This window comes from Macaca fascicularis, chromosome 8, assembly GCF_037993035.2.
Source record: "Macaca fascicularis isolate 582-1 chromosome 8, T2T-MFA8v1.1".
NCBI lineage: Eukaryota > Metazoa > Chordata > Mammalia > Primates > Cercopithecidae > Macaca > Macaca fascicularis.
The window spans coordinates 133406774-133478862 of NC_088382.1; the positions used below are offsets into that span (position 1 = coordinate 133406774).

The 72089-nt window shown below is 39.0% G+C and overlaps 1 protein-coding gene across 7 annotated transcripts; it reads left to right on the forward strand.

Moving 5' to 3' along the window:
- The first annotated feature begins 449 nt into the window (after positions 1-449).
- On the forward strand, positions 450-49729 carry FAM91A1 (family with sequence similarity 91 member A1). Of its 7 annotated transcripts, XM_065519589.2 has the most exons (27): positions 450-786; positions 1994-2111; positions 3924-3980; positions 4868-4997; positions 6072-6156; positions 7143-7294; positions 9262-9319; positions 10006-10073; positions 10645-10758; positions 11946-12036; positions 12444-12506; positions 18035-18141; positions 18651-18689; positions 19191-19303; positions 20365-20480; positions 21129-21241; positions 21531-21617; positions 23485-23617; positions 32105-32253; positions 33536-33670; positions 33788-33901; positions 39283-39355; positions 40090-40239; positions 42274-42378; positions 42902-43025; positions 44593-44662; positions 46807-49729. In XM_065519589.2, exons 6-27 carry the CDS (start codon positions 7211-7213, stop codon positions 46990-46992), a joined length of 2292 nt encoding a protein of 763 aa, XP_065375661.1. In that variant the 5' UTR covers positions 450-786; positions 1994-2111; positions 3924-3980; positions 4868-4997; positions 6072-6156; positions 7143-7210; the 3' UTR covers positions 46993-49729. The 7 variants fall into 7 exon arrangements, 6 of the variants coding, with proteins under 6 accessions (XP_065375661.1, XP_065375662.1, XP_065375663.1 ...); XM_065519590.2 differs by lacking the exon at positions 3924-3980; XR_012416632.1 differs by lacking the exons at positions 1994-2111; positions 3924-3980; positions 4868-4997 and adding an exon at positions 31446-31567.
- Positions 49730-72089: the final 22360 nt, after the last annotated feature.

Sequence of the window (72089 nt, forward strand, 5' to 3'; positions counted from 1 at the left end):
TGACTTACAGATTCTTTCTTTCCCCCAGGGCCCTGGACGGGTCCCCCGCACCCCCACGCCCCGTCTCACTGGCTCGGGTTCGGGGCTGGCCTGTGGAGAACCCCCGCGAGCTCACGGCACTCCAATGTAAAGCCAGCCATTGCCGGCCCGCTTCCCAGGTCGCTTTTCTCTGAAAACCGACCCCAGTGCCTCCGGCTTCACAATTTGAGGAAACTGGGTCATTAGCAACGGCAACGCAAACCCAAGCGACTATCTCAGTTCATTCAGAGACTGACACCGCGAGACGAAGCGCGCGGGCGTAACGCGAGGCGCTCACCCGCGCACCTCCGGGTACCTCATCGTCGCCCCGCCCCGCAGCCTGTAGAGGGCGTGATGGAGGGCGTGGCTAGAGGCCAGTCCGCGACCCGCCCCTCCGGCCGCGCGCCAGCGGGCGGAAGTGACGTGTGCCCAGAGCCATTTCCGGCGGGCCGAAACTAGGAAGAAACTTGTAGCTGTTCAAGCGACCCAGCCTCCCCATCGCTGCTGCTGTTGTGTTCTGTTGGCCCGGGCCGCACAGAACGGTCGGGAGCCTAGGCCATGGGGCAGCCTGGGCCTTCTGCAGTGTGAGGCACTGGGCCTTCCGCGGCGCTCCGCTGACAGGCTGCGGGCGGGCAGGCGGGAGGCGTAGTGTGGGTCGCGGTCGCGGCCCCCGCCGCCGGCCCTGGCCGCGGCATCATGAACATAGACGTGGAGTTCCACATCCGGCACAACTACCCCTGGAACAAGTTGCCGGCCAACGTGAGACAGGTACGGCCGGAACCTGGGACTGGGCCCCTGACGGGTTCGGCCCGCCCAGCGGTCACCTGCTTGCCTTGCTCGTGGGGCCCGAGCGGGCTGCTCCCGGCTGACTCCCTTCCTTTACCCCTCCGTGGTCTTGGGGAGACAGACCCTCAGCCCAGGGCGAGGAGGGGACGGCTGTGGGACCACAGGGCCAGGACTGGGCCGTTGCTAAATGGGATAGCATGGTGTCCACAGGACTCGACTGGCGCCTTTGCCAGCAGCCTCCATTCAGCCGGGCACCTACGATAGAGATTTTAAACACGGTCCTTGACCTCCAGAATTTCAGGATGGTGGAAAAGGGATGGGAAACAAACGAATATGATACAGGGTGATAGCAGCTCATACACACCTCCATTGTAGTATATGTGAGAGCAAAAGGAGGGAGAAATTATCCTGGGAGAGTTGGAAGGATTTGTAAGGCAGGCTCTTAAATTGGGCCTTGGAGGACAAAAAAGAGTTAAATAAGAGGGAATAAAGATTTTTCCAGTGGGGAGGGAAAGTCATTTTACAAAATTTGGATGAGTGAAAGAACATGTCTCATGAGTAGCAAGTGACTGTATCACCAGAGTTTGGATTGATATGTTTGGAGTTGAAGTTTTTTGAGTGCGCGGGGTTGGTAGCAGATGAGCCTGGGAAAGTGGTCAGGGCCAGATTTTGAAGGGGCTCGTGTGCGTTGTTTTGTTGGACTTTATCCTCCAGACAAGATGGGTTTATCAGAGATGTTTCAACAACAGTAACATGAGGTTTTTGAAAGTTAATGCTCGATTTTTTTCGTCTGTTTTACTCAGTTGTTTAATAGATATTTATTGAGCACCTACTAGGTGCTGTGTGTTGGTCTAGGTGCAGGCAATTTGCAACAGTCAACAAGACAAAGACTGCCTTCATGGAGCTTACATTTTACTAAAGAAAGATAGACGTAAACAAATAAATGAATAAATACGTAACATAGCAGATGGTTTTAAGTCTTACAAAAGTAGTGATATGGGCTACAGATAAGGCACTGCTGCTCTAGTCATAGATTGACCTTCACATTATACGTGGTCGAGAGTGAAATTCAGTTTTCTGTTGGCGCTCGGCAGTGGCATTTTTGGGAAGTTTGGAATGGTGGTGGTGATGGTATATAAAGATTATTTATTTATTTATATTTATTATTATTATTATTTTTTTGAGACAGAGTCTCCTTCTGTTGCCCAGGCTGCAGTGCAGTGGTGTGATCTCCGCTCACTGCAAACTCTGCATCTCCGGTTCAAGCGATTCTCCTGCCTCAGCCTCCTGAGTAGCTGGTACTACAGGTGCGCGCCACCACGCCCAGCTAATTTTTGTATTTTTAGTGGAGACGGGGTTTCACCATGTTGGCCAGGCTGGTCTAAATATCTTGACCTCATGATCCGCCCGCCACGGCCTTCCAAAGTGCTGGGATTACAGGCGTGAGCCACGGTGCCAAGCTGGTATAAGGATTATTATAGTTTAGTTTAGTTTGCTCCCTTCCTTCCTCCCTTGGGGGTTTAGTGCCAGGAAGTGAATATTAAGGTTCTAGTCATGCATCATGTGGCCAAGAAAATGCTTTCACTTTAATATAGCAAAAAGCAAGAAAGATAAATTTAAAGAACTTGAATTCTTGGGTGTCAGTGGCTGCCCGTGTGGCTTTTATCTTTAACTGGGAGAACAAAGCTCTAAACCTGAAGGAATAAATATCTTTTGTTAATCTTGAATAAAGGCTTTAAAGGACACTTGTACTTTAGGGTTTTGTGGCAAATCCAAAGACACAAGAAGAACAAACAATTCTTCTTTTCTTTGTTTCTGTTTTTTCTGTACTCTTTTCATCAGAATAAATGTAGCATACTGGAAGAAAGGTGAGTGATGAGGTTATATCCAACATGAATATTTGACTTTAATTAGTATTGGCAAAAGAGTTTCTAAAACGTAGTCATGACTATTTAAAAATAATCACAAGACAGTTAAAATTAGGTCTAAATGTGAAATTAAGTATGTTTTTGTTTTTAAGGTCACTTGAAACAGTGGCTATTTTAGCTTAGGATAAGATTGGCTGTTTGTAGATGTTGCAAAACCCGTCTGTACAAGTTTACTTCCAAGGACCTTCTCTAGCCTAATCACTCTTTCCCTAGGCTGAGCTCCATCTGAGATTACTTTATCAGCCTTCTCTTTGGTCTCTTGCTCTTAGAATAGGACTTTCTCCTGCATTCTTCATGCTATTCTGGGGTTGAGGCTTCTGAAATGCAAACCCAACCTTATTACTGCCTGTCTCCTTTATATTGCTTGTATTAATAGCTTATTTTGATTCTCACTCAGATACTGCTCCTGGGAGGTTTCCCTGACCTAAATCTGTGGTGGTTGCCACTAGGCTATCTTACCATTGCATTGTATTCCTCACCCATCATAGAGCTTACCCCACTGTGGTGCATTTTGTGATTACAATACTGGCTTTGCTTTTGTACCTTGGGCACCTCTCACATACTTGGCTTTTAGTAAGTATTTGTGGCTGAGCACCTAAAGCTCAGTCAGTTTAAACTTGGGCAATATTCCTTGTATGGAAAGAATTTGTCTTTTGGCATTATAGATTTTTAGATACTTTGATGTCGTTTCCAGTAAGTTTTGATGGGTTTACTTTGGAAATGACTCATTTTCCAGTTCTGTAAGCTGGGGACAGGTGATTTAGATTTTTAAAAAATGTATTTTAAGCTAATTCATTTTTATGTGGATGAGAGGACATTTAAAAAAATGTGGTATGGGTCATGATAGACTTTTAAAAAATATATTAAAAATTGTGGATGGGGCCATTATATCAGGATTTTTCTGTAGTTTACCAATGTCTTGTATTCTTTATTCAAAATAATTAATAGTCCTTTTATTTTAAGGGAAATCTTGTGATAAGATTCTGTATCATCCAAGAAGGGTCAGTTTAAAAAATTTTTTGATAGGGCTCGGGGGTGTACTTGGGGATGTATATGCTGGGATTGGAGTCTGTAGGAGCACAGGTTTCAGAAAATCTTTGTGCTTTTAGCATAATCTGTGATGGGCGCTTTAGAGCTAGTGTCTTATTCTTACATCGCAGTTTCATCTGATGTAGTTCCTTTTATATGCAGCCCAGCTTCATTTGTCAGACCTGGTCAGTATTTCTGCAGGGCTAGAGTTGTCTCGGGGTAAGATGACTTTTTTTTTTCCTTCCTTTTAAAAAGTTACCTTCTCTAGTGGCAACAGTGTTTTAAAATTTGAACGGGGGGGAGATGTGGGGTAGGAGTAGGAGGGGAGCCCAAGAATCTCAGAATAAAGCAATTTATATTACATACTTGGCTAGTGAAGAATAAAGCCAACTTTTAATGTGGGTTTTAGAAATTTGTGTTCACTCGTGTATTAATTGATACGTTCAGGATCAGTCATTGCTTAATGCTGAGAGCCAAAGCTTACAAATTTGATAGGTAGTGTATTAGGAGACTTATTTTGAAACAGAAGAGCAAAACCTCCAGTTAGATTTTAGGAAAATTGTGTGCTTGTGTGAGTATGCATGTGTATTTGTGCTCCCTGAGAAAGAGATTTTCATTTAGCAGTAGAGACAGAGAAAACCTTTAAAAGTGTGCTATTTTGAATCCTCTAAATATTGTCAGTACAACGATCCTGGCATTGATGCTACAAAGAGGATGGTAGAGTGGTTTCTCTACAATGAGATCTACTCTTAACCCCTTATAATGGTAAGACAGATGGAAATAAGATAAGCACATACATTCTGGTTCTACTGTGAGTTCTGGCTTAGCCTGTGATAAACTAAGCTAGATGCAGGAAGAAAGCTCACCCTTGAACAACATGGGGTTAGGGGTGCTGCACCCCTGTGCAGTTGAAAATCCATGTATAACTTTTGACTTTCCCAAAACTTAACTACTAATAGCCTATACTGTTGACTGGAAGCCTCAGCCATAACACAGTTGATGAACACATATTTTGTATGTTGTATATATTGTTAATATATGCTCTATTGTAATAAAATAAGCTAGAGAAAAGAAAAGGCTGTTATGAAAATCATAATATTTTCTAGTCATTAAGAGGAGATGGCTCATCATGGAGGTCTTCATCCTTGTCTTCACATCAAGTAGGCTGAGGAGGAGGAAATACAGGAAGTATTGGTCTTGCTGTTCAGGGTGGCAGAGGAGGAAGAAAATCCCAGTGTAAGTGGACCTTTGCAGTTCAAAACCATGTTGTCCAAGGGCCAACCGCACATAATTGTACAGTTAAAATGTGACACATCATGTTCCATTTTTCTTAAAATATTACCTACAAATGGGTCCAGTTATGGGTCAGTTTACTTAGATGTGAATTTCATCTGTCTTATTGTGAAGATTGCCTTAAGTGAAAGATGTAGGGACCTTTCTTTGGTTTTGGCTTACCTATGAGTAAGAAATATGATGAACTAAATCCTCTGATCTTTCTGTCATTACTTTCCTAAGATGTCTAATTTCACTTTATAGCATGTTGGAAAGACCATACCTAGAAATTAGAAGGGGGATAGCAGTCATATATTAAGTTTATGGTTTCACAATGAATAGTACATATACACGGTGAATAATACACAGTGAATAATAATGTTAACTATAATCAGGCAAACTTGTTTGCTTTCATGAACACTGCAACAAAACACTAAGTGCATAACTAGAAAGACTTTAGCTTATTAAAAATAGATCAGAATTCTAAAATTGTCTGAATGCTTTCTAATGAGGCCAGAGGACGTTGCATTTTTAAGAAACAATCTTATGTACATTTAAATGTAAATTCTCCAGAAATCCTGATCTTTAATAATTATAACCCTCAGTTACAAACAATTAGCAAAGAGGGATATATCTGTCCTTAGTTGCCATTCTTAAATTTAAATAAATGTAGGGGCAGGAAACCATCTATCTGTCCACTTAACATAGCAGTCCGGAAGGAAATCTTTATAAGCAGAACTTAGCTCTGTGTTAACTAAAGTGAAGTTATACTCACCTACTGGTTTTTATTTGATATTAAATACTTAGGATAATTTTAGTAAACTCTTGAAGGCAGACTGAAAATACGTTAAATTTTTGCTGTGAATACTGTAGCAGGAAAGGTAGTATAATAATATTTAAGAAAATATTTTTTATTTAATTCTGGAAATTAGAGATGCCAGGATAAAACTGGGGGTCGTGGTTTTAAAGTGCTATGGGAAAAATATTACTATTGTTCAGTTTGGAAGTTGTTTAAAATCTTTCTGAAATTTCTTCTAGAGTCTTGGAAATTCACAGAGAGAATATGAAAAGCAGGTTGTCCTGTACAGTATCCGCAATCAGTTACGATATAGAAATAACTTAGGTAAGTAGAGGCATGTTTATATTGGGATGGAACTGACCATTGCTTTATCACATTCGTAAATCTTTCTTTTCAATACACATTTTGTAATACTGAAATTATTCCATGTACGGACTTTAAGAAACTCTACACTGATGCATTCCACCTAACAACAATTTGTATTAGCAAGTAGATTTTTCATTCTAATTCTGATAAAAATTATTTTTAGAGTACTGTTTAAAGACTCATTTTATCTATAAAATAATCCTAATTCAAATGTCCTCTTTTTGCCTGAAGCAAGAAAATATGCCATAAAATAAAAAGTATACTAGTTCTTAGTAATTTTTGACTTTGAGTTGTCTTCATAAATTTTCCAAATAATGTGAAAAACTCTTTCCATAATAATTGGGACACATTTTAAACATAGTTCATTCCATGGTTTTTTTTTCTTCTTTCTAAAAAAAAATTGTTTATCAGATTATTTTGGTTAGTCTATTCTGTTGCCCTGGTAGTCTTTCACTCCTGTTTGTTACTCTTATTTTAAGCATAATATTTCTGACATTGCTTTTTTTCCTGAACATTTTCCATGAAAGTCAAAGGGCTTTTTACATTTAAAAACTAAAAAAATAGCACATAATTTTAAAAAATAGATTTGACTTCATTGAAAACTAGCATTCAGTTTGGCTCTTTTGTAAAGTAATAGAATACAATTCAATAAACCTCTGTTTTGTACCTTTTGGGGGAGCATGCTGGTAGTTCCCTGCTTGTTTTCTCGTTTGGCAAGAATTATTCTCTACTAATCTGCCCTATTATACATTTGACTTCTATACTCTAAAATCTATTTCATGTGATATAATTGTTTCTTTGTTCCAACTTAGAATGTTTTGTTTGTTCTCTTGTAACTTACATACTTTTCTTTTAAATTACTGTTGGTTTGTAAAGTATTTATAGTTAATATATAACTGTAAGAAACCTGAAAAAAAACTGGACAATTTCCCCCTTTTGTGCAGTTAAACATGTCAAGAAAGATGAACGCAGATACTATGAGGAACTGCTAAAGTACAGCCGAGATCATCTCATGCTGTACCCTTACCATCTATCGGATATTATGGTGAAGGGCTTGAGGATAACACCATTTTCATATTATACTGGGATTATGGAGGTGAGTTTATAGTGTGGGTGAGCCATTGGGAATGGGATGGGACTACATGTCTGGGACTTTTTCAGGTGTTCATCAACTCTTCAGCTGTCATCTGCGGTGGACACTCTTTCTGAACTATAAGTGTAAAAAGGACTGTTGGTGGCAAGTTAACTGTTTGAGCCACACTGTACAAGTACTTATCCTTGTTGATGTTTTTACATTGGGAAGGTGTCTATTTCTATTCTGGTTCTTGAAGGTGCTGTTGACCCTTTGTGCTGTTGTAGCACTGATCAGTCATTTATATTAGCAGAATCTGTAAATTTTACTGCTTTTTAAAACATGATTAAGGTTGAAAATGTGGGTGACAGAATTGAACATTAGGCTCTGAGAAAATTATATGTATTTAGGCCGGGTGCAGTGGCTCAAGCCTGTAATCCCAGCACTTTGGGAGGCCAAGGTGGGTGGATTACAAGGTCAGGAGATCAAGACCACCTGGCCAACATGGTGAAACCTCATCTCTACTAAAAGTACAAAAATTAGCCAGCCGTGGTGGTGTGCACCTGTAATCCCAGCTACTTGGGAGGCTGAGGTGGGAGAATCGCTTGAACCTAGGAGATGGAGGTTGCAGTGAGCCGAGATAGCACCACTGCACTCCATCCTGGGCAACAGAGCAAGACTCTGTCTCAAAAAAAAAAAAAAAAAAAAAGAAAATTAATATATTTACATATTCACTAACTGTCTAACAAATAAATGATGACATAGATCCAACATTATATAATACAGGTATCAGAAAAGAGAAATATGTTAGTAGTCTTGGCTGTTAATCTCTTTCTATAATTATTAACTTTTAGTTTTTAGCCTTTTTCCAAAGACAGCTTTTAGGCTTGTATTGGATAACTTTAATACTAGTTGTATACTGTTTTCAAGTGAGCTTTATGAAAGATTGGCAATATTTATTTAGTATTCATTTGTTTTTTATTTATGTTTGAGTGCTCCTGTTTGGGGCTCACTAGCCACTTGAAGAGCAGAGAGGAGCCTAGAACTAAAGGAGTTGGGAACCTATGGTAACATGAGGTTAGCCCCGCTTATGATGTGTCCTTTGCTGTTCGATCCCTTCGCTTATCTACAAAAGCCCCTCCTTTGTGGGCTTCTTCTGCAGTCCCATGCATCCCTTGTTCCTCTTTTGAAGGAAATACCAGAGGAAAGCGAGAGGCCCGATAGCGCAGGTACCTTAGTGAAGAACCAGGGTAGCACAATGAAGGTGGCAGCTAATCAGGAAGTAGAATAGTTACTGCTGTCTCTGTATTTTTCTAGTGTAGTCCACACATTTGGGAGCTAAAATAGGTGGAGTTTTTGTTTCATTTACCAGCTTTCATTTCAGTTACATCCACATGGTTGCTGCATTCTGGTTTCTGTTCTTATATCATTGGGTATAGTTCCTGGGTTGAAAATGGGCCTTGTGCCCCCAGGAAGCAGTGGGTTTGTTATTGGAGAAACAGATTGGGGTAGAAAAAGCTGGATACGAAGTTTAAGTCTTCTATGAATTGGGACTTATAGGATCAAAGGCCACTAAGTGGTTACAGTCTTCATTGGTAGTGCATGTTGACGGAGCTGTGGCACATTATTTGTTTCTCTCTCATGGTGTGGATCTAGGATCAGGTATGAAATATGGAGAGGCTGGAACCCTGAGCTCTAGTAGAGGCATTACTTACATAGCTTCCACAGGGCAGAAGTTATGGGGCAGCTGTCTGGGATTCGTAGAGAGCCTCGTAAGAAACCCAGACCTGAAAATCTGCCCTTTAATTACCAGGTTGGGAACATGTGTGGGAAGTGCCACAGGGTGGCATGTATGCTCTAGGTAGCCAAACTATGATCTCACTGCTTCCTGTAATAATCATTGTTATTGGCTGTAATAATATTGTAGTCATACACATTTTTATTTAAGGACATTTTAGATTTCAAATTAAAAATTTTTTTCTTTTTAAAAGGATATTATGAACAGTGAGAAAAGTTATGATTCATTGCCCAATTTTACTGCTGCTGACTGTAAGTATTTAATTGTGCTGAAGAAGGTAATGTTTAGGTTGTGTCTGTGCATCCTGTCATCTGTTAATATTGTAATGTGTGTTTTTAACCTGAAATATGTGAAAAATGAAAACAGTAAGCAACATAAGTAGTGGGAATTTTATCAGATGATACCAGACGCATGTATAAGATTTACTCTAAATGTCTAAGAGAGGAATATTTGAGAGGGGTAGAATCAGAAAAATAGGACTAATCTATATATTTCCAGAGAATGAAGTTCTTTCTGATACTTGGGCTGTGTGTGTATTAAATGTGGGAGGAAAACTTGTACACAGTATTTTTGCAGGTCAGTTTTTAGTAACTTGCTGCTGTTTTATTATGCTTACATTGGCAAAGTGTGTATTTTGAATGTGTCATAATTCTGTTGTTTAAGAAGCTTTCGCTGAGAATTACATTTTGACTCCCTAAAATTGGCAGGAGTTCTGCTTTTTACAAATGTTTTTATTTGTTAGAAGTGTCAGCTTGATTTCATCTCTCCCAAAGTTTAGCTTTTATGTTTTGTTTGAAGACTTCCTTTTAATTTGATATTGATATTTGATTAGTAATTGAAAGATGAACATAAATTCAGGCTTTTCCTACAATCACTTGTGAGTGTATTGAGATTTCAAGATATATTAAATGTTTTTAAAGGAAAGACTTTTTTTCAGGTCTAAGGCTTCTTGGCATAGGAAGAAACCAGTATATTGATCTTATGAATCAATGTAGATCATCAAAAGTAAGTTAGTACTTTCCCTTTCTTTTTCATTGTTTTGGCCTCATCACACAGTTTGATTAGTTTTTTTAAGCGGTAGAAATAATGAATTGTTTGTCTGTGACCAAATAAAATGTACTTAACACAGAAACAATACAAAAAGAACTCCTCGGTATTCTCTAGGTTATAGCTTAAATGATTATTTAAAATGTTTAATGCATAAAACATTTACTTTTAAAAATTATTTTTGTTCTCTTAGTCTTTTTATTTGCTCATTCTACTTGTAGAGTTCACTTAATGGGTGAAATAAGTGTTCGCATTTTCAAATGCAGTTTTTACTGCTTGGGTTTCGCTTGAGTTTCTGGAAGTAAATCTGGATTTAACAATTAGTGTTTTGAAATAATTTATTTTGAAACAATTTAAGAATGACTTTCTTCATACAATATGTTAATATCTAGAATTATTAAGATTTTAAAACATGAAGGTTTAAGAAGATACTTATTTAGTCCGTTACAAACAATCTTATGATATGATTGATGAAAGAAGAAAGTGATAATTTTAGATTGCAAATTCTCAAGTGTTTGTACCATTGCAGAAATTCTTCAGAAGGAAAACAGCCCGTGATCTTCTACCAATAAAGCCGGTGGAAATTGCCATAGAGGCGTGGTGGGTGGTGCAGGCTGGATATATCACAGAAGATGACATCAAGGTAGAAATCTTTAAAAGTGAAACATAGAATTTTTAGTTTTTAGTTTATTTTACAATTTTTAATTATAGCTTATACTTTTTAAAAAAGTAACATTATTTTGTTTTCCTGAAGAAAATGAAACTTAAACTTAAATTTTAAAATGATCTTAGTAGACTAGAATATTGGTGAGTTTCAGAGATACTTTCTAATGGTGAGGGAGACCTGACTTGGTTCAAGTACAGTTATCTGGGGATGTTAATTAGGTAGAAACTTCATGTAAAGTAACATATGATGCCACAGCTACCACTAACAATAATATTGGCTAACACTTTTGAACATCTGCTGTATGCTAGATGTGCCAGGCTCTATTGCAAGTGCTTTTTATATTGTCTTACTTAATATGTATTATTTGCACCCCCATTTCACAGATAAGGAAAGTGAGCCCAGAACAATTAAGTAACACCTCAAATCTTAGCAGTAGTAAAGGTCCAGGATTTTTTGGCAGTTTGCCATGAAACTTGTACTCTTAATCACCGTGAAGAACTGTTGTACTGAGGCAGTAGGTGCTTTTATGGGGCGATAGTGTCAAGATCAAGAGAGTTGATATTCCCAGTGGTCAGACCACATCTTGGAAGGGATATTGATTTAGAGGAAAGGGGTGGAGTAATGAGGGCACCTAGAGACCAGGTTGTATTTATGTGTAGCTGAAGCAATGTAAATGAGTATGTAGGCTTCTTTTTAGTCTGCATTTAATTTTCTCCAGAGTACGTACTAAATCCAATGAGCGGAAGGCTTAGAAATTTTACTTCAGTCTAAAGTACCTCCTAATGGAGCTCTCAAATAAGCTAGTGAACTTTCCTTTTACTGACAATATTCATGTGCAGTTTAACTAAACTTCTGATTAGAGAGATTCTGAGTTGGCAGATGGATCTAATTCCAATTCAATGACAAGGAACAAATATTACTCACCAGCAAATGTTGGTACTTACAGTAAGTTTGTTCTCTACATTCTGTTGGTATGTTGCATATTTTGGCACCTTAATTGATGGCTATGTGCATAGTTTTTTGTTTGAATTATAGAGTGATAAATATGTAGTTCATTGAGCTAATAACATGTAATCACTGGTTTCAACATAAATAAATTTCAGGAGACTTGTAAATTAGTTAATTTGGACAGAACTTAATTGAAAATATTTTGTTTTTCTTAGATATGCACTTTGCCTGAGAAATGCGCTATTGATAAGATCATCGATTCAGGCCCTCAACTCTCTGGATCACTAGATTACAATGTAGTACATAGTAAGTGGTTAGTAGAAATGGTCTTTTGTCAACATAAAAACTTGTTTTAAACCATCAATAATTACTAGCAATTACTTATCAAGTAGGTACAAATAGTGCTATTTTCTAAGGCATGTTATTGTTTGAAATGTGACCTTAGTCTTTTGTTTTCCAGTGTGGCTATAATTAGTCACATACACTAGAAATTTATGCAACTGAATGGTAAGAAAAATTTTGTACTTCTAAGCATATGCAGGAAACCGAGATTTAAAAACCTTAATTCTTTTTCTCTTCTATTTTACTTCTTCCTTCGTCACATAGCATTCATTTGTTAGAATCTTTACAGAAAGCCAGGAATCAGTTTTTTTAAAAGAAAAATCACTGTTGTGTAGTGTTCCATCTAAAACAAGGTGCTTTTGTTTCTTTAGGTTTATATAACAAAGGATTTATTTATCTGGATGTACCAATATCTGATGACAGTTGTATAGCAGGTAAGTCTGTGCTAACATTTTCCACTGTGTTTTGAATGGATATCAGGTACTAAGCACTGCATATCATCCATTCTAGGATCTTAGATGTTAGGATATTTCAAGAAAAATATTTCTTCTTTATTACATTTTAACACAGTACGATGGTTTTACTTAAATTCCTTATTCTCATTTTTGTATTTGGTGTACACACTGTACTAAAGTAATAGAAACCCAAGGTAAATTTCTAACAATCCCAAATCAAATCAATATTTTTATAAATTTGTGTTACCTTTTAATCCTTGTTCATTGTGTAGCTGTTTTTACATGTGTTCGGTAATCTCATAGAGTTGTATGTTCTCACTTTCCGTTAACGTACTAGTGCATTATTTTTTCATGTTACTGTAGTCTTTTTGTCTATTTCCTTTTCCCTTCTTCCTTTACCTGCTTCTCCGAGTTAAACCAATATTAAGAGCCTTGTATATTTGTCATACACTTTATGGATGTATCAGTTTATTAAACCATTTTGTATTTCTGGTAATTTAGATTATTTCCAGTTTTTTGCCACTACAATACTGATATGTTCAATATCCTTGAACACAGAGTGGTGCTTTTTTTTCTATAGGTTATATTTCTTACCAATTTATAGAAGCACTTACTGTGTTCAGGTTAGATGTTACAAGTATGTCTTGTGGCATATCTTTTAACTATTGTTCTTGTGTTTTATCATACTTAGATGTTGAATATTTGTGTAATCAAATATAAAGTGTCAAAAAAATTTCAGAGAATGACCCTAATATTAACAAAGTAGTGGTGATAGGGTTTATTGCAGAAATACTTCTTTATATCAGTGTTGAATCTTGACAAGATATCATGCTGTAGCATGTCCAGACCTTTGGGTTGGCATATGTTTGTGATTCTTTAATAACACGTTTTAAACCTTGTGCATATGTGAAATCTTTTTTCTTTTTCTTTTTTTTTTTTTTTTTTTGAGACGGAGTATAACTCTGTTACCCAGGCTGGAGTGCAGTGGCATGATTTTGGCTCACTGCAACCTCTGCCTCCTGGGTTCAAGCGATTCTCCTGCCTCAGTCTCCTGAGTAGCTGGGATTATAGGCACCCACCACCGCACCTGGCTAATTTACTCTACAGGTAAAACCCATAGAGACAGGGTTTCACCATTTTGGCCAGGCCAGTCTTGAACTCCTGACCTCCAGCGATCTGCCCACCTCGGCCTCCCAAAGTGCTGGGATTACAGGTGTGACCCACCATGCCCGGCCTGCATCCTATTTTAAGCTTGGAAAGACTCCTTAAAAAGTAAAGGAAATACTAATTTGGGTTTCTATAGTTGATGCTATAACAAAATACTAGTTTTAAAATGAGAAAGATTTTGACAAGGAAATGATTTCTGAAGACAGAGGTGGTCGTGGTTTCTGTCACAGTTGGAAAATATGTAAGTATTACTCTAGTGCCTACTCTGATCAGATAAGCTGACGTTGATTCATTTGAGATCCACCTTTTAATAAAAAGATTAGTCTTTGACTAGTTCGTTTCAGTCCAGTTTGACTGTCAGTTTGAACACTGACTCACATTAGAGTAACTTTTAATATTACTTATGGCTAAACTAAATTCATTTGAAGAAAGCAGTCAGAGAAGGGCCAGATGGATGGTGCCCCATTACGTTGATGTGTTCTACCATACTTCACTTAGTAGCTGCTGGCATTTGGTGGTACACACAGACCCATGGGATGCTAATTGCTAAACTTACCCTTGTCACCATGTTACCTCTTTGGCTGTTCCGCACATTAGAATAAACACATAAAAGCAGTTTGACAATGTGGAAGGCATCAAATTCAGTACAAATAATACCTCAAGGTGATTTCAAAAGAGGCATTTCAGATACGTTTCAACGACAAAAGAAACAAGCACTATGGTTGGTGATACAAATATAAATGGAGGTTAGAAATACTTTTAAGGGAGTAATCATGAAAGGCTCTTTTATTAAATAAATTTATTCCATTATTCATCAGATTTTCTAACTGTATTTTGTGTGTCTTTTATAGCTTCCTGATTTCTGTTATGTTTGAATGGAATACCCGTAGAATATAGAAATAGTCTGAAAATCTTGAGAACTTTCGTTGTATATATTTAAATTTGTAGTTTGTTTGGAACTTATTTTCGTATTTGATGTGGAGTAAGCGTTCAACTTATTTTTCTTCTCTTTGAATAACCAATAGCATTTGGACAAATGCTAGCACTGTTTTTTCGATAACTCATTACTGCTGAATGGAGGCATAACTTTTGTTGTATACTAAATTCCACTGTATATTGGATCTAATTTTGGTACCCCTTTTTCTTCTGCTGATACAATATTGTTTTTTGTTTGTTTGTTTTTTCCTCTGAGACTGTGTCCTGCTTTGTCGCCCAAGCTGGAGTGCAGTGGTGCGATCTCAGCTCACTGCAACCTCCGCCTCCCGGGTTCAAGCGATTCTCCAGCCTCACCCTCCCGAGTAGCTGGGACTACAGGTGCCTGCCACTGCGCCCGGCTAATTTTTGTATTTTTTGTAGAAACAGGGTTTCTCCATGTTGGCTAGGTTGGTCTCGAACTCCTCACCTCAGGTGATCTGCCCACCTTGGCCTCCCAAAGTGCTGGGATTAACAGGTGTGAGCCACTGTGCCCAGCCTACAATATTGTTTTGATTATTGTAACTCAGAGTAACTTTTAATATTAGTTATGGCTAAACTTTCCTTGTAAGTCTTTTTTTAGTAACTTTCTTGGCTATTCCAAGACATTTATATATGTGTGTGTGTGTATGTGTGTGTGTATATATACATATATATATTATTTATATTATGTATATTATAGTTGTGTGCATTTATGGGGTACAATGTGATGTTTTGATGTATGTGTATAATGTGACATGATTAAATCAAACTAATTGACATATTCATCACCTCACCTGTCATTTTTTTAATGGTGAGACAACTGAAATTTATTCTGAAATACTTAATACATTTTTATTGACTGTAGTCACTGTGGTGTGCAATAAATCTCAAAACTGATTCCATCTGTCTGAAACTTAATATGCTTAATAGCTGCCCATTCCTCTGTCTGAAACTGTACCCTTTTATCAATAACTCCCCATTCCCTCCTTCTCTACTCCCCCAGCCTCTGGTAGTCATCTTCCTACTCTGCTTCTGTGAGTTCAGCTTTATTAGGTTCCACATAAAAGGGAGGTCATGCAGTATTTGCCTTTCTGTGCCTGGCTTATTTCACTTAGCATAATTTCCTCCAGTATTATTCATGTCATTGCAAATGACAGGATTTCTCTTTTTTTATGGCTGAATAGTATTCCATTGTGTATATATACCACATTTTAATCTATTTGTCTGTCGATGGACACTTAGGTTGTTTCCATGTCTTGGCTGTTGTGACTTATGCTGCAGTGAATGTGGAAATGCACATATCCCTTTGAGACACTGATTTCAGTTCCTTTGGATATATACTCAGAAGTGGGATTACTGGGTCATACGATAGTTCTATTTTTAGTTTTTTTAGGAACCTTCAAACCATTTTTTTATAATTAAATTTATTAATATATTTTTCAGTAGGCAATAATTATGATACAAAATTCTAAATTTACACAGGGGTATTAAAAAGTCTGCCTTCCACTTCTGTGCTTAGCCACCCAATTCTCTTTCAGCAGCCACTGTTAAGTGTCTTCTGTTTCCTTCTAGAAGTATCATATATGTATATATTCTTTTTTGTGTGTGGTTGTATTTTTACACAGATGGTGTACTCTAGACTTTTAAAAGAAATTTAATATGAATTAGAGACTATTTCAGATTTCTTCATGTAGAGTCACCTTACTGTTTTTGCTTAGATATAAATTTTGACCTAGGAAAATTTCTAATTGCATAGTGCCTTGGTTTCTTTATCTCTCCAAATGGGGTAACTGGCCAAGCACAGTGACTCACACCTGTAATCCCAGTACTTTGGGAAGCCAAGGCATGGGATCGCTTGAGCCCCGGAGTTGGAGACCAGCCTGGGCAATATAAAGGGACTCCTTCTCTACAAAAATAAAAATAAAAATAATTAGTCATGCATGCTGGCTTGTGACTGTAGTGCCAGCTACTTGGGGGATTGGGGCAAGAGGATTGCTTGAGCCTGGGAGATTGAAGCTGTTGTAAGCCACGATCCCCCCACTGCACTCCAGCCTGGGCGACAGAGTGAGACCCTGTCTCAACAAATAAATAAATAAGCAAGTGAATGAATGAATAAATACATTTAGAAATAGGGGTAATTATACTACCGTATAACTCATGGAGTTAGGAGGATTAAATGAAAATGTATATATAAAGTACTTGGTAATAGCCTAGCACTTAGTAAGCATTCAATAAATGCTATTATTATTTACATAGCTGATAGTGTAGGGAAATAATTAATGTTGTCAAATATGGGATTTCTAAAATATTTCTAAAAAGAAACCATTGATCATTAAAAGTACCTAGATGACTAGAAATATAGGTAGTGCTAAATTAGAAAATGACATGAGCCAGATCTGTAAAGTGAATAACCTATCCTCCAATGTATGCACATTATAGTTTTTCAGTGTCTTAATTTTGACCATTTGAATTTTGTCTTATTTTTCACTGTTAGGAATAATTTAAGTTTTCGGGTACAATTAGATGATATTAGGGCCAGGGGACATAAGGATACCCAAATGCTACTATGGCCAAGACATTCCTCCTTTTAGGATATTTTCAGGGTAAATGTATGCACAGGGGAGAATGGCAAAGGAAAGCATAGAGCTTGTTTTTTATTGGCTGGGCAGAGCACTTTGGTAAATCAGATTAGAACATTTGGACCAAAGAGATAGAAGTGAGTATGAATGAACATTCGAGTGGAGAGTGATGGTTGGGCTGCCCACTGTGCTCGAGGGGATCTTGACCCTGTTCCCACTGAGGCCCACTGGGGAGGATACCAGAATAGAAAGCCCCAAAGAACAAGTTAGCCCAGTGACTCCTGGTAAACGTGACGGTCATGCAGATGAATTTCCCTTTTTAGGATGGAGGAGGGATGATGGGCAGACAGAGCCAATACTTTGCATCCACCTGGTTTTCGTATAGCATAGCAACTCTTTCTTGCAATCATTTGCCTTTCAGCTTTGGCCCACTCACCCCTGCTGCCTATGAGGCATCAAAAACAATGTATTAGAAGCCCTTTGCAGGCTCCCCCTTTCTGAAGCAGCCCCTGTTCCCTTGCCCTTCTACCAAGTCCACGTCATCCAGCGTTTCTGAGTTACCTGTCTCAGTAACTCTGAGAGTTTCGTGGTGAATTAAATGAGCTCTGTGGATTTTGTGTCTACCTTCAGAGTCTTCTCTGTGTAGGTATTGTTGTAGAGTTTCAGAAAACTGCTGTGGAGTGGATAAATAAATCAAAAGCTGCATTCAGTCCTTAAGTTAGAGGTTTCTTTTTTTAATTAGATATGTAAATTATACTTTCTTGTTTTATAAAATTGTATCACTGAGAAAAATCTCTTCTGTTTTAGTTCCACCTCTTGAAGGTTTTGTAATGAATCGAGTGCAAGGTGATTATTTTGAAACTCTACTCTATAAGATCTTTGTTTCAATAGATGAGCACACAAATGTTGCAGAGGTAAGTTTGACGACATCTCATGAAAATATAATCTCAAGATTGTAAGTTTGTGTAAAGCAAGTAAAATTATTTAATATGGTAATATGTTTTTAAAATCTCCAGGTGGGGAGATTATACCATTATTACACTTAAATGTCATTATTCTTACGTTAATTCTTATAAATGTATGTTAACATTTAAGTTAATAATTTATAATTTGGTTAACTTTCTATATGACTTTTTATACTTAAGTATTGTAGACTATATTGATCTATCCAGGAATTTTATTTTAAATGAGACAAAATTAAAGAGTAAGGAATCTTAAATTGTTATGGTCACTGCCTGGATTTGTACTATAAGGATCTTAGAGATAGGGAAAGAAGAAAGTTCTGAATTCAAAATTTATTCAGGTCTTCTAATTATTCATAATTTTAAAATTTTGCTAATTATGATTATATTAGTCTATTACAACTGTGTAATGTGCTGTTGATTCTAATAATGTAAAAATAAATTTTAATTTTATCTTCCAGCTTGCAAATGTCCTTGAGATTGATTTATCCCTGGTTAAGGTATATTATTTTTGTGCTGATTTATTTGTGATGTGATAACTGAGTGGATTTTACTAGTAGATTTTTATCTTGATAAGCTACTGAGAAACGAAGGCATTGAGATTGTTGTTAGCTGTCTGAGAGAGTGTGCACAGTAAAGGGGCACTTGTAAAGAGCAGGATAAGGGGCCCTGAATTGGGATTCAAACACATGGACTGAAAAGAGAGCACTCATGCAAGCAGCAGCAAAAACAGTATCTTGTAGTGAGGTCCATTAAAGCCACAGCTCCTGCTTCATTAGGGGTAGATGTAGGGAGGGCAAGGCCAGAGAGGTGGAAACATTTCCTCCTATACATTTAGGAAGACCTTAAGGGAGGAGCAGGTCTACTGAAAATAGTTTCTAGTTATGGGCTGAAAATGTTTGAGAATCACTATTAGTCTATTACACTATTTTTTTCTCTACAAATATTCTGATGTCTAGTTTATTTTAAATGCTAATTAGTTTCCTTTGTATTCCTTTCAGAATGCTGTTTCAATGTATTGCCGATTGGGCTTTGCCCATAAGAAGGGACAAGTAATAAATTTGGATCAACTTCATTCATCATGGAAGAATGTTCCATCCGTAAACAGATTAAAGTAACTTATTTATTCAGTATGAGATATTAGAGTTTCCTTTTGAAAAGACATTTAATTTTACATACAGAAATTTGTTTATTTGTTTATTTATTTATTGAGAGAAAGTCTCGCTCTTGTCACCCAGGCTGGAGTGCGATGGCGCGATCTTGGCTTACTGCAACTTGCACCTTCCTGTTTCATGCGATTTTTTTTTTTTTTTTTTTTTTTTGAGACGGAGTCTCCCTCTGTGCCCAGGCTGGAGTGCAGTGGCCGGATCTCAGCTCACTGCAAGCTCCACCTCCGGGGTTTATGCCATTGTCCTGACTCAGCCTCCCGAGTAGCTGGGACTACAGGTACCTGCCACCTCGCCCGGCTAGTTTTTTGTATTTTTTAGTAGAGACGGGGTTTCACCGTGTTAGCCAGGATGGTCTCGATCTCCTGACCTCGTGATCCGCCCATCTCGGCCTCCCAAAGTGCTGGGATTACAGGTTTGAGCCACCGCGCCCGGCCTCAAGCGATATTCATGCCTCAGCCTCTTGAGTAGTTGGGACTATAGGCTTGCACCACTATGCCCATCTGATTTTTGTATTTCTGGTAGAGGTGGGGTTTCACCATGTTGGCCAGGCTGGTCTCAAACTCCTGGCCCCAACAGATCCACCGGCCTTGACCTCCCAAAGTGTTGGGATTACAGGTGTGAGCCGCTGCGCCTGGCCCAGAAATTTTATTTATTCAACCTGTCAGTTGAGGTGAGCCCTATATATTAGTGATTTTTGATCTTGTGTGTGTTATGGATCTTTTTTGGAATCTTATGAAAACTAAGAAGCCTTTTCCCAGAAGAAAAACAAATACATATTTTACATAAAATCTTGAAGGGTTCTTGAATTTTTTGAAGCCTATCTGTGGATCTTAGTTAGGAACACTTGTTGTATGTAGGCAGAGCATTTTTGGGCTGCGTCTTAATTTTGGGCTTGAATATGAGACTGGATTTTGATGGATTGTTCATCATTTAAGTCTTCAGTAGATATTTTAATGTAAGGTCATTTATATGATTTTTAAAAAGCAAATGCATTCTCCATTAATAGGAGTACCTTAGATCCACAGAAGATGCTCTTGTCATGGGATGGAGGGGAAAGTAGGAGTCCTGTACAAGAAGCTTCATCGGCAACTGACACTGATACAAATAGTCAAGAAGATCCAGGTTAGCAGTAACTCAGTTTAACATAGAGCCTGTCTGTAGGTACGGCACATGTCCGGGCATGTATTCTTATAGTTGTCTTCTAGTTTTGTTTTAGATTTTATTCAATACGCAGTCTTCGAGTGTTTCACTGTGTTTTGGGCACTGTGCTAAGTCCTGGGTGTCTACAATTGACAAGAATATGGTACCTTTCTTCTAAGCATTAAATCTAAGGAGAGAGAAGAGAGTGTGACCAAACAAATTACAACAACACGGGCACCAATTATGATGCTTGTAGGGTGCAAAGAGGAAGAGACCCTTAATTGGCTAGAGAGGTTTGGGAAGCCTTCACAGAGAAGATATTATTTGAGCTAAGAATGAAGAAGAGCCTGCCAGCTGGTCAGGGAAGGAAAGCCATTTCAGCCCGAGGGAATAGTGAGGCTAAGCCCAAAGGGAAACAGCATAGTGGACAAGGCCTAGGGTTAAATGCTTTTTAATATTCTTTGCACTTCAAAATAGGTATGTCTGGAACCTTTTATGACTATGCTAGTGCCTTTTTAAAATTACGTACTTTCTGGTTATGAAATAAAGCTGAAATTAAATACTTTCACTCCAAATGGTAAGCAAAGAGTAATTTCCATTTACTTGATTTTAAATTACGGTGTTTTTCAGCTGACACAGCCAGTGTAAGCAGCCTGAGTCTGTCTACAGGACACACGAAGCGCATCGCATTCCTGTTTGACTCCACTCTTACTGCCTTCTTAATGATGGGAAATCTTTCACCAGTAAGCCAATTCTTGTTTAAATATGAAGGTGTTTAAAGTAAATATTAGATATAAAATAATTTAATGCTTTTATATCTTTTTTAAAGTACTACATTTATTCCTGAAGCACAGCTGACTTAGAGGAGTATGATAACTTTCGGGAGGGTCCTTTTGTAATTGGAAGAATTAGCCCCTCACCCCACTGATCGTTAAGTTTAAATATATTTGAAAGGATAATATAAATATTAGATATTATGATTAGCATAAAAATGGAGAGGTAAAGCTTTAATATTTTGTTTCTTTTTTTCAGAACTTGAAAAGTCATGCAGTCACAATGTTTGAAGTAGGCAAACTCTCAGATGAGTCTCTGGACAGCTTTCTCATAGAACTAGAAAAGGTAAATCTAGGTTGCATGTTAGGGGATGTTAGGGCATTTGGAATCTTGCTTGACAGAATGCCAGTTATGCAGTCTATTGATTTGAATGGGCTTTTGGTGTATTCTTGCTCGTTCCTACCTCATTCCCCAACTTAGTACTCTGACAGTCATTTAGACTTAAACACTGAGTGGGTGAATTGATTTTGTGATTTTTAAAGTGATATGTCTACCTCATCTAATTCTTAACATAATTTGATATAATGAAGAAATGGGGTATGGAAATTTTAGTCTGTAATTTTTTAAGTTAAATTTTTTCTAAAATAACTTTTCAATTTTTTTTCTGGTATGACTCTCTAAGATCACCTCTTAAGCAGTTTGATTTGAAGTTTTTGTTCCATTTACCTTGAATCTGGAACAATGTCCCTGGGTATCATATTTATGTCCGCTCTCACTATCCCTTTTAGCATCTTGAAGACTTCAGCCATATTTGCTCTTAACCACCTTTTTCCCCGTGAGTACAGCCCTAGTTTTCCTTAGCTCTAAATAAATCTGATTGCCCTTTATTGGTGTTTTTCATTCTTTGGATATTTTATTCTGTCCTCTTTGTATTCAGATAGTTTGTGTGCCTAATCTGTTCCTTGACTAATAATTTTGGTGCCTTTTGTGCTTTAGTGATGAACTTTGTATATTAAATGTGCTGTTTAGAGAATTTGTGATGATTCTGTAACTCCTTTATATCTTACAAAAAAAAAACACAGTAACATTTTTCACTGCTCCTCCTCTGTAGGATTTTTACTTTTATAAGTGTAGAAATATGTGTGAGATAATCCTTTCCTATTAATTGGTCTCTTTTACTTTTACCTTTATACTGCCATTTATTTCTTCATGCTTCTTTATTTGTTAATCCCATTTCTTATTGTATATTATCTTTTACTAATAAATTTCTTACTGTGTTACTGCACATTTCAAGTCCTGGTTTCCTGATTTTTATCTTTTTTTCACCTCAGCTAGTCTTTTATCAAATGTAGCAAATCGTAAGATCACTTCTGCTCTTATACTCACTCATAAATCTATGTTCTTTTTCATCACAAAGTCATTCTTGAGAAAGCCTTTCAGTCTGAGGCTTAGTTTTTAAAGTGGATTCTTGGCTATTTTTTTAAGTAGTCTGATCTTGATTAAGATTGATTTTTTTAAATTTATGCAAATCTAATTTATTTATTTTCCCATTGGTAGACCTATCATTCCATTTTCTGTGTTGTTTCTGGGATATATGTGTCTCTACATATTAAAAGGTGACTTACTCAGAAAAGCATGCATTGAACTATAAGGCCAGCGAAGGCAGGGGTTTTGTCCATTACTCTATCCTTATCTCCTAGGGAGGTCATCGTCCATAGGAGGCACTAAGTAAATCTTTGTTGAGTGAATTTAAGCTGTGTGTTCAGCAATGGTGAACAGCTTTGTTGAATCACAGACTCCAGTGTCCCTAGTAACTGGTAATGCAGAATTGTGAACACAGTGATGAGAATTATAGGTAAAACTGGTGACCTTGGATTGGGGTACTTTCCTAGATGGAGTAGAATATGGGTTTTAGAGTTGTTCAGGCCCTCTATTTGAATCCTACATGGATCATGTAACATATAATGCTATAACTTAGCATTATTCAATTGCTAAAATTGTTAGTCTTAATTGAAGTAATTTCTATCTTCATAGATGCAGTAAAATTGGGAACTCAACCAAAACTGAGGTTAATAACTTGTTTCAGTATTGCCTGGGCAAATTTTTGATATACTACTTTTGAATAATGTCTTATATCTCTATTATATGATTATTAGAGTGAATGGCATAAAAGTGGTATTTTTGTTGCAGAATCTGTTTTCTCTTGGTTTAGGTTCAGAGCACTGGTGAAGGAGAAGCACAGAGATATTTTGATCATGCACTTACTCTGAGAAACACAATACTGTTTCTGCGTCATAACAAAGACCTAGTTGCGCAAACTGCACAGCCAGACCAACCCAATTATGGTATGATAAATATATTTAATTTTGAAGACATGATCATATGAAACCTTTTTCTAAGAAATTAAACAGATCATGCTCACTTATATAATCATCACTTACATATCTTGTATAGATAACATATTGAATTTAAAACTAGAGACCTGTTTTGTGAATTTCTTGTGTGTTAACTATTTCTTAACCTTATTTTAGTTTTTCTCTTCTCATGTGCCACTAACATTTGTAGTATTTAAATCTGTTCAATACCTACAAAAGTGTTAGAATGTTAATTTATGTAAGTAGCTGGATGGAATTTAGAACAGGCATCAGCTCTGAGGGGTGAACAAGGGCACACATTTAGTTAATGTAGGAAGCATAAAATTTCAAGAATGAAAGATTCCATCATAATGAAAAGAATAAAGAGGAGCCTTCTGCTCAAATGCTACTACAATACTTACCAAAAGATTTTACTTTTAAAAAGGAAATAGATAATTCTTTTTAAAGAGTAAAAGAAGTAGTGGCAATTTTAAGGTGTTGATGAACTTTAATGGAGCTGTTGCCTTACTGGGCACTCTCGGTTTTGTGATAGTTGGGGGTTCCCAAGCTTTACTTGAATTGATGGTGTCAGAATTTCCACCCAGATGGGGATTTGGATTCAGTCGGTTTTGAGATGTGGCGTGGCCCCCAGGAATTTGTGTTTTTGAAAGATGATTCCAGTGCTCAGCTAGGCTTGGGCACCACCGCATGAGCACTTGGCCCAAGTTCTTAGGAGTTCACAAGAGTTGTTGTGTCTTGGGGCTTCATGGGTCCTCAATACCACTGTAACATTTAATTTTGCTTAGTTTCATTTACCTAAAGGCTATTTTTCTAGCCAAGAACATCAGTTTCTTAATCATCTCCATTTTCATTTATTCTCTCACTAGCATCCGGCTTTCTTTTCAGCTCAGTTTTTAATATTGAGGGAGGATTCAGCTGTTACTTCACAAGCTGTCACATAGTTTTTGATTTACTACTTTTGAATAATGTCTTATATCTCTTATATGATTATTAGAGTGAATGGCATAAAAGTGGTATTTTTGTTGCAAAGTCTATTTTCTCTTGGTTTAGGTTCAGAGCACTGCTGAAGGAGAAGCACATGCTGGGTAGTTTACTTGAGTGAGGCTAGACTCACTTAGTATCAAGTGATACACTTCTGCAGCCTTAATATGCCTTATCTGAAGAATTACAAATTGTTGCATACTGGGGCTCTTTTTGAGATCATTCATAAATAGTTTAAACTGAGAATATTAAATCACCAAATGCCAAGAGTCTGAAGCACTTACGGGTAGGCATTTGTTGGTGGATAACCATTTTTGTGTTAATAAATACTAAATCATGTGATGAAGCAGTGGTGAGTGGCACAGTCTTGAAGATGTCTTTGGATATAAAACTCCTGGAATTTCTGGGACTTTTTAGTGCTTTATGGAGGTAATGCGTTAGATGATTTGAAATATTCTGTTAAAGCTGTCTTGAAATACATTGTCCTTTCCTGCCTATCCCAGAATCTGAGAATGTTAGAGAGTACTGGTGAGCCGTGAAGTGTAACTCCTATTATAGATAAAGAAATTGGAGTTTATATTAGCTAAATCTTCTGCTTGTTTTTAGTCATCAAAGCCCATATTATTAGTAAATGGAAGAGCCAGGAATGGAAGACTTGAATCCATGTCTGTTGAATTTTTTTCCATTGCCCTGTCCCTTGTATTACCTTCTCTTGAACGCTAAGCTTTGTATTGATTTACTCATAAACATTTGTTGCTTGGTAATCTGGGCTAAACTTTTTCCCCATGAATAGTCAGTGTACCATGAAGTAAGTTAAATGGTAAATCTAAACCTATTCTCTATGAAAATAGTCCCGTGCAATCCTAACCTTTAAGGTGGGTTTAATGTTAGACTGTTCCTGACACTAGTTGGAGATTTAATTGCTCAGAATAATTGCTGGGTCTCCAAAGTTAAATTTGATGAATGCCTCCCCTTAAGACCAAACCTGCAATTATTTATGAAATTTCATTTTTGCTACTTGCACTTCTTAGCTGAGCTCCTCATCTGAATTGCAGAACATGGAAACTGATTGGCATGACTGTTTCTCAGTTTTTCTCATGATGGTGTACATTAGTACCATTCTCAATGCATGAGAAAGGTCATTCGTTCGATATAGAGGTTATCTTAGGGCATTAAGGCTTCATGCTTGCCCTGTTGAGAAATGTTGCTTTCTGCAGGTACTGGGCTTGGTAACTGAACCTTACTCTTTTTTTAGAAAAGAAATTCTCTGCCGGGCGTGGTGGTTCATGCCTGTAATACCAGCACTTTGGGAGCTCGAGGTGGGCAGATCACTTGAGGTCAGGAGTTTGAGTCCAGACTGACCAACATGGTGAAACCCCTCTTTACTAAAGATATAAAAATTAGCCAAGTGTGGTGGCAGGCACCTGTAATCCCAGCTATTCGGGAGGCTGAGGCAGGAGAATTGCTTGAACCTGGGAGGCTGAGGTTGCAGTGAGCTGAGATGGCGCCACTGCACTCCAGCCTGGGCAACAGACTGAGACTCCGTCTCAGAAGAAAAAAAAGAAATCCTCTAGTGTTGGTGTTTTAAGCATCTTGTTTGAGTAAAAGAATTTTATTTTTATGTTACTAATAATTTATACTTTGAATATATCATGTAGTACTTGTTATCCATTATAAAACAAAAGCGTTGTGATATTATACACGCAAACTCTGTTATACGTGGAACTAGTTTCTTAGTCCTAAGAGTCCTTAATCCTTTGATTTCAAATAGCATGGGACACTGCTTGTACATAAAAGTGATGTTTGGTCTATTTTTTTCTCATTTTATAAGCATGATTTTCCCCCCAGGTATCTTTGTCTTTAAAAAGACATTGTTTAACTGTGATTAGTATAAGTCAGACATAAAAACCACTGTTTATAATTTGGCAGCCTAGTACTGTGGAAATGTTTAGGAATTAAACCACGTTTTGTAGGAAAGCAATCACAGTTGTAAAGCTATTAGAAATGTGTTCTAACCACCATGAAATCTTTGGACTTCTTACTTTCCCTGTTTTAGTATATATTAAGTATTATCTATACTTGACATTGATAATGTTGAATTTTGCCTGAAGGTTAAGACATCCCCTCACCCTTCTGTGTTTTGGGAAGGGGCTTAGTGCAAGGACACACTTTTTCCCCATATGACTTAGATGAGATTCAAAGGTGAATTCCCCGCCCCTTTCTGTTCACCTGTGACAAGGTCAGAAACAGATCCTCCACATTCCCTTGCTTTGCCTCATAAGCAGTGGGCCGAACTGCCTGTTCTGAATTATCAGTCAGAACAAAATGCTTGTTAGCCAAAGCTTGTTTAAGCTTCTGTCCTTCTAGCTCCGTGAAGTTTGTCTCACCCTCAGCCTGAGCAAGGTGTATCCCTTGCTTTAGGACCCCTCCCAGAAAATATGCTGACCTTATGGTTAAACATTCTGTGATCTGCTATCCAGTACCTCACCCTGTCATCCCCCTTCCTCACACCCAGTGCTTTCCATCTACCCTTCATTGGTGATGTTAATTTTGATCACCCAGTTAATGGATTGTCTGATTTTTCCACTGTATCGTCAACTATTTTTTTTCCCTCACAACTGATAAGCAATCTGTGGGGAGATACTTTGAGGCCATGCAGATATCCCACTCCTCATCAGTGTTTCCTCCTAGATTTAGAATCCATTGGTGGTTCTTGCCTGAACCATTCTGTATTTTGATGGTTGGAGATTGGTCATTTTTCCCCCACTTTAGCACTTCTGCCGTATTTAACAGTTGTGACCAGGCATTCTCTCGTATTCTCTGTATGAATTTAGGAATTCTTATTTTTTCAGTAGTCTGTGATTAGTCATTGTTGCCTCTCAATTATTTTTGTGCCCCAGTTTTCTCAGATTTTGCCCTGAGAATTTCCTTTAAGCTTGCTCCTGTCTCCTTTCTCCTTATGACATGCCTCCAGTTTTCTCCCCTAAGCAATTCTTTACTTTCTGGCCAAGCAATAAGATCTTATTGTGTGTTTATTCTGCCTCAGTCCTGGAATCAGCCATTTTTCCTAGAAGCCTAATTTCTTTTACTGGGGATTGCTATTAGAGACCAAGATACTGGTGTTAGTTGTGCTCATTGCTTCTAGGCATTTTCAGGAGGCCATTATATATATATATACACATATATATATATATATATATTTTTTTTTTTTAGATATATTCTTGCTTGAAGGAGGAGATAGCTACCTTGATCTTCGGAAGTTTCTTTTAACGTTAAATATCTCTTTTTAGAGAGCAATAGGATTTGGTATTTTTCAAAAGGATTAAGAATAAGAATGCTGAAAATCTGTTGTATGTTGAGTGAGTTCATGCTTTATGGACCGGAAATCTAGGATACACATTTCCAAATGAGGAGCTCTTGCCCCTATACTAAAATGAGGACTTGGCCATGATTCTCTTTGTAGAGATCGGAAACTGGAGGAGAGAAGCACATAGCTTCTCCTGGGACTTAGGCTTTCGTAATACAGTTGACAAGTGAACAACATGGCTATGAATTGCACACATGCACTTATGGGCTGATTTTTATGAGTAAACGTGTTAGAACATTTTTTGGAAATTTGTGATGATTTGAAAAAACTTGCAGGCAAACCAGATGTTGAAGAAGTTAAGGAAAAGTTACATGTATCGTGTATGTATAAAATACATCTAGATACTAGTCTATTTTGTCATTTGTTACCATAAAATATATACAGATCCATTATAAAACATTCAAACATATCAGAACTTAATGCACACATTTACAGATTGCACAGCGACATTGCAGTTGAGAGAAATGTAAATAAATGGAAACATATAGTATTAAGCCATAACTGCATAAAATTACCTGTAGTACATATTATACTACTGTAATAATTTTGTAGATATCTCTTGTTGCTCTTGTGATGAGCTCAAGTGTTGTATCTACTTGAGTACCTGCTTAAAATACTCTGTGACACTGATCATCTTTGGGTGAGCAATGTGTCTTTACGTTAAATTGCCCATTACAGTTAAAAGTGATCTCTCGTGGTTCTCTCATATTTTTCATTGATTTAGTGCAGTACCATAAACCTTGAATAACACTAGGGGAGCCATACAGAGAGCCACTAGTGATGCTGGAAATTCTCCCAAGAAGCAGAGAAAAGTCGTAACATTACAAGAAAAAGTTGAATTGCATGGTATGTACTGCAGATTGAGCTCTGCAGCTGCAGTTGCCCATCATTTCAGGATAGGTAAATCAGTGTAAAAGACGATTGTTAAATAAGAGAAGGAAATTTATGAAGCTGTTTGTACCTCTATGCCAACAGGCATGAAAACATTGCACTTTTTGCAAAATACTTTCTTTTTCTCATATTGAAAATGCAGCTTTTATGTCAGTGCAGGATTGCTATAAGAAAGGCATACCTATAGACTCTAATATGATTTGAGAAAAAGCAAAGTCATTATGACAAAGCAAATGAAAGATAATATTCTCTTAAGCTGGGGAATTTAATGCTAGCAAAGGATGGTTTAATAATTTTAAGAGGTTTGGCTTAAAAACTGTTAAGATAGCAGGAGAAGAAATTTCTGTTGACCGAGAGGCAGCAGATGAGTTCCCAGATGCTAGTATGTTTTGATCTGTGTCCCCACCCAAATCTCATGTCTAATTGTAATCCCCAGTGTTGGAGGTGGGGCTTGGTGGGAGGTTATTGGATCATGGGGGCAGTTTCTCATGGTTTAACACCCCCTCCTCCCCCCCGCCCACCAAAGCTGTCATCACGATAGTGAGTTCTCACGAGATCTGGTTGTTTAAAAGTGTGTGCACGTTCCCCATCTCTCTCTTCCTCCTGCTCCGGCCATGTTAAGATGTGCCTGCTTCCCTTTCACCTTCTGCCATGATTGTCAGCTTCCTAAGGCCTCCTCAGAAGCAGAGGCCATTCCGCTTCCTGTATAGCCTGCAGAACCATGAACCAATTAAACCTATTTTCTTCATAAATTACCCAGTCTGAGATATTTCTTTATAGCAATGCAAGAATGGAGTAATACAGATACCATTAAGAAAATCATTGAGGAGAAGGGATATCTGCCTGAAGAGGTCTTTAATGCATGCAAAAGTGTCCTGTTCTGGAAAAAAATGGCATAAAGGACATTTATTAATAAGGAAGAGAAATGAGCACCAGGATTTAAGGCAGAAAGGGACAGGCTTACTACTGTTTTGTGCAAATGTAGTCAGGTTTCTGGTCAGGACTGCCCTTATCTATAAAGCTGCTGAGCCTTGAAGGGAAAAGATAAATGCCAGCTGCCAGTCTTTTGGCTGTACAGCAGAAGGGCCTGGGCAATAAGAACCCCTTTTCTGGACTAGTTCCTTTGATGTTTTTGTCCCTGAAGTCAGGAAGTACCTTGCCAGTAAGGGACTGCCTTTAAAGTTCTTTTGGTACTGGACAGTGGTCCTGGTGAACCCACGCAGAACCCGCATGAGTTCAACACTGAAGACATTGAAGTGATCTACTTGCCCCAAACACAGTCTCTGATTCAGCCTCTAAATCAGGGGGTCATAGTGACCTTTAAGGCTCTTTACCCACAGTACTCTAAAAGGATTGTCTGCACTATGGAAGAGAACTCTAATAGAACCTCATGAAAGTCTGGAAGAATTACACCCCTGAAGATGCCATCATTGTTTTAGAAAAAGCTGTGAAGGCCATCAAGCCTAAAATAATAAATTTCTGCTGGAGAAAACTGTCTAGATGTTGTACCTGACTTCACAGGGTTTACAACAGAGCTAATCTAGGAAATAATGAAAGAGATTTTGGATATGGCTAAAAGGTGGGGAGTGAAGGGCTTTTTTTATTTTTTTTTGGAGATGGAGTCTCGCTCTGTTATCCAGGTTGGAGTGCAGTGGCACAATCTCGGCTCATTGCGGCCTCTGCCTCCCGGGTCAACCGATTCCCCTGCCTCAGCCTCCCGAGTAGCTGGGACAACGGGTATGTGCTACCACACCCAGCTAATTTTTTGTATTTTAGTAGAGACAGGGTTTCACCATGTTGACCAGGATGGTCTCGATCTCCTGACCTCATGATGCACCCACCTTGGTCTCCCAGAGTGCTGGGATTACAGGCATGAGTCACTGCGCCCAGCCTGAAGCGTTTTAAGATACCGGTCTTGGCTGGGCGTGGTGGCTCATGCCTGTAATCCCAACACTTTGGGAGGCCGAGGCGGGCAGATGATGAGGTCAGGAGATAGAGACCATCCTGGCCAACATAGTAAAACCTTGTCTTTACTAAAAGTACAAAAATTACCTGGGCGTGGTGGTGGCACCTGTAGTCCCAGCTACTCGGGAGACTGAGGCAGGAGAATCACTTGAACCTGGGAGACAGAGGTTGCAGTGAGCTGAAATGGTGCCACTGCACTCCAGCCTGGCGTCAGAGAGACTCCGTCTCAAAAAAAAAAAAAAAAAAAAAAGATATGGGTCTTGAAATTCAAGAGCTAATAGATAGACACCTTGATGGAGATGGGTGCTTCCAAATGAGTGCCAGACAGTGAGGAAGACATAGAAAAAGCAGTGCCAGAAAACAAATCGACATTAGAGCGTCTGGCAGGGTTCTGATTATTCAAGACTGCTTTTGACTTCTGTGCACTCTTCTATGATACAGACACTGAAACTAAAGCAGATGGCAGAAGAAGAATTGGTACTGTATAGAGACATTTTTAGATAACGTTAAGAAGCAAGAAAGTTAGAGGGAACTTACAGTGTGTTTCCGTAAAGTTACGCCGAGCATGCCTGCCTCTCCTGCCTCCCCTTCCAGCTCTTCTGCCTCTGTTACCTCGGAGACAACAAGCCCAGCCCTTCCTCTTCTTCCTCCTCTTCAACCTATTTCCTGTGAAGACGAGGATAAAGACCTTTATGATGATCCACTTCCACTTAATAGTAATATATTTTTTCTTCCTTATGATTTTTTTCTAGCTTTATTGTAAGAATATAGCATATAGTACATATAACATATAAAATATGTATTAATCAACTGTTCATGTTATTGGTAAGGCTTCCAGTCAGCAGTAGGCTATTAGTAGTTAAGTCATTGGGAAGTCTGAAGTTATATACAGATTTTTGACTGTGCCAGGGGTCAGCATCTGTAACTCCTCTGTTCGAGGGTCAGTGGTATGCCACTGTTGTAGAGTGGCTCCAGATGGAGAGAGGAAGTACGGTAAAACAAGTACATCTTGTTGCAGTAAAAAGTAACCTGAAGTAGATGATTGTCTGTCTAGACCGAAGAATAAAACGTTTTAGCTTTGCATCTTAAAGTATCTTGGTGGTCTCCTAGGAAATTTGGTGCTTCTTAATAGAGTTACTCTACCTTAGAAAGAAAATTTAAAATCTTAAGTCAGTTATCAATATTGCATCTTCAATATTTTTGTTTCACACTGTCAGTCTTTTATTCTCTGTGTGTGCTTGATCATAACTCAGGTTTTCCTCTGGATCTCTTACGCTGTGAAAGCCTTCTTGGTCTGGACCCTGCAACTTGCAGCAGAGTTCTAAACAAAAATTACACGCTGCTTGTTTCCATGGCTCCCCTCACCAATGAAATCCGGCCTGTCAGCAGCTGCACCCCTCAGGTAAAGACCTACTTGGAGGATCCACTTGGTAGTGTCATGAGTCCCGTCAGTTTTGTTTTCTTTATCTGCAGATACCAACTATTAAAATCACTGAATCATAGAAAGCAATTTTGTATTTTATGCCTTTGTAAGATGATATGTTCAATTTGTGGAGTGTAATTGGTATATTTTATATATGTATCACCTAGTGACTTGTGACACATTGGATTAAAATTTATTCCTTTACAGAATATTTTAAAGAGAATGTTTTAGGATGCTCCAAAAAGGAAGCTGGCATCATTCTGAGGGATCAGATAAATTTAATTAGGAAAAGTTAAATGTCTTCGAAGTGGGGCTGTGATACTGAATAAGCTGAAAAGAAAAGATGGTGCTTGAAAGCTAGAACTCTGGTTAACTGTATAATTTATATGTGAAAATTCCTTCTGGACTTTTACTTAAGAAAAAAAAAAATATATATCAGTTGCATTCATTTGTATACTTAACAAGGAAGTTGTGGCCTGTGCCATTTTCAGAGTGGAGATTATGTTGCTGTTCTTCAGTGCTACATCTTACCGGGTTTCCTAGATAATGCAGGGTTCAATGATGTAGCAGAAAGGAAGGGATTCTTGTACAGTTAATTTGCCTATGTTCTCGCTGCCTCAGTGAGGATCCTGTCTTCACACCAATTTTGTCTTTAATATTCAACAAGAGATTTGCATCTAACTAACCTTTTTAAAATAATTCTTTGTGCATACCCCCCAACCTCCTCTTATTCTTTAACACAACCTCCAGACATGGTAGGAATCCATGAACTGCCGAATAAATGGTAAAATGGATGGAAGGGTAGGTGATTTCTTTTGTGAAAATTGTATGTGATTAATGATAATAATAGCTAACACTTTAATATCAAGTTTATTATATTCCAGGTACTATTTTAAGCTTTTTCAACAACCTTACAACATCCTCTTGAGGTAGATTCTTTATTGCTATTTTATAGATTGAGCAAAATGAGGCACAGAGAGCTTAAGTAATCTTCTTAAGGTGATATGGCTGGATGGATAAAACCAAAATTCTAAACTAGGCAGTCTTCTCCAGAGTCCATTCTCTTAATTGAAATGACAAGACATAATTTCTTAATTCCAGTATAAAATTGAAACTATTTTAATGAAACATTTAAAATTTATTTTCATGAGGATAATTACAGTTAACATTTATGTGAAGGGATTTGCTGTTTGTAAGACTGTTCTCGGTCACTTATGTAACACTTTATTATAACTTTATCTTAACTGTTCTATGATTGTAGCATATTGGACCAGCTATCCCAGAAGTCAGCTCTGTCTGGTTTAAACTGTACATTTATCATATCACTGGACAAGGACCACCATCCCTTTTATTGTCCAAAGGTACAAGACTTCGAAAACTGCCAGATATATTTCAGGTATGTGTGTGAGGTTTGGATGGTTTTTTTGTGTGTGTGTGAGCAGTACACTAGATAACTTCTTAATATTTTCCTTATTTCTGAATGCCATTTTACCTGTTAATTTCTTTTCAATAGAGTTATGATCGATTGCTAATAACATCTTGGGGTCATGATCCTGGAGTAGTTCCTACCTCAAATGTGCTCACGATGTTGAATGATGCTTTAACACATTCTGCAGTTTTAATTCAGGTACATTTATCTTATTTGAAATAATCAATTTTGACTTTTGATTGTAAAGATGATGATTTTTCTAGCTTTCTATATTGAGTTGTAATAAAATATCAGTCATTCGAAATTTATAAAGTTGAATGTAAAAAGTCAGAGATGTGGATTTTAGTCCTGGCCCTTTGGCAGTGTGGGAGTGGCAGAAATAACATGAACTTTAAGGTTAGACCCAGGTTTGCATTGCAGCCTACCTTCTGCTAGCTGCGTGACAACAATTTTTTTTTTTAATAATAGCTTTACAGTAGTTTCCCCATCTGTGGGGGATATGTTCCAGAACCCCCAGGGGATGCCTGAAACCACCAATAGTAACCCTATATATAGTATGCGTTTTCCTATACATACATATGATAAAGTTTCATTTATAAATCAGACACAGTAAGAGATTAACAATTACTAATAAGAAAATAGCATACTGTAATACAAGTTATATGAATGTGGTCTCTCTCAAAATATCTTGTTATACTATACTCAGCTATTTTCAGACCTTGGTTGACCACAGATAATAACTAAAACCATGGAAAGCAAAACCTCAGATAAAAGGAGACTACTGTATTGAGTATATAATTCACATACTGTACAACTCACCAATTTAAATTGTGCATTTAGTGGGTTTTAGTGTGTTCACAGATATGTACAGCCATCACCACACTCAATTTTAGCACATTTCATTACCTTAAAAAGAAACCCTGCATCCTTTCGTGATCACTCTTCTATTTTCTCCCCGCTACTCCCCTCCTTCCCCTTAGTCTTAAACAACACTAATCTACTTGTTGTCTCTACAGATTTTCCTAATCTGGGCATTTATATGCATGGAATCATATATAATGTGGTCTTTTGTGACTGGCTTCCTTCATTTAATATAATGTTTTCAAGGTTCATCATGTTGTTGTATCAATACTTCATTCCTTTTTGTGGCCAAATAATGTTCCATTGTATGGATATGCCACGTTTTGTTTATTCCTCCATCAGTTGGTGGACATGTGGGTTGTTTTCACCTTTTGGCCATTATGAAGAATGCTGTCATAAACATTTGTGTACAAGTTTTTCTGTGGACATATGTTTTCATTTCTCTTGGCTATATATATATAGGGATGGAATTACTGGGTCATATGGTAATTCTATGTTTAAGCATTTAAGGAACTGCCAGACTGTCTTGCAAAGTGGCTGCGTCATTTTACATTCCCACAGACACTTGATATTATGTGGCTTTTGGATGATAACCACCCTAGGGGGTGTAGAGTGGTATCTCATTATAGTTTTGATTTACATTTTCCCTATGGCTACTGATGTTGAGCCTCTGTGTGTGCTTATTGTGCTGTGTGGCATTTTTGTGATAAACCTTACACTTTATTTCCCACCTATAACATGGAGATGCCAATATCTATTGTATAATAACAAACACTTATAATAATAGCCGCTAATGGTAAGGTAGGCAGTTTATGTTCATAGAATTGAGAGAATGAAATGAAAATGTACGTATCAAATGTGTAGCACACTTTTCTGGCACATAATAGGTTCTCTGTAAAGATGTTGTTAGTTCATCCATCTTAACAATTGAATGTGCTTATTTTGTGCTAATTAATGTGAATATGCAAATAAGACAAGACCCACCATCTTCAAGGAATTTAAGGATGGTGGGAAAAGGCGCATAAGCACTCAGTTTCAGTTTATCGAATAGAATTACATATAGTGGAAGACTTAAAAAGAAGTATCCAGTCCAGCCTTGGGGCAAGGAGAAGGGCTTCTTAGGAGAGGTTCCTTAGAGAAAGTGAGACTCAGGCTGAATACAAAAGGAGGGGTCAGGATGATTAAATCTCTGGGCAAGGATTTTTTTTTTTTTTTTAATTTGCTGCTATTTTTCTAGTGCCCAGCACAGTGCTCAGGTCATAGTAGTTGTCCAGTTAGTGTTTGTGGAATAAATAAATAAGAATATGAAGTGACATAGCATGCCAGGGCCAATAGCTGTTCGGTGTTTTTGAGCGGTGAGCTGGAGTGTGAGGGAGTTGTGGTCAGAGATGAGTCTGAAGAAGTAGGTGGGCCCTGCAGTGCCACGTGCCTTGAGTGTTCTGCTGTGGAGCTGAGACGTTGACCTGTAGATTCATGGTAGCAATTACAGGGGGGTAACTGGGATTAACGTGGTCAAATGTGTTTTAGGAATCAACCTTGGGATGATATTGAGAATGGAAGGGAGTGGGGAGACACCTGCAACAAGAAGACCAGTTAGGACTGTGTGTAGTAGTTTAGATAAGAGATAAAGATAGCCTGGCTCAAGGACATGGTAATAAGAATTGAAAGGAAAAACGGATTTAAGAACTACTACAAATACACAATTAATAGAATTGATCAGATATCTGAGAAAGAGATGGGAAGAGGGAAGAAAGATTCTGAGGTATTTGGCTTATGAAGGTAGAAGGGTGGTGATGCCACTACTCTAACAAACGCGGGAGGTGGTGATACCACTACTCTAGGGAACACGGGAGGAGGTGATACCACTACTCTAGGGAACACGGGAGGAGGTGATATCGCGGGAGGTGGTGATACCACTACTCTAGGGAACACGGGAGGAGGTGATATCGCGGGAGGTGGTGATACCACTACTCTAGGGAACACAGGAGGAGGAGCACATTTATGGGGCAGTTGATGCATTGTGTTTATGTGGTGCCTGTGGTAACTGGAAATATTCTGAAATTCAGATGAGAGGTTAGACAAGAGTGATTAAGTGTGTCAGCATCAGCTGGGAGATGGTAGTTGAAACCATGAGAGGATGAAATTAGCCAGGGAAAATATGTAGTATGGGGTAGTCACGGGAGATAGCATCATAGAATGGGCTAGACATGGACTTCAGTCAGACTGCCTAAACTCAGATCTTGGTTCCATCATTTGCTAGTAATCTTGGGCAAGTTAAATACCTTTTGTGTCTTTACCTATAAACTGGAGATAAAGTTCCTATCTTTTTAAGATTTTTGAAAAGAATGACTTGAGCACTGTGTTTAGCACATGGGAAGATCTTAGAAAATGTTACTGTGTTGGTAGTGGCAGTAGAAGTAGAGTGAAGGAACAATGGGTGATTCTATGAGCTTCAGTTTTCCTTACCTTTAAAATGAAGAGTGGCTGGGTGCAGTGGCTCACACCTGTAATTCCAGCACTTCAGAAGGCTGAGGTGAATTGCTTGAGTCCAAAAGTTGGAGACTAACTTGGTTAACATAGTGAAACCCTGTCTTAATTTATAGTAACAAATCTTTTTTTGAATAAAGTAAAATGAGAGTGGTGGTTGCCACGGTCATTTCTGTAGGTGGTACTCTGTAGGTCAAGCTAAATTAGGTTTTTTGTTTTTTTTTTTTTTTGGGTGAGGGCTAATGCAAAATATGGATAGAAAAACAACCAAATCAGCAGACAGTGCCTGTTTTTATTTTTTTGAGACACGGTCTCACTTTGTCACCTAGGCTGAAGTCAGTGGCATGATCACAGCTCACTGCAGCCTTGACTTCCCCAGGCTCAAGAGATCCTCCTGCCTTAGCCTCTATAGTAGCCGGGACTGCAATCTCACGCCACCATGCCTGGCTAATTTTTTATAGAGACAGGGTTTCACCATGTTGCCCAGGCTGGTCTCGAGCTACTGGGCTCAAGTGATCCACCTGCCTTGACCTCCAAAAGTGCTGGGCTTACAGGTGTGAGCCACCACACCAGGCTGATAGTACTGTTTTTAAAGTGTTTATTAAGGAGTTTTGCTTTTGCTAGAGAAAAATGCCTTTTTAATTAAATTTGATGGAAATAAATTTACCTTATTGGAATTTTAAACGTGTTACAAATTAAGATTTTTAGTTAAAACCATAATTTATTGCAGCCATCTGGTTTAGGGAATCAAAAGAGAGCTCTGAGAAATATATTTAAATTGTTATATGAAACAACGGAAAGAGTATGCTTTCCTTCGGATATATCAGGGATTCTTGAAGTTGAATAATGTATGGGTCTCTCTTAAAGGGAAAAATTTACAGATCCTCAGTATTATATTTCTATTATAACAGTTCTAAATACATGTAGACATTAAGTTAAATTCTTCATGCTTGTTGTTATTACACAACTACAAATTCAAATCAAATTTTGGAATTAAATATAAGCAAAGCTTTAAAACAAAACTCAAATGAACAATATTAATTGAACGTGGTACATGAAACTGAATTACCATTTGCAACATGAGAGTGAAGTGGGTAGACTCAGATTTTTTAAATTTAATTTTTGAACTAATAGTACATTCACATGATTCAAAAATAAAATATTAAAGGTATAGAGCCCAGGTGCAGTGGCTCACACCTGTAATCCCAGTACTTTGGGAGGCTGAGGCAGGTGGATCACTTGAAGTCAGGAGTTTGATATCAGCCTGGTCAACATGGACAAACCCAGTCTCTACTAAAAATACAAAAAAAAAGTTAGCTGGCTGTGGTGGCGGGTGCCTGTAATCTTAGCTACTCAGGAGGCCGAGGCAGGATAATTGCTTGAACCTGGTGGGTGGAGGTTGCAGTGAGCCAAAATTGTGCCATTGCGCTCCAGCCTGGGTAGCAGAGCAAGACTCTGTCTTAAAAAAACAAACAAACAAAAAAAAGCGTATAGAGAGAAAAGTATTACTCCCCTGCTAACCCTGTCTACCAAGTTTCCACTCCCCATCTCTCTTCCAAATCAGATAATTTCATCTGTTCATTTCTCCTGTATCCTTCCAGAGTGTCTTTATGCATATGCAAGTATCTGCACACAGATATGCTCCTTACCTTTCCATTTAGCAACTGGAGATCTTTCCATTGCAGGTCATAGCTTTCTTTCATTTATGCACCTCCACTGAAGTTATGTCTCCTAATTTAATTAACCAGTCCCCTGTTGGTGGACATTTTGGTTGTTTCCAATTATATGTAATTATAATATTATAGCAAGTAATTCTGAATATATTTTATTTCAGGGCAGGTTTTTGAGTTTTGCACTCTTAACCTGTGGTATGCTATGTGATTATGGGAATTCTTCTGCCACTTTTCCTTCTCAGAACTCTAGCTAACCTTTGTGTGAATAAACTTGACCTCATTCACTCTTCACTTGGCTAACACCTGATTTACCTGTTAAATTAGCCTCCTTTTTTTGCATTGGCCTATACATTCAATTTGAGAAACATTGCCTTATAGGTTATTACACACGTAAGGTTATCACTGCTTGCTGTAGAAAAATAGAAAATTGTTGAAAGAATTTTGATGAGGTATTAATATGGAATATACTATTATGCGACACAATCTTATCTACTTTTGAATATCAGTGATTGGAAGTGAAGGTTTCTTGTATACCTTTTAACTTTTGTTTATGTTTAGGGGCATGGTTTGCATGGGATAGGAGAAACTGTCCATGTCCCATTTCCATTTGATGAAACAGAACTACAAGGAGGTACCTTTTGAATTGTATCTATTGACTTTTTTTTTTTAATTATTACTCATGTCAACAGTTTGGTGGAAAACATGGCAGGAAATCTTAAAATTTTTAGGTTCTAGGTTCTTTGCTATTAAAGAGTGTTGGCAAAAGGTAGTTTTTTGTCGTGTGCTTTGCCATCCACAAAGAACTGTTAGAATAAGACCCATTTAGGATTTTTGAAAGACTACTAGTCTGTCTTGGGAATAAAGAGAGTAAGTAGGTATCTGCCTAGACGGAAGACTTTTCTCTATTTCTCCTTTTTTATCATTCACACAACTGGCTAATACTTCATAAAGTCTAAGGGAAAAAAAAAATTGTTTACCTGGAGATGCAGATAGTGACAACAGGATCTGAAAATGTATAAAATCTCAAAAACTGCTTAGTAGATCCTTTGCCATGGGGGATTATTGTGTGAATTATACAAAAGAGGTTTCTTTATATTTGAATATAGAGCATTTTTCTTTTTTGTAAGTTCACATATTTATGAGAACTTGAGTTAAGATATAAATAATTTAGGCATGTGATTTCAAGTACATTGTTAGCTTTAGTTTCAGTAAGAATAACAACTTTATATACTTCTTTATTGGAATCAATTATGATGTATTAAAGTGTAAAAGTAGTTCTAAGAGTTGTTTAATAAAGTATGTTTAAGCTGTTGGCGTTGTGTTATTAGAAACTGTTCACTAATGTGATGTCCATTCTGTTCGTAGAGTTCACTCATGTCAATATGGGTGTTCATAAAGCATTGCAGATACTAAGGAACAGAGTGGACTTACAGCATCTCTGTGGATATGTCACCATGTTGAATGCTTCCAGCCAACTTGCAAATAGAAAACTCAGTGATGCTTCTGATGAGAGAGGTTAGCCAATAGTTGGATTCTTTGAATTAAGATAATTGGTTTTGAGTTTAACCCAGTGTTATATGAAAAGCTGCAGACCTTTGTGGGGATGCTGAGTTATTGAATACTCAATATTCTTTCACTGAAGCATGAGGAAATATTTTAAAACATCATTTGGACAAATATCAGTTGTTCAAATGAAGAAAATAGGATTGGGGTACAGAATGGTTTGGGGTTTTTGGGCGCTTTACTGTCATATCTGTGTTTATAAGGCTTTGCATTAAGTTAGCTTTATAGGGTGATGGTTTCAAAACTCTAGTCTCTTTATACAAATGTTTCCAAAATTGACTTAATAGTTTTTCCCTTTCAACTTTTTCTGTCAAAAGGCACCATTGTCTTAATTATCTAGGTCTAAAATCTTACCTTTGTCTCATTCTTTCCTTTTTTCCACTATGTTCAGTTAGTTTCCAGGTTCTGTGGATTAGGCTTTAGATAAGTCTGTCATGTCCATTTCTTCCCCTTTCTCTTCATTTTAAATTCTCTGTGACTGCTCTTCTTGTCTGGGTCTTGAAGTTTAAACCTTAAACGTTTGCTGTTGCAACCGTTCCCTGCTTAGCCTTTCTGGCCTCTCCTTTCTATCTCCAATCTGTCCTACATATTGACAATAGCTAATTTTTCTTAGATACCACTTACTTTTTTTTTTTTTTTTTAATTTGAAAATCCATTTTCAAGTCACCTTCTCATGCTTACTGGTTGTTTCTGCTCTGGCATAATATTGGCATATATGTGGTTTGGGTTGCCATGGTGCCAGAGTTCTTGTCCATTGACTTTGGGAGATCTTTCATTATCTCCCATTGATTGACAGTATTTCATGAGCCTCTTAGTTTGAAATTCTGAGGAAATGTGATGGATTACTTGCCATCCAGTAGATTGGATTGGCTCCCATTGAGATAGGTACTTACCCCTATCTCACTTGTCTTTGGCCAAATAGTTGACTGCCAAATATTATATGGGCATTTTCTAGAGAAGAGGGCTATTAATTAAGCAGTCATTTCAAAGTATGTCTACTACAGCTGTCCTTTTTTATGTCATTCATTCCACAAACATTTATGGAATACCTGCTTAGGTGCTGGAGCAATTTAATAAGACCAGGCCAGGTACGGCCAGGTACAGGCTCACGCCTGTAATCCCAGTCCTCTGGGAGGGCCAAAGCAGGAGTATTGCTTGAGTCTGGGAGTTTGAGACCAGCCCGAGCAATATAGCAAGACCCTACCTTCTACAAACACACACAACAAAAGAAATAAAAAAGACAATGTTGTTCCAAGGATTAAAACCCTGGAGAGGAGATGCATGAGTCAGTATACAGTGTGGTGTTATTGACTGTGATGGGGTCTGCATAAAGCGCTAACACAGCACAGAGGAGGCCTCTTAGAGAAGGTGAAGTTTGAGTTTTGAAAATTGAAGAGTTAGGTAGACAAAAGATAATGTGTTTTTAGAGGATGGCAGCCTTTCAGGCAGAGGGAATTAGGAAACAGTAGTTCATTGTGGCCAAAAGAAAGAATTTGTTGGACAGTAGTAGAAGATCAGAGTAGAGAAATAGGTAAGGTCTGAGGGGTCTTGGAGAATCTTCTGTGCTAAAGATAATGAGTCAGAAAAGAACTTTGAAGAGTAATAACATAATCAGGCTGTGTATTTCCACAGGGGTGCAAATGGCTTCAGTAACTTGTGTCCTTCTTTTGAATTTGGTTTCTTTAGGCTGGGGTTTCTCAACCTCAGCACTATGTGCAGTTTGAGCTGGATAATTTTTTGTGGAGGATTGTCCTGTATATGGTCAGATGTTTAGTGTTCATTGAATAGCATCCGTGTCTTCATTCATGTCCCTTGGGGATCAAAATTGCTCCCCTGTTTAAAACCACTTCTTTAAGCCAAGGATTATGCATTTTCTTTCTGTCATCATTACTATTGTCTGAAGTCTTTTCCATGTTAGGACTGATTTATTGGCAGCTTCTGCTAACTGCTAGAATCCTAATAGTGTGTGTGTACTTTAATTATAAGGAGAACCTGATTTGGCTTCTGGCTCAGATGTAAATGGGAGTACAGAGTCATTTGAAATGGTCATTGAGGAAGCAACTATAGAGTCAACAACAAAGCAAACCTCTGGTATGGTGCTAAAACTTTTTGCAATTTTATTAGACTAATTTCTGAGGTTTAACTTTTATGTTAAGATATTTGCATGCCATTTGTCTGTTCTTATTATTCATAATAGACTTTTAAATAAGAGTTTTCTAGGAAGCCTTTTTACATCCTTAGAAAAATAATTCAAGTATTATAAAATTATGACTTGAAAATAACTTATTAATAACCTTATTCCTGTGGTAAATGTTTTGATTCATTCTCTCATCTTACAGATGTCTTGCAATACTCTTTTTTTGGGCAAATGACTACTTTGAACATTGGATGAAAGCTGTGTACCTTCTCAGACACGTTTATACCCAAAATATGCCTGTCCTGTTTAGAGATTAACTGGCCCCCTCCAATTTCTTCCTCCCCTGTCAAGCCCACTGGTGGATATCAGTGGCACAGGAGTAATCTATGAACCTCAGGTTAAGAAACCCTTGTCAGTTATATATAATATATATAAGTAGATATATATGATAAAGTAAATTTATGTATCCTTTCTTAGGTGCCACAGCAGAAGCAGATTGGGTTCCTCTTGAGCTGTGCTTTGGAATTCCACTGTTCAGTTCTGAATTAAACCAGAAAGTTTGTAGGAAAATTGCTACACATGGCCTTTGCAGAAAAGAGAGGTGAGGGTTTATATTCACTGTCATATTTTCATATCGATTTTTAAGTTGTCAGGGAATAGTTACTATATCTTACTTTCTTTTATTCCACACATGAACACAGTAATTGTTCTGTATATATTTGTTGATTGAATAGAGATCGCTAGTTTAAGGGTTTTGCTGTATTTTTCAAAAGTAAATTTCACTAGATCAGAAATGAGTCACAGGCAAACATTTTGGGCACGTGTTTTGATTATATTTCTTTAGTAATCTAGGTGAGGTGAGGGTGTGGTGGAATGGGCATGCCAATATGGAGTATGAAGCTAGGTTTTAAAAAACGTGTGTCTGCAGAACACGCCTCTGCATTTGTCTCACTGCTAACACACACACACTCATGTTCTATTCTGTTCACAGTGACTGGTGTTTGTGGTGGGATTATGGTGACTTTACAAAATTTGCTTCCCTTTCTACATTTTCTAAAATGAATATGTATTCTTCCTTAAAGGTGACATGTAGGTTTTATCTTACATGCCAGCACAGGTCCGTTGTGAGTAGCTGCTAAGAGGCAATGTTGTAAAAGTTCTGAGGCAAACTGGGTTAGCAGGAAAGAATATAAGTGAATCTAATTGTCACGATAGGTGGCTTGGAGAGGTGAAATCCACAAGTCAAGATCTTCTTGACTTATTTCAGAAAATGAAGTTGGACAATAATTCATTTAGGTGGCGTAATGTAGCTTTTACCAGAAAATGAAGAATACTCAGTTGACAATTTTAACATCTATTCTCTGAAAACAAAATAATATACATAAATAAAAAATGGAAGTACTATAGAACTTTAAAGATTACCACTATAATTTTTACTGACTTACATATTTGAAAAAAGGTGGGTTGGTATGTGTTTAATCTGTTATCAGGTTGTCTTTTGCAATTACTTTGGTTGTTTGAAGGTTATGTCGTAGTTGTCATTCCTCAGAGTGCCTAAGTCTTCATTTGAAAAGTTTTCTTTCATTTAGTAGTTAGGTTTACTAATAGTTGAATTTTTTTGAAACGATAACTTTGATTTTAGTTGCATTATATATTTTATTTCAAATGGACTTTTTTTTTTTTGAATCGGAGTCTCGCTGTCACCCAGGCTGGAGCGCAGTGGTGCAATCTCGGCTCACTGCAACCTCCGCCTCCCAGGTTCAAGCGATTCTGCTGCCTCAGCCTCCTGAGTAGCTGGGATTACAGGCGTGCACCCCCACACCCGGCTAATTTTTATATTTTTTTTAGTAGAGACGGGGTTTCACCATGTTGGTCAGGCTGGTCTCGAACTCCTGACCTCGTGATTCACCCACCTCGACCTCCCAGAGTGCTGGGATTAAAGGTGTGAGCCACTGTGCCCGGCTCAAAATGGACTTTTGATGCATGACTACTCCCTATTGTTAAAACAAGCAAAAATTTCATTGATAAGAAACATTGAAATTGTTTTTTAAAATGTTTTGTGATTGGCCCCGATGTATAGATGCATTTAAATTGCTAAAAATTGAACTCTTATGAGAAACTCATTCTTGCCTTTATGTTTAAACTTTTTCTTGTCTTTTTTTTTCCAGCCTTCAAAACCTCTTACATTCCAGTAGAAAACTCTCTCTGCAAGTCCTTAACTTTGTTCACTCATTCCAGGTAACAAAAACCAAAAAGTCCAAATGGTACTTGTACAGAGCTTTAAGTATGCACAACACTTCTGTTTGTTTTTGATCACCACAGCAGCAAGATATGAAATAAACATTAATTTTATTGTACAAATGAAGACATTGAGATTCAAGAAGTTAATCTACTTGCACATTTCACTGGCCAGGTCTTTGGAGACCAAAGCTTGATCTCTTTGTTCTGTGCTGGTGCTTTATTCAACAGAAATGTGTTAAGTGTCTGTTATGGGCCGTGTACTGTGCTAGGTGCCAGTTTTTGGTTATAGTGCACTTCCCAATAACTAAAACAATTCTCCGCTGCCAGGATGGGCTGTCTGTTGTGGCAGCAAAGGCCAGTGCTCTGGACTTTTTGTCTTCCCCCCGTCCCCAAGGAAAGAAAGAATATTCTAGATTTGATTTATAGGTAAATTTTTAGAATAGAATGTTTCTATTCAGAATATCTAATTCAACATTATGAAGTCAATATTTTGGAGTTTTACTTCATTCATTCAGTTGCTAAATGCTTGACCCTGACCTATGCCAGACTCTTTGCTGAGTGCTGTGGAAACAGTGATGTGTAAAATACTAATGGAACTTAGAGTGTTGTGGAAGACAGTAATCAGATAAATATTAAGATACGTAAGTTCTAAAAGATTTTAATAAGTACTTTGAAGGAGCCAACTAAGATGAAATCTGCAGGTAGAACTAATTTCAGTAGGTGCAGGATAATATATAAGCTGAATGCAAAAAGTTGGAAAAGAATATTCCGGCAGAACTTAGGTCTGTATGTCCTGTGTCTGGGAAATGTCCAGTGAACAATGAAACAAATGAAGGCCAGTGTGGCAGAAACCTCATGAAAGAGGGGTAGAAGCAAGAGGTGAAGTTGAAGAAGAGGGCCAGGGCACGGTGTGCAGGGCCTTCTGGCATATGTTAGAGAACTTGTATTTTACACTGAGTGCAAAGAGAAGTGATTGAAGACTTTTAAACAGGGGAGAGATGTTATTTCTGATGGACTATTTTATAAAAATAGGCAAAAATGGAAATTTTATAAGGATGCAATAAATTGAAAAATTTCAAAATTCTGTCAATACTGGGCTGTCTGTTGTGGCAGTGAAGGCCTTGGCCATAGTGAATTAATAAAGTAAACTAATTTGGATATATTTTGGAGATAGGTTGATAAAACTTGATGATGAATTAAATGTGAGGAAAAGATGAGGGCTGTGAAGGGAAGGAAGGGGAGGGATCATGAATGATTCTTGTGTTTCTTGATTAGCTGGGTATGTGAATAGAGAAGACTAGGGAGGAAGAGGTGAGGGAAAATTTGAGAGTTCAATGATGGGCATGCTAAGTATAGAGTGCATGGGGAAGCATCTGAAACGAAATGTCAGATAGGTGGATGTTTGAGCCTGGAGTCCTAGGGAGAGATCTGTGCAGAGTATATGAATCTGAGAAGCGTGGAGTAGATGGATTATTCTGGTGCTTAGTGTCTTGTAAGGTTTTTTTGTTTGTTTTATTTTTTCCCCGAGATGAAGTCTGACAGTGTTGCCCAGGCTAGAGTGCAGTGGCACGATCTCGGCTCACTGCAACCTTTGCTTCCTGGGTTCAAGCCATTCTCCTGCCTCAGCCTCTCGAGTAACTGGTATCACAGGCATCTGCCACCACGCCCAGCTATTTTTTTTTGTATTTTTAGTAGGAAGGGGTTCACTATGTTGGCCAGGCTGGTCTTGAACTCCTGACCTCAAGTGATTCACCCGCCTCAGCCTCCCAAAGTGCTGGGATTACAGGCGCACAAGCCACTGCACCTGGCCTTTGTAAGTTTTTTTTTTTTTTTAAAGATTTTTCTCCTGTTAGGTAATACTTTGGGGTAGGTCAGGTCTTCTAAAAATGAACTTTTGCTTTTTCCACAGTCTCATAGCCTCTTATTTCTATTTAAAAAGACTTACAGTTTTACTTTGGTAGTCATTTTTGCACATATTCATACCCATCATTGATTGCTTTGGGCTCACAGTGTAGATCTTTGCATCTCCTGGACTGCTTTGCAATCCATTAACACTTCTCAGGTAATCAAGGTCTCTCTCATGAGTTAAGTGGTTTTGGTAAAGTATTAAATATCATTTCTCTTGTTTCTTGATCTTTTAGGAAGGTGCTTCAACACTGGATATTCACACAGAGCCCGGTTTTTCAAGTTTGCTTTCACAGTCATCGTATGCTGACATGGGTGTTCCACTTCCTGCGAAAAACTTAATATTTAAAGATGGTGTCTTATCAGAATGGAGTGGACGGTCACCTTCCTCACTTCTTATTGCTAATCTCCATTTGCAATAATTTGGTTACACCATTTGTTGCTCACACTTTCTGCCTTTTTTCTTTCTAACGTTAGCTTTATAGTGTCAGCCACTAAAAAGCATCCTGCTGCTGCAGTGCAATTCTTGCTTAACTAATATTAAAAAGTTTGGGGGACATATTCATGTTTTCTGAAGTTTTGCTCATTATTGCACATCTTATTGCAACAAAGTGCTTTTTAGCAGCCAGCACTATGTTTTTTACCTTGAGACAATCTGCATTTCTTTTATAAAACTAAGTATATTCTTTATAGGCTTTATGATGACTGTTATGTTTATAAGCAGTCACTATGAAAATTGCAATGGTAATTTTATATGTTAGTTTATCAAACATAAATCTTGTTTAATTTTATATTTTGTTACCTATACTTTGGGGGATCAAGGGAAGAGATGGAACTCTTCCTCTGAAAAGGCTTCTTAGTACTTAAAGTAGTAAAACTATAAAACAAACATCCAGTATTGAGAGATGATATGATAGGGCATTATGAATTCCTGTGGGTGTCTGTAAATTATGTATGTCAGTTGGACATTGTAGAAGGTATGTAAATCAGCATAGTTATGTATAACTTCACCTTGATTTTTAAGGTCTTAACTCAGATTATGACTATTCATTGACATCTCATGAGACGCTTTAGAAAACTTTCTATTTTTAAACACCATTTATATGTGGGCTTCTGTTGTCACTGACTTTGGGCTTTATATTTTCATAGAGTCTTTATGGAAAAAATAGAGTTTATTTTCCACTCTTGTAGCTATAGCTGCTGCACATTTTCACCCTGATTTATTTTTTCATTTCTTAGCTTCGATGTTTTCAAACCAAGGATTGTGATTTTAGGTTAGAATGACATATTGGAAGCATTAAGACTATGTCTTTGGATCAGAATGCTTTAGTGATAAACCTACTTTGAAGACATACTCTTAAGCAATCTGGATCTTAAATTTATGTGAGTACTTTTTTAGAAAATGATAAAGAAAAATGGAATTATTTCAAAGTGTTTCTTGAGTCATTGATTCTTTTAGCATCTCAAATGTTAGTTAGAATAATTGGAATCACTTTTTAGACTTTTCAAGTTACCTTCCTTGGGAAGTTTGTGCAGTGTTATAGTTTAGTTTAGCTCCTGTTATAGGGTAATGGTTTGCTAGTTTAAAACTGTAACCAAACGAACTGGTCAGACAACATATATCTAAAACACTTAAAATGTTAGGAAGTTTGGGAATGTTATAACCTAAACATTTTTGCTGATAACTTTTTGTTATTTATAGATATTTGTGTATTTAACATACTTACTTCTGGAAATATATGCCTTTCCTAAAACTTAACCATGCATTCAATACCATGGCCTATCTATAGAATTGAATATTTTGGACCATGTTATCTGTGGCACAGTCAGTGCTGTGTTTGAGGTAAATGCAGTAACAGTTTTTCTACTTTGTCTTATAGAAGGTAGAAACCATGTGTATGTTATGTTTGTCTATAAAAGAAAAAATACTAATATTAAATAATTTCTTATGACTCTGAGTCACTCACTTATTTTTCCAATAATTGATATTGTACATTCCTAGTGCCATTAGGTATGTATGTATGTAACTTTTACAGTTTTTCAGCTGAAAGTTGTAAGTATTTTTTTTTTTTTTGATCAGGGCTCTTTAATCTCATTTTAATTTCCTTTGTTTGAATGAACTGTAGTTATTTTATTTATTCCTATATTAACCATCTAAACCAACTGTAATGACATGTACACTAATAAACAATTGAACATTTGTAGTTGTTGGCAGTGAACCCAGTTGTTTGTGAATTTAAAGCTTAAAATATGGGAGTGTTTTGCTGCTATATTTCCTTTGAGAGATAAAGGAGGAAGAAATAGAACCTAATAGTGATCATGAATTTTAGGGAAAGTACTGAAAAACCATGGGGTCCCCTCTGGTTTCTTGTGTTGAATGAGGCAAGAGCAGTCATCTGATTCCGAGCTGAAGACCTCTCGTACTCTTAAGGAGGGAGAGTGCATTTTTAGAGCTTTTAGCAAAATGTGAAAAACTGAAGTTTGCGCTTTGCTTTGTGAATTTGGCTGTGTTTTACTTATACATTAACTCATGTAATCTCTTAAATCTTACAAGTGTTGATCCATTTCAACAAAAAGGTAAATTGAAAATGCAGATTTTGTTATTTACCAAAGAAATTTCATGAAAAATTTATATACAATTATTTTGCAAATAGTTAATTTCATTTGACTTTTTATCACATTCCTTCCTTTCTTTCCCCACTTCTTTAATGTAATTCAAACCCTGGCAAACATTCTTTAGAAACCAAGAGAAAAAAAAGAACAAATATAAAAAAAGACATAGAATTTAATATGGTACAATTTCACGTCTAAAATGGGTTTGAAGAAATGCAACTTTATATCATTAAAAATATCTGATTTCCTTTTATTTCTTTTTTAAATTGTGTAATCAGATGATTTTATATTTTTTGCGGGGGGACGGAATCTTGGTTTCTTTTACTTGATGTTTTCAGTTTTCTCTGCCATTCATGTTTCTTTTTTGTGTTCAGTGTTTCAAATACAATTTGTATTTAAGGATTTTAAAATACCAAACTGTAACTTGAGTACAGTGGATCGTTTTCTGTTAGGATGTTAATATTATACAATGAAATCTATAAAGTGTTGTCAATTTGATTATTGACACATATAACATGTTTACAAATAAACTGTGGTGTTGATCAAGTTACTATGAAAATGTGTTTAATTTTCTGAAAGTTCCTGTCTTAATTTTAAATACAACCATGGTTTGGTGCTGTGGCTTTTCTGTACTTAAAAAAAACCAAAACAAACAACCCACAAAAAACTTAATTATTTTGTAGTAATTTCAGATTTACAGAAAGTGGTAAAGATAGATGTTCCCTGTACCCGTCACTGAGCTTCCCCTAATGTGGACACCTTCTGTAAACTGTGGCAGGTCTGTGAAAACTCAGAAATTAACACTGGTACTAGTATTTTTCTAAACTGTATACTTGATTTGGCTTTTACTAGTTTTCCCGCTGATGTCTTTTTGTTGTCAAGACCCAGTCCAGGATACCACATCGCATGAATTTAGTCATCAGTGCCTCATTAATCTTCTCCAATATATGTAACAGTTTCTCAGTGTTTCATGACCTTGACGTTAGAAAGGGTACTGGTCAGTTATTTTGTAAGACATCCTTCAATGCGGGTTTGTCTGATGTTTCCGTGTGATCAGATTGAGGCTATGTTTTATCCGAAAGGATACTACAAAGGTGATGTGCCCTTCCCACCAGTACAACATATCATAGGGTACATGATGTCAATATCACTGGTGATGTTTCTTTATTGGGTAAGATGGTGTTTGCTAGGTTTTTCTACTGTAAGATCCTCCCATTTCTATTGCTGAGCCTGTGTATTGCGGCTATGGAGAATACCTGGAGAGGCAGCACCATTTGCCGGTCACTGATTCAAAGCATATACCGTATAATAGCTCTAAGATAGATCCCCAGATGTACACATGTGTGAGACTCGGAGCTGAGAGAGCTATAAGTTGTTATTGCTGGTGAGTTATAAGTTGGTTCAAGCTCTGTAGAAAACAGTTTGGCACAATCTTGTAAAGTTGAGCGTTTGCATATCATGAGGTCCAGCAGTTCTAATCCTAAGAAAGTCTTAAGAGGCAAGTAGCAGCATCATGTGTAATTGTAGCAAAATGTTGGAAACAATCCAAAAGTCAATGGAAAGGAGACCGGGTATGATGGCGTGCACCTGTAGTCCCAGCTACTCAGGAGGCTGAAGATAGAACTCCTTTGTGCCCAGGAGTTTGAGGCTACCCTGGGCAATATAGCGAGACCTCAGCTCTAAAAAATCGATTAAAAATTTAGAACATAAAATAGAAGGATGAACAAATGATTGTGTCACATTTATATGTAGATATTTAGATACACTTCAGAAGTGAAAACATTGAAGTTATACCTGTGTTCTTTTTAAATTATAACATCAATTTAATGGATGGTTATAATATTTTCTAGTTTCTGGTGCTCCCAGCTGTTATGATCTGCAGGTGTTACACGGGTCCAGGCAATGTCCGTAATAACAGTATAATGCGGGATATTTGTGCTGTTCCTAGGCTAAGGGAGACATCAAGGAGGGAGCCTTTGGCTTCCTTTTCCAGGCATTCTAAGTACAGCTACAAAATTCTGGGATCCGGGGAGGGAAATGAAGTCTCCGCAGTCTGTACCCAAGCCTACATGTCAGTAAGGAGCACTCCCAGCACAGCTGGGAGCACTAGAAACTAGAAAATACTGTAACCATCCATTAAATGGATGTTATAATTTAAATTTAACATGTTATATTTTAATTATATATATATTTTAAACATTATATATATGTATATATAAAAAACATGTTACAATTTAAAAAGAACACAGGTATAGCTTCAATGTTTTCACTTTCCAGTCCTGTGCCTCGCTCCATTTCAGCCTCTCTGGTTCAGCTTTCCCTTAGTATCCTAGCTGGATGAGGAAGAGGTGGGATTTAGGGAATTAAATGCTCTTAATAATGAACTCTTATTTTCTGCTAAATTCCTCTTCCTCTGCTCTGCAAAGCCATCTTCCAGTTCCAGGTATCTGCTTTCCGTCTTCATGTCCTGTGGTTTGGGTTACAAACCCCTCGTAGTTTTATCAGTGATTGTTTCTGTTTATCATTCTCCTTGTGGTTTTAGTGGGTGGTTGCCAAGAGGAGAAGAGCAGAAAGTTCTTAAACATTTTCAAAGCAGAAATCCTCCCAGCCTCATTATGTTTTTATTTCCTTTTATTAAGGAACAAAAGAAGGGAGAATAGTGAAGCTTCATGCATCCATCACGCAGTTCCCACAATGATTCATGTTTAGCCCCTCATTTCATATATACAAAACAGACTACTTCTATGTGTATCTATGTTTGTGTATAAACATACACACAAACAATACTATTTCCCCAACCACTAGATTATTTTAAGGCAAAATTTGCATACCACATAGTTTATTCTATAAACAATTCAGAACCATTTAAAACTCTGAATTTCTGGAAGCAGTAGTCTCCCAGGACATAAAAGCACAAGTATCCCCACCAAACCATTACTAGGCATGTAACATTGGAATTAGTAGCTGATGAAATTAGGCAAAAGAATAAAATAAGAGGTAGTCACATTTAAAAGGTTGGGGAAAAATTACAATTTTTCAGATACTTGTATACTAGGAAGATGCAAAAGTTATCTGAAACATTAGAAACAGACTTCAGTAAGTAGCTTTCTTATCTGTAATCAACAGCCAGTTATATTGTTGATATAATGAAAGAAAAGAGCTACCTTAATAGCAAAAATTATATATTTAATGAAAGAAAAAGATCTTAATAGTAAGAACAAAAATCTCAATAAATAAGTACCCATGCATAAATATAAAATAAAGTGAAATACTGGATGTCTTAGTTTGTTCAGTTTAGTTCAGGTAGACAAAAGTCCACAGTTGCTTAGAAGTCCCTGGTCAAGGCTCTGGCAGAGTCAGGGTCTGGTGAGGGTCCTCTTTCCCAGTTCATAGATAGCCATCTCCTCAATGTGTCCTCACGCGGTGGAAGGGTCAAATGAGCTCCCGCAAGCCTCTTTCATAAGAGCACCAATCTCACTCATTAGAGCTCTGCCCTCATGACCTAATCACCTTCTGAAGGCCCCACCTCGTAATACCATCAAGTTGAGGGTTATGATTTCAATGTATGAATTTTGGGGGGACACATTCAGATCACAGCACCTGACAAGAAGCTTAGTGAGAAATTTGCAAGATATCCTTGAGGAACACTTTAAAGCACTCCTGAAGGACAAAAAAGAAAACCTGAATGTGTAGAAAATCATAACTGTTCTTGGAGAGGCAGCCTCAATATCGTCAAGTTATCAATGCCCCCTAAATATATTACGAATTAAGCACAATTTCCTTCAGAATACCAGTGGGTGGTTTTTTGTTTGTTTGTTTGTTTATTTTTGTCTTTCAACTTTGGAACTTGGCAAAGTGATTCTAAAGCTCAACCTGGAAGAAGAAACAGTGGAGACTTAAAGGTAAAAGAGAAATCTAAAAATATCTATCCCAGTAGGTGTAAGCCTAAAGTGATTAAACGGTATGGTACTAATTCAGATACAGACAGATTATTCAGATACAGGCAGAAAACTAAAAAACAGAACTAAATACACAAGAACCCGAATGTGGCATTTCAGATTAGTATCCAGGAATGTCTGGATCATTTAGTAACTGATTTGGGGATAACTGGCAGATATTTGGAGAAAATATAGGGGGAATTCTGCCTTAATCCTTACACCAAAAACTTCAGAGGGATCAAGGTTTAAATATTTTAAAATGTTAACATAAAAGTGGAAACAGGTGTTTTTTTTTTTTTTCCCCATACATTTGGCATACAAAAAGACTTTTTAAAGGATGACACCAACCCCAGAAGATTTAAAAAGAAAACTGGTAATGACTACTAAATAAAAATGAAACCTCCTGCCTGCCAGAACTCTATAAATTGAGTCAGAAGAAAATCTTCAACCTGAGATAAAATATTTTCTGGATACGACATGGACTAATTTTCTTCCTGTCACAGGTCGAGTTCTCCAGGAAGCAGATGTTGAGACACAGTTAAGAGTGCGGGAGGTTTGCTGGGGAGTAGCACCTGGGAAGGGAGAGGGAAGGAGCAGAGTCTGCATGGAGAGCCGTGGGACCAGGATGTGGACCTCCCACACCAATAAACTTCCTACTAGGACGGCCTGTGAGGGCAGTCCTGTCCTGGACACTCAGGGCTCCCTAAGGAAAGCACAGGCTTGCCACCTTCCCTCTTTCCTCGGGGGACAGCAGTTCCACTCTCAGAGGAAGCCACTGGCACTGGGGTGGTGGATGTGCTGGATGGAGCCTTGGGAATCAGAGGGTTGGCATGCCTGTGGGATGGCATGCCTGTGGGCTGTCTCTACCTTCCACTTGGCCATCTCTGCCTTCTGCTTGGACATAGAGTGCCCATCTCATTCCTACTCTCTTTGGATCCTTTTTCCTCTGGCTCAGTCACTGGCTGGGAACTACCCTGAGAAGACTGGCCCAGGCTGGAAAGCCGAGGCCAATCCTGAAGGAATGAACAGTGGGAGGTTGCCAGATAACCACCCTTGTTGCTGCTGGATGGTGAATCTGGTCTTGAATAGAGTAAGTACTGAGAGATTTCATGGACACTAGCGTTGTTATCTCTGGGGAGGGTGTTTGATTCAGTTGGGAGGGCAAAGGATGTGGCTTTAATTTTATCAGATCACTTCGGTTTGGGTACCTTTTCCAACAATTAATTGTTATATATATGTATATACACATATATAATTATGAAAATTCATTTGAAACACAGCTGTGATGGCCATTAGGACTAGTTGCCAACTATTTCCAGTTGTTGTCCTTCCTGAGCCATGGCAGGAGGTCCAGTCTTGTGTAGTTAGATGTGGCCAAGTGACTCCTGTGGTCATTGGTGAGCAGAAGTAATGGTGTCATTTCCGGACAAAATATTTAATTACCAATATGAGATCCCCTAGAACTCTCCTCTCCCTCTAGGGAGGTGACTGGCAACATTTAAGATGATGGGTGCCTCATCAGCCTGGGTGCCCTGTGACTGCAGTGAGTAGACTTCCCTTCCACCCCACCTTTGGCCTGGGACAGACATGAATGTGTAGTGAACCTACAGTGGTGTAGTAAAAAAAGAATATCCGGCTGGGCGTGGTGGCTCACGCCTGTAATCTCAACACTTTGGGAGGCCAAGGCGGGTGGATCACCTGAGGCCATGAGTTCGAGACCACCCTGGCCAACGTGGTGAAACCCTGTCTCTACTAAAAATATAAAATTACTGAGAATGATGGTTTCCAGCTTCATCCATGTCCCTGCAAAGGTCATGAACTCATCCTTTTTCATGACTGTATAGTATACCATGTTGTATACATGCCACATTTTCTTTATCCAGCAAACTAACACAAGAACAGAAAACCAAACACTGCATGTTCAACTCATAAGTGGGAGTTGAACAATGAGGACACATGGACACAGGGAGGGGAACATCACACACCAGGACCTGTTGGAGGGTAGGTGACTCGGGGAGGGAGAGCATTAGGAGAAATACCTAATGTGGGTGACAGGTTGATGGGTGCAGCAAACCACCGTGGCATGTGTATACCTATGTAACAAAACTGCATGTTCTGCACATGTACCCCAGAACTTAAAGTATAATTTTAAAAAATTCCAAAATTAGCTGGACGTGGTGGTGCATGCCTGTAATCCCAGCTACTTGGGAGGCTGAGGCAGGGGAATCGCTTTAACCCAGGAGGCAGAGGTTGCAGTGAGCCGGGATTGCACCATTGCACTGCAGCCTGGGCAACAGGAGCAAAACTCAAAAAAAGAAAGAGAGAGAGAGACAGAGAAAGGAAAGGAAAGGAAAGGAAAGGAAAGGAAAGGAAAGGAAGAAGGAGGAAGGAGGGAAGGAAGGAAGGAAGGTCTGAAAGGGTTACTAAATTATTCAAGGAAAGGAAAGGAGAGGAGAGGGGAGGGGAGGGGAGGGGAGGGGAGGGAAGGAGAGGAGAGGAGGAAGGTCCAGAGTTATCTGAAAGGGTTACTAAATTATTCCTCCCTTTTCCAAATACATATTTGTTATGAGGTCAGATATTCTTCATATATGTCAATCAAAATCACATATCCCAACAGATGAAATGCAGAAGTGGATGAGAATCCCCCTGTCTTCTAGTAAACCAAACATTAAAGAGATTTGCAAACATGTAGAACAACGCTGTTCTTCTCATGAAGTTACTTCTGCTTTGGAAAATATGGTTATTTTTCATAAAATATGTTGTTTAGGTAACGTGATGTAATGGGTTTATTGTAATTTTTAACTAAATTAAATATTTTAACACATTTTCTCAGTTTTAATTTCTAGTGCAGTAAATAACAATGGTTATAACTCACTCAAACAGAAGCTCTTTGGGATAATCAATAATTTGTAAGCTGGTAAAGGAATCCTGAGACCAAAATGTTTTCAATTCTGGCTGTTTCAGCAATTAGGATTGTGCAAATATTTAAAAATTGCCATCAGCCATGGCCTATACAATTACTTTAAGTTTTTTATTTTTAGAAAGCTTGTTAAGTTACAGAGTTCTTTTGACTGTGAAATAATTAGCATTCAGTATAGACAAATTGCAAAATGAAAAAAAAAGGAAGAAAATATCAACCATAATTTTGCTACTCAGAGATAAACATTTTGGTACATTTCTATGCAGCACTTTTCCCCCAGTGATCCCTACCCACACACAAAAACAGAAATGCACAGGCACATGTCAACACCTGAAACAATTTAGAATACTCTATGTGAAATGAAGCTTGATCTCTGGCCTTTTCCACTTTACAGAAATAAAGTTAGAATTTAGTCAGGAAAATTAAGTTAGTTTTAAAAAATATATCAAGTATTTTGTACTTTAAATGTTGGCAAAAATTTTTTTTATTAATATACCTTGTATTCTATGAGCTCCAGCCAAGTAAATTGTCTTAAAAGATCTTGAAGATTAGTGGCATCCTAATCCCAACAGAATAAAATAAAAGTTGTTCTATTTTAAAATAAAGTCTATGAATGAGTCACTCATTTTCTTAATACAAAAGTCTCCAGATTAAAGTATAATGAACTTTGGTCTGGATAAATCTTACGAGGCTCATTGTTTAGGCCTAAATCATCAAATGTGTGATTTTTCTTAGTGTCTGAGAAAAGGGACAAAGCTCTGTAAATTCTAAGTCTCTTTAAAGTGTTTTGTTGTTTTTGTCTGTTTTACCTAAGAGATAAACCAATGCACAGTTTTAGTTTTCCAAGCAGGCATCCACTTAATTCTAGGCAGAAATTTGAAATAGAAATGTATCTTTACATTATTGCTGCTCTCTGTTCTTCAAGCAACACCATTGATTTACAATGGTGTTGTTAATCAACCAAGAGAACTACCAAGACGGCACAATTACCCAATTAAACTTTAAAAAAAAATTTTATCTCTTATCGCTGGTTTAAAACATGTCACCGTCCAACTCCCTGGCCTGTTGGGGTGAGGACTCTGGCAAGGTGCCAATGTTTCTGTTGACAGCTTAGGATCTGGGGGTTATAGCAGCTTGGAAAGCCCTCATCTCTGTCCCTCCTTCCGTTTGCAGCCGTTTCTCTTCCAGTGGGTGGCAGTATTTCACTTTTTCTTTTCTTTTCTTTTTTTTTTTTTTTTTTTTTTTTTTTTTTTTTTTTTTTTTTTTTTTTTTGAGACAGTCTCACTCTGTTTCCAGGCTGGAGTACAGTGGCGTGATCTCAGCTCACTGCAACCTCCACTTCCCGGATTCAAGCAATTCTCTTGCCTCAGCCTCCTGAGTAGCTGGGACTACAGGTGCCTGCCACCATGCCTGGCTAATTTTTTATATTTTTAATAGAGATGGGGTTTCACCGTGTTAGCCAGGATGGTCTCGATCTCCTGACCTTGTGATCTGCCCGCCTCGGCCTTCCAAAGTGCTGGGATTTACAGGTATGAGCCCAGCCAGTATTTCACTTTTTAACCCTCATTTCTATCAGTGACTTCTCAATTTGCATGAGCCTAGCATAGATTTTTCTTAAGCAGAATTCATTTATATTCCCACTCCCTTCACCTCCCTACCACGCCTTCCCCAGTCTTGTTAACCCGTTGGTGAGTTCACCTGGAAACTTGGAGAACATCAGGACTTAACAGGACAGGTTGATGGTGAACACACTTCCAGGGGAAAGTGCCTTATCCCGGGAGTGTCTGTGTGTAGGATACCATGGGAACATTCTCGGAAAGTGACTTGAATGGATTTGGGTGGCATGATTAAGGTGGGCCATTTTGTTGGTCTACTCAGCATCCTCAGCCATGATTGTTTACTCACTTTGGGTCTTTACAAAATAAAATGTTGCAGTATTGGGGTAGAGTCATGTAACCTCACCCCACCCCCAGCCTGCCTCCACCTCCAGTTCATGTCCATCTGGAACCTCAGAATGTGACCTTATTTGGAAATAGGGTTTTTGCAGATGTCATTAGTTAAGACTGGAGTAGAGTGAGCTCGACATCCAATGACTGTGTTCTTATAGGAAAAGGAGAGGACTCGCAGGGACACAGGGAAGAAGGCTGTATACGACAGAGGCAGAGAGTGGAGTTGTGCTGCCAAGAGCCAAGGAACGCCAGGGATTTATGGGAACCTCGGAAGCTGCGAGAAAGGCTGATATGGTTAGGTGTTGCGTCCCCAGCCAAATCTCATCTTGAATTATAATCCCCATTACCCCTACGTGTCAAGGGAGAGACCAGGTGGAGGTAATTGAATTATGGGGGCAGTTTCCCCCATGCTGTTCTCGTGATAGTTAGTGAGTTCTCATGAGATCTGATGGTCTCATAAGAAGCTCTTCCCCCTTTCATTTGGCACGTCTCCTTCTTGCTGCCTTGTGAAGAAGGTGTCTTGCTTCCCATGCCATGCTCGTAAGTTTTCTGAGGCCTCCTCAGCCATGCAGAACTGTGAGTCTGTTAAATCTCTTTTGTTTATAAATTACCGAGTCTTGGGCAGTTCTTTTTAGCAGTATGAAAATGGACTAACACAGAGGCATAGAGCAAACGGACTGTCCCCAGAGCCTCCAGAAGGAACCGACCCTGTTGACACCTTGATTTTAGTCTTTCGGCCTTCTGAACTCTTAGAGGACCAATATCTGTTTGTGGCTCTTGGTTCCAGCAGCCCTAGGAAACTAGACAGCCGCTGACTGAAACCTCCCCTTGCAACTGCCCTGCCACTCCTGCTTAGCACTTGTCCCCGCCTGGCATGGCATGTGTTTCACTTCTGTGTCTCGCTGATTTTTAGCCTCCCCGCTTAGAATGTAAGCTCCAGAAGGTCAGCAGTTTCAATCGCTTTTCTCTCTGCTGCATCTTCACCAACTAGAACAGTATGTGGAAGTGGATGAATGAGTGATTTCAGTTGCTAATTTATTCCCTTTCCTTGAGAATACATGGAGTCCCTTTTTATGGGATTATTGGAATCTGCAGAAACCATCTTAGCACTCTGTCACTCAAACAGTAGTGATTTAAACTAAATAAGGCACTTGTTAAACCAGGGATATAATGTGCACCAGTAGAGATCTCCCTTTGCTTCCAGTGACGTTGGCTGACTGCCAAGCTTTTATCCCTTCTTGCCATTGCTGCACAGTGTTTGATGGTCTCCGTCTCCAAAATGCAGCCAGGAAAGAAAACTCAGAGGCTGGTTCTTTGGCGGTCAAACCATAGATCCTGACCCTTTGGGTCCTACCAGCTTCTTTATTTAAGTTGCTCTTTCTTGTGACTTCTGCAGAACTGGATGGCAGTCACTAAAAATGGCCCTAGTCACTTATTCTTTGGAGAAGCACACGATACACAATTGCTTTGCCAAATGCCAACAATCTAGAAAAGGGCAGTCATTTCAGCTATGGTCTGGGCTTCAGGGAGCCATAAGGGCTCGGCATTGAAACAATAACTGGCATCTCAAACAAGCCCAGTAGGGATGGCTGGTACCAGAGGAGGGAGGCCTGTGCCAGCCACCAGTGAGAAAAGCCAGCAGTAATGAGGACAGTCTCATTAACAAATGGCAGCGACCTACTCCAAAGGCCAGCTATGTCCAGTAGGGCAGCCATGAAGGCTGCGTGTGACAGGTAGAAAGGGGACTGGGAGAGAACTCGGGCTGACACAGGGCACGTCGAGTGTCTTAGGATCACTGATTGGGGACCGTCCCTCAAAACTTACAGGTGAGGGGCTGGAGGCCCAGAGAGTGAATGTGAAGCCAAGCAGAGCAGGGTCAGGGAAGGGAGAGAAGAGGAGGGGAGAGGGGAGAAGGAACAGGAGGAGAGAGTGCATCCTGACATCCTGGCCATGATTTTTGTTACCAGTTCTTGTCCCTGAGTTCACTGGACTTGCCCTCCTGGTTCCTGCAGCTCTTCTCCAATTCTCTGAGATAATCCAGCATCCTTCTGATGAAGCCCCATTTTGACTTAAGCTTTTGAATTGAGTGGAAATCTCCGGGAACTGAGAGGGTCCTGGTGAATACTCTAGCAGTGTGGAGAGAAAAGGAAAAGAGAAAACACACTCTCCTAGGCTACCAGCATCCTGCCCCTAGCACCACCCTAGTTCAGCAGACATTCCTTTGAACCCAGATGCGTTTCATCAGAATCCTTCTTAATACAGTGCTCCAGACGTTGGAATCGGCAATAACTGAAACAAGTTTGTCATCCCTGAGGTAGAGTCCATACTTAGGTTACCAAATTAATCCTTGAAACAACCCTATGAAGGTGACGCCCTCATTCCTTGCCAAAGTGGATCAGTGGCTCAGCTGGTAGATGCTTCAAACTAGTCCATGTGATCACTAAACCCAAGCTGTTGCCACTACGCCCCATGAAGTCGTGGAGCAGCCCGGAGCCAGGGCTTCAGTGGGACTTCAGAGCCACAACCAGAGTGGAACTCTACTTCCGCCTCAGTGAATGTGGTTATTCTGAAGAAAGTAGCTCTACAATCCAACTGTTACAAAATCCCAGTCTGATGATGGTTGAGAAAGACAATCTGAGAATGGTCCACAAAAAGCCGTACAGCGGGTATATCTGTCATAGAAACCTTGGCCACAAATGCAATCTGCCTGTTTGCAATATCTTTGTAGAAAGAAGGTTACTAAAGAATTCTCAATTCCCTAGAGGTACATGGTGCTATACCTGTGAGATGTGTATATCCCTGGCATTATTTATCTCATATATCTTTAACTACATTTGGTTACTTTTATTGTTAAAATTAAGGTGTTCTTTTTCATTTTGCCTTGAAACAGAACTACCTTGTAAGATTTAAACAGATGATTGAATTTTGCTTGGAAAATGCAAGCATGTCAAATAAATGTATTCTGAGCAGCCAATGTTGCTTTTAAAAATATAGTGAAAATTCAATCAAATGAATAGCTACAAAGTATAAATGACCTAAAATGACTTTGTATGACTTTGTATGGTTTGGTGGACGCAGGGGGAGTCAATTTTTTATAAAGACTTATGCAACATATCCCTAATGGGCTGCTTTTAGAAAATAAGATGCATTAAAATCAGAGTTTGAGTGATGGTTAGACATTTGCGGCAATACATTAATGATTGTCACATCAGTCTAAGAACAAATGTGCGAGTCATTTAGTTAGGCCAATTTACACGTGGTGTGGCATGAAGGACCCAAATAATAGAATCTTCTTTATTCTGTATTTCTTTTGTCTCTAGAGGGTTAATTGACAATGAAAAGGAGAGAGCTGGGGAGAGAAGGAGAGAAAGGGAGAGTGGAGTCACAGGCAGTGGAGTAAAATTGTGGCTGGGTTCAAATTGTGGCTCCACCAAGTGGTAGTCATTAGGGCTGCCCACTAAGAGTTCTCCTCTTCTGGCACATGGTGGACTCTACTTCCCATCTCCTTGCAGTTAGACCTGGTCATGTGACTTGCTTTGGCCAATGAGATGTTAGTGAAAGTGATGATGTCATTTCCAGGGAGAAGTCTCTTAAAAGCCAGTACACAATTTGCTCATTCCCTTCATCTGTCACTCCCACAGATGAGGCTGCAATGGCAGAGGATCTATCAACCTGGGTCCCTGGTGAGGATGCCGTGGAGCAGAGCCCCCTGGCAACTTGTGATGAATGGAGGGTAGCATGAGTGAGAAAACTTTGTTGTTTTAATCACTGAGTGATATGGTTTGGCTGTGTCCCTTCCCAAATCTCATCTTGAATTCTCACATGTGGGAGGGATCTGGTGGGAGGTAATTGAATCATATTGACAGGTCTTTCCCTTGCTGTTCTCATGAGAGTGAATAAGTCTCACAAGATATGATGGCTTAGTAAGGTGGAATTTCCCTGCACCATCTCTCTTTTTTCTTTGTCTGCCACTATCCATGTAAGATGTGACTTGCTCCTCCTTGTCTTCCATCATGATTGTGAGGCCTTTCCAGCCATGTGGAACTGTAAGTCCATTAAACCTCTTTTTCTTCCGAGTCTTGGGTATGTCTTTATCTGCAGTGTGAAACAGACTAATATATTGAGATTTTGGAAGTGTTTGTTACCAGTGCATACTCTAGGCTACCCTGAGCAACCCTCCATGTGACCTTGGGTAAAGTGCTCAACCTCTCATTTCTCAGTTTCTTCTTTTGGCAAATGGAGATCCTGACTCCTCTAAATTATTTTTAGAATTAAATGAAAAAATACATGGAACAAGTGTGCCTCGCATACAGCAAGTGCTCAATAAACATTAGCTGTTACTATTTTACAAGTGGATATGTAGAAAGAATACTTCTCTATGTATTAAAAGCCTCCTTTCATATAATTGTGTAGGTATTTGTGTTGATATATTAATATCTGTCTTTAGCCTGAGTCATGATGGAAGCTGAAAAGGATGTTGGGGGTGGGGGAAGACCTCTTCGCCTCTCGCTTGCTTTTTTGAGGTAGCTACTTGTTGAGGGTGGATGTGTCAACAGTGTGGCACAGAATAGAGGATGGCACAGTCAGTGCCCAGCTTATAAGCCCCTGGCCCCACACCACTCCTGCTTTTAAGTGGCCAGATTTTCCCACCCTCACCTTCCACTTACTGGGGCTGTCTGCATCTGTTGCCATGGAAATGTATTGAAGTTGATGCTATGTATCCATTTGGATTTTTAATCTCCAAAAAACAGAAATAAGTTTGGCTAAATTAAACAGTAAGAGGACTTAGAAAAAGCAAAACAAAAGAAAAATCCAAACATTGCAAAACTCACTGAGACCCCAGAAAGGGCAGAGCCAGGCTTGAAGGCTACACAGTCAAGGACTCCATCCTAAATCATGCTTTAGACCTGGCCTGGAGAACTCATCAGTTCTAGGCATGGACACTTCAGATTGACCCACAAATGCCATGAATGCTGCTGGTAGAACCTCTGCCATGGTTGCTTCTGGAACTAAGTGCAGCTCCTGCCTGTCACTACCCTTACCAAATGGAGTTCATGTGGTCTCTGCTTTTTCCTGTCACCAGTTCCTATAGAGAAAGGGACTCTGCCTCAGATGGTAGTGAATTACCTCCTTTCCTTTCAAATTCTTAAACCAAATTTACAAGGTCCCTACCTTGCTGGGGCCCAGGTCTAGCCCTTGGGATTCTACCACCTGCAAATTCCTTCAAATGTGTCCTGCAGACATTCTGAATGCACTGTGGTTTCCTGAGTGCATCATGATCCCTTGTTTCTGTCTCTTTTCACATATTGTTTGAACTCTCACCCTCCCTTTAGTTTCTGCAGCTGTTATCACACAGATGCAGTGTGTTTGTCACCTGGCTTACTCCTCCAGGCAGTCTTCCAGATTGTGAAGGTCCGAGGCAGGAGCTCTACCTTTGTGGTCTCATAATACTTAGCATACTGTAATGCATTTGCCTTTTTCCTTGTCTATTCTTACCAGAATGAGTTCCTTCAGGGCAGGCTATGTGTTTTGTTCCCCTTTGTGCCCCAAGTCCTACCACAGTGCCTGGTGCAGGCTAAGACTCAAGAAATAGTTGAGGAATAAATGAACAATGTTGAGGAAATCAAAAGAGTGCAGGCTTCCTCTTTATTTCATGCTCCTGGGAAAAGCCATCTGCCCGCTTGACTGCTTCTGGCAGGAGCACAATGGGATAGTTTGGAGAGAGAAGCCTCATTTGTCCCCCTGATGTCCCTATCACAAGTCTGAGCCACCTTCGCACCTCAGAGCTTTTCTTTCATCACTGGGTTTGGTGCGTGATGACTCTTGTCATAATCAAAAGTCTTCCTAGAAACTGTTATTTTAGCTCACATTGCCTCTTGGTGTAACATGGTCTTCCTATTAGTTTTGTGGGCTGCTGTACCAAGTTAGCACAAACTGGTGACTAAAAACAACAGAAACTGATTCTCTCACAGCTCAGTGGGCTAGAAGTCCATGATCAAGGTGGTGGCAAATTCGGTTTCAGATGAGGACTCTCTTCCTGGCTTGGAGACGGCTACCTTCTTGCTGTGTCTTCACTCGACATTTCCTTTTGCAGTGGTGGGGGTGAGGGAGATGTCTCTAGTGTCCCCTCCTTTTCTTACAAGGACACCAATCCTGTCAAATTAATGCCCTACCCTTATCACATCATTTATCCTTAATTACCACTTGTGATGGTTAATAATGAGTGTCAACTTGATTGGATTGAAAGATGCAAAGTATTGTTCCTGGGTGTATCTGTGAGGGTGTTGCCAATGGATGGGCACAGTCTAAACAGCTGCCAGTGCAGCCAGAATAAAAGCAGACAGATGAATGTGAAGAGACAAGACTGGCCTAGCCTCCCAGCCTACATCTTTCTCCTGTGCTGGGATGTTTCCTGCCCTCAAACATCAGACTCCAAGTTCTTCAGTTTTGGGACTTGGACCAGCCTCCTTGCTCCTTGACTTGCAGACGGCCTATTGTGGGACCACACCTTGTGATCGTGTGAGTCAATACTCCTTAATAAACTCTGTGTTCTGTATACATTTAGCCTATTAGTTCTGTCCCTCTAGAGAACTCTAATACACCTCCCTAAGAATCCTTTTTCCAAATACAGTTGCATTGGGGTTTAGGACTTCAACATATAAATTTTGGGGTACCCAGAGCCTATAACTTGCTTTAACAAATATTTCCGCAAAATGGGGAAAAAAAGCGAGATCCATTATGTGAAAGTCAGACACTAAATAAAGATATTCTCATTACTGGGTGCATTTGCCATCACCCAATTTATTTTTTTCAGGAAGACTATACCTATACCCAAGCAACAATCAACACTTAGTCCATTTCTTTTTCATTCCAAGAGTTAGTGAATCGCCGCCTGTATAATTCACATTTTGTTAACTATAAGATAAACTAAACCTGGTTTTATTATGGAGGTATTGAGGTGATATTCACATAACATAAAACTAACCATTTTCAGTGGCATTTTGTACATTCACAACGTTGTGCAACGATCACTTTTGTCTAGTTGCAAAACATTTTAATCACCACCCTAAAAGACCCCATTCCCATTAAACTCTCACACCTTCTCTTCCCTCCCCTAAACTGTGGCCACCACTACTTTCTGTCTGTATAGGTTTTCCCATTTTGGATATTTCGTATAAATGGAATAATATAATATGTGGCCTTTTGTGTCTGACTTGTTTCCGTTAATGTATTGTTTTCAAGGCTGATCCATGTTGCAGCATATTTGAATACTTCACTGCTTTTTTGTGAAATTATATTCTATTATATGGATGTAGCACATTTTGATTATTCATCTGTTGATAGACTCATGGATTGTTTCTGTCATTTGGTTATTGTGAATACTGCCATAATTTTTAACTTTCTCTCTTCAAGGCAAATTCCAGTTTAAACCTTGCTGCCACTGTGTAGTGGACATTTGGTTTCCTACTTGAGTGAATTTACTTTAGGGGATCCTTGGGCAGTACAGTTTATCCCTGACTAAGCATCCTCATCATTTCCTCATCGTAGAACTGGCACCACGTCTCCAGGCAGGGGCTTGTTCTGTTAAGTCAGGCCGATCCCCTTCCCTGCTCGCATACCCTAAAGAAAATCCAATTTGCTAAAAGCCAACATTCCTTTACCATTCTGAATTGCCCAGGTTTTACCATAAAGAAAATAGAAAACATAGCAATAAACAATCTTGTTCTTAGTAAATGCTTGTTGTTTATTGCTTTGGGTAGAAAGGCAATGATATTTTATGAGGAAAGCAGATTTCTTTCTCGTTTTGGAAAGAGTCGCTCCATGTTTTCTATTTTCAGATACTAGGAATATTAGCTTCCAGCTTTCATTAACTGGGTGCTTATGCCTCCATCTCTGGTAATTAGAAACCTCAGTAAAATGTACTAGTCCTATGTTGTATCCTAGTAAATGGAAAAAAGTGAGTAGGGATACAAATTTAACCCAAATATCTGTAGGATTGTGAAAATAATCGCGGGTAACTTGGAATATACAGAGAAGCATCAAGAAGAGAAAAGAAATCACACAGAAACCCACAACACAGGAATGAATGCTATGTGCTAATGAGGATGTGAATCTGCTGTCGGCAGCAGATCCTGGGGGTAGCCTCTGAGCCCCTATCCATGCTACAGATTCCAGACACGGACAGTCTGCTGAGGCCAGCGCTTTTCCCCTTTTGAAGAAAGCATTTCGGCTACTCTATGAGTCAGCTGGGTGTGTAGAACTTGACGAGAACGACTAACAGCAATAAGATGGATAGAAGCTTTGAAGTCTAAGCCAAAGGCAGTTCATACTTTGCAGCCTTTTAAAAATGTCTTCATCTTTGCTTCTAAAACTGCTGTGAACACCAGAGCAATGGGAAGGAGCCAAGTTCAAGCTTCACAGTGCTAGAATGCATCAAATAACCCTGGGCAACAGGATTCTTTCTCACTTTCTTGGGAGTTCTTACTTAAATGGTAGTTTTTCACTTGATAATATAGCATCTTTCTCCTGCTTATAAAAATAAGGCTTTAAGAAAACAAGAAAAAGGAGATTTTTTTGATATGCAAATCAGAATGTTCTGAAACCTACAATTACAGCTATTCTCCAGCTTGAATGAACGACGTCAATCAATCAACCAGTCAATCATGTTGCCAATCATTTAGGTTCTCCTTGAACAGAAGACATTTTGTGTGTGTGTGTAAAAGAAGGGTTAGTGATGATGGGTAAGGAATCATTAGGTCTCTACTTTTTGGCAGCCTCCCCTCGTTTCTTCACCTTGCTTCCAATTCCCATCATTAATCCAAGGGTCAAGAAATTTAGCAGAGCTTCAAGAAGGCACATTTATCCCAGGTCCAACCAAGTAGCAGGGCTATCCATTTTCCATTACACATTTAGTAAGCACATGTGTGAAAGGATGTTCAACATTGTTAGCCGTTACTAAGACAGTGAAGTCCACAATGAGATAGCACTCCACACTTATTAGAATGACAAGAATAAATAGTGACAACACCAAATGCTGGCAAGGGTGCAAGAAAATGATCATGCATACAATGCTGATGGGAATTTATTTTTATTTTATTTTATATTTTATTTTTGAGACAGAGTCTCACTGTGTTGCCCAGGCTGGAGTGAAGTGGCATGATCTCGGCTTATAGCAACCTCTGCTTCCCGGGTTCAAGTGATTCTTGTCCCTCAGCCTCCCGAGTAGCTGGGATTACAGATGGCTCGTTTTTGTATTTTTAGTTGAGACAGGGTTTTGCCATGTTGGCTGGACTGGTCTCAAACTCCTAGCCTCATGTGATCTGCCCACCTTGGCCTCCCAAAATTCTGGGATTACAGGCATGAGCCACCATGTCCGGCCACTGGTGGGAATTTAAAGTGGTACAGCTGCTCTGGAAAAGAGTATGGTGGTGTCTTCCAACACTAAAGACACACTTACCACATGATCCAGCAGTTGCAATCTTGAGCATTTGTCCCAGAGAAATGAACGTCATGCCCACATAAAACCTTGTACGTTATTGTTTGTAGTAGCTTTATTCTTTATTCATCCAGAATGGCCCATTCTGGAAACAACTCAAATGTCCTTTAGTGGGTCAATGATTAAACGGCCATATCCATATCGTGGAATACTACACTGCTCCATTTATATATAATATTCTCAAGGTGACAAAATTTTAAAAATGGAGAACAGATTAGTGGTTTTTAGGGGTTACAAGGGGGAAGAAGGATAGAGGGAGACGGAGGTTGTAAAAGGGTAGGGTGAGTGGTGAAGGCTTGAACTAGAGCAGTGGCCATGGGAACAAAGAGGAGGATGTGCCTGGAGAGGAGTTGGGGGGTAATATTTCTTGGGTGCTCAGGATGAGAGAAAGGTGAATTGGCCATATGCCCCGACCCTAATATAGCATCTCACCCTATCACCCCTGTCCTGCCTTGCAAGGGGCCTCCTGTCTCCTAGTCAACCCCATCTGTCCTTGCTGTTCTCCTTGAGTATTGCTTCATGAGGAGACGCCTCAACCACAAGCCTGCCATCCGCTCTCCTCTCACTCACCCCGTCCTGGACTCCTTGGAGCCTCCCATCTCCTCTACTCTGCATTGCTAAGGATGCTCTGCCTGTGGTCTCAGGAGGGAATGGTGACTGCATAACTTCAGAAACCTCTTACACTTTAACTTTGAGTCTCGAAGCTAAATTAGTAATAAAAATGGTCTGTGGTAGCTGAAATGGTTTGGCTCTGTGTCTCTATGCAAATATCACCTTTAATTGTAATCCATATAATCCCCACTTGTCAAGGGCAGGACCAGGTGGAGGCAATTGAATCTCGGGGATCGTTTCCCCATGGTGTTCTCGTGATAATGGGTGAATCTCACGAGACCTGATAGTGTTATAAGCGTCTGGCATTTCCCCTGCTCGAACGTATTTCGTCTTGCTGCCCCGTGAAGAAGGTGCCTGCTGCTTTGCCTTCTGCCATGAGCGTAGGTTTCCCGATGGCTCCCCAGCAGTGTGGAACTGTGAGTCAATTAAACCCCTTTCCTTCATAAATTACCCAGTCTCGGGTGTTTCTACATAGCTGTGTAACTAATACAAGTTGCATGTGCTGTTTCTTCTGCTGGAATTCTCTTCCACCCTTCTCCACCTGTCTGTCTCAGTGTACAAAAATAATATGCGTATCACTAAAATTTCAAACAAAACAGGAAACTAGAAAGAGATGAAAGCCCCCTTAAATACCCAGCCCCATTCCCCAGAATTACATTGTAAACAATATTATATGTCTCCCAAAATTTTGTTTGAGCACATAAAGTTGTTTTTTCCTTTGGTTTACTTTATAAATACTATTATGCTATATGCACTTGGCTTTTTTTTTTCCACTTAAAATCACATGAACATCTTCCTATGAGGTACACGTGGCTCAGCCTCATGCTACCATCTGCATCTCGTCACTGGGCTCTCCACTCCTGCCCCATCAGGTCTTTGCTAAGATGAGAGTCCTCAGCATTTGTATTCGTTAGAATTCTTGATTGGTTGTAAGAGGAACCGGCTTGATTTCACTCTTTACAAAGAGAGGGCATTTATTATAAGGACCCTGGGGTTCTGATGGAACTGGAGAACAGAGATTGAATTAAGCCTCAGAGACAACTAGGATCAGGATTCTCCAATCTTCCTCCTCTCTATATGCCTGTTCCATTCTCCCTCCAAACTTGTTTCCTCTGCTTCCCCAACTACTCTCAAGGCTTACATGTTACAGGCTCATCTACCCAGAGAGAGCCTGATTTGTGTCTATCCTAATTCCCATATTCCTAGGGAAGGAGATTATGGTTATGCCACCAATTGTGGCTGGCCATGCTAGAAAAATTGGCTACTCCTGTAATAAACATGGAAGTGAGAGATGAAGAAAAATCACCTTACGATGGGTGGGACCAGGTAGACAGGGCAAATGATGCTCAGGACACCTTCCTTAATCACTCCAATCTGAGTTGGGAGCTCTTCTCTGCAAGCTCAGAGCATTCTGTATATATACTATGAGAGCACTTATCACAATGAATTGCGAATACTCATTTGTTTGTACTTCTAGCTAAACGGTAAGCTCCATGAAGACAGGCACTGTTGTGTTTATCAATGCTTACCCAGTGCCCAGTATGTTGTAGGCACTCAAATGTTTCTGTAATGACTGAATGAGCCCCACTAACTGGGACTCCTCTCATTTGTAGTTTTATCCAGAGAACCTGGAGGTATCCCTACATGAAGTGCCATCACTCTTGCCCATGAGTTCACTTTCTTATGTGGTTACATAAAAAGCTCCTCAAACCCTCTTTGGCAGAAGCTTGCTAAATGCTCCCTCAAACCCACTTCTTGCCGGGAAAATCACTAGATTTCCCAGCCTTTGTGCATCTGGATGAGGCCATGTTACCTATGAAATGTAAGAGGAGATGAGTGAGCAGAACTAGCCAAGGCAGCTAAGGGCAAGAAAGCCTTCTTGCTCCTTTTCCTGACTACCAGCTGGGTCCAGCAAGGACTCTGAGACTCTAAGGGATAGTCAAGCCACTAGGTGAAGGAGCCTGAGGCACCGAATGACTGTATGGAGCAGAGTCTTTTGATTATGTACACTGGGCTGTGACTGTGCCACTGAGGTTCTGGGATTGCTTATCACAGCAGTTACTTCTAACCAAATATGCCCTCCCATGTGATGACCCTATGTCCCTTCCCAAAAATGATCTGCTTTGAGCCACTGTCACCTTTGTTTATTGATATATTATTTACTGCTGGAGGAATATGCATATCTATATTCACTTGACTTTGGGGACACAAGGGAACTGTGGATATATTTGGACCTCTGTTTGTTATGGTAAAATATTGGCCTTTTGCTGCTCCTATTCTGCAGGGCTCTGATTGCTTTAGGTCTAATCCTCATCCAGGTACTTATGCTGGGCTGCTTTTCACCCCAAACCATTTGGGCTCTCGGGGCAAGGAGTAGTAGTAGCTTGATGTATTTTTGCTAAAGCTGCACTGATGGACAGTTGGGCTAGAGCTGGGTTGTCGCAGAAGAGCTTTCAAGGTGGCCTGGGGTCAAGGTGCATTTTAATTTCTCCACTCTTAAATTTCATGGCTTTGCTCAATACCTGTGATATTCCCTGCCCTTATAGTCAAAAATCAACTTTTCCTTTCTTCTTTCATTTCATCCTTCCCTGCTTCCTTCTCTTGTTTTTTTTCCTTCCACAACTATTTCCTGCTGAACTCTAAGTTCTGTAACACAAACCAAGGCTTTTATTCATCACTATGTCCCATTACCCAGGTTGGTACTTAGCACATAGTAGAGGCTTTATATATATAGGTTGAATAGAGTTGGATATGAGACTTGAACTGTATTAGATGCTGAGGAGGCACGAATGAGAAAAGATAATTTATGCCCTTATGCAACTCACAGGCAAACTCTAAAGATTCTTCAGGAAACAGTGGTAATAATAAAAACCATAGCTATTGTTTATATGATGCTCACCATGCACCTGGCACTGTTTCAAGCCTGACTGATTTTTGAGAGCAGGAGGTGGGGGGCACACACCGGGGGCCTTTGTTGTAGCTGATGTGGCCTCTGCAGAGGTTCAGAGACCTTATACAGCTGCCGTGACTGGTAGGTAGCTCAGCAGTGTGGGGGAAATGTTGGGTTCAAAGCACTCCAGAGGACCCAAACTAGTTCACGCCCCACCAGAGCTGAAGTAAATGACATGAGACCCAGCCCTGCCAAGCTTTTCTGGTTCCCATGAAAGCCATGCAATTCCTGACTTGAGTCCGAGACTCCAGAGCTATTCTGTCTCCAAGTGTTCATGGAACTCTCATGCGTCAAAGGAAAGGCCTGAGACAACAGGACGTTTTAGAACTGTTTTGAGCAAGAGATATTTTGACGTGGCCTGAAAAACAAACCTGTTTATAAACATGACTAATGCATAATGGAGTCTGTCACTCTGTATTTCTGACATAAGAAGGACCATGTTGGCTGGGCGCGGTGGCTCACGCCTGTAATCTCAGCACTTTGGGAGCCTGAGTCAGGTGGATCATGAAGTTAGGAGATCGAGACCATCCTGGCTAACATGGTGAAACCCTGTCTCTACTAAAAATACAAAAAATTAGCCAGGTGTGGTGGCGGGTGCCTGTAGTCCCAGCTACTCGGGAGGCTGAGGCAGGAGAATGGCATGAACCTGGAAGGTGGAGCTTGCAGTGAGCTGAGATCGTGCCACTGCACTCCAGCCTGGGTGACAGAGCGAGACTCCAACTCAAAAAAAAAAAAAAAAAAAGACCATGTGTTTGTGTTGGGGCATGTTCCAAATTTCCAGAGAAAAAATGGCACCCCAGCAGTTAGTGATGCTTTAGAGTTATGTATACTGGGACAAATGTCCTTTGAAAACCACTCTTTCAATCTGCAGTGATCTGGAGTCTTCTCCATCCCTGAACTCTACCCCATGTCTTTACTCATGTGGCAGAGACTGCTATTTGTCCATCAATAGCCACTCTTCCTGGCTTCTGTAGTTATTTAGTTTTCAGCTGGGTACACCGCTTCCCAGAATAAAGACTACATTTTCTCTAGCCGCCTCTG

Bases quoted from the DNA above. Each gene is read 5' to 3' on its own strand.
- FAM91A1 (XM_005564034.5), top strand. From the start codon at position 715: ATGAACATAGACGTGGAGTTCCACATCCGGCACAACTACCCCTGGAAC. The intron at 7,295-9,261 runs GTGAGTTTATAG...TCTTTTTAAAAG, and splicing joins ATTATACTGGGATTATGGAG to GATATTATGAACAGTGAGAA. The intron at 39,356-40,089 runs GTACCTTTTGAA...TTCTGTTCGTAG, and splicing joins TGAAACAGAACTACAAGGAG to AGTTCACTCATGTCAATATG.